General features: G+C 44.7%; 3 protein-coding genes and 1 long non-coding RNA gene across 14 annotated transcripts; 2 read left to right on the forward strand and 2 right to left on the reverse strand.

Moving 5' to 3' along the window:
- The first annotated feature begins 30,575 nt into the window (after nt 1-30,575).
- ZNF175 (zinc finger protein 175) lies at nt 30,576-47,034 on the forward strand. 2 transcript variants are annotated; one of them, XM_024237967.3, is made up of 4 exons: nt 30,576-30,815; nt 38,705-38,831; nt 39,101-39,196; nt 43,926-47,034. In XM_024237967.3, the coding sequence occupies exons 1-4, from the start codon at nt 30,744-30,746 to the stop codon at nt 45,764-45,766; spliced, it is 2,136 nt and encodes a 711-aa protein (XP_024093735.3). In that variant the 5' UTR covers nt 30,576-30,743; the 3' UTR covers nt 45,767-47,034. The 2 variants fall into 2 exon arrangements, with proteins under 2 accessions (XP_024093735.3, XP_024093736.3); XM_024237968.3 differs by lacking the exon at nt 30,576-30,815 and having other exon boundaries at nt 38,709-38,918.
- LOC100442932 (beta-1,4-galactosyltransferase 3) lies at nt 30,810-55,181 on the reverse strand. Of its 10 annotated transcripts, none has more exons than XR_010138655.1 (8): nt 55,079-55,181; nt 53,422-53,660; nt 51,884-51,978; nt 51,488-51,672; nt 50,675-50,830; nt 50,448-50,501; nt 50,113-50,368; nt 30,810-30,915 (listed from the first exon to the last, which is right to left on the reverse strand). XR_010138655.1 is itself a non-coding variant. In XM_063720231.1 (7 exons), the coding sequence occupies exons 3-7, from the start codon at nt 51,914-51,916 to the stop codon at nt 50,237-50,239; spliced, it is 564 nt and encodes a 187-aa protein (XP_063576301.1). In that variant the 5' UTR covers nt 51,917-51,978; nt 53,422-53,660; nt 55,079-55,181; the 3' UTR covers nt 50,112-50,236. The 10 variants fall into 10 exon arrangements, 4 of the variants coding, with proteins under 4 accessions (XP_063576301.1, XP_063576303.1, XP_054397073.1 ...); XR_008516716.2 differs by having other exon boundaries at nt 30,810-30,992; XR_008516714.2 differs by having other exon boundaries at nt 30,810-31,311; nt 50,671-50,830.
- On the reverse strand, nt 54,852-55,458 carry LOC112130164 (uncharacterized). Its single transcript, XM_024237969.3, has 2 exons — nt 55,088-55,458; nt 54,852-54,935 (listed from the first exon to the last, which is right to left on the reverse strand). The coding sequence occupies exons 1-2, from the start codon at nt 55,456-55,458 to the stop codon at nt 54,902-54,904; spliced, it is 405 nt and encodes a 134-aa protein (XP_024093737.2). The 3' UTR covers nt 54,852-54,901.
- A 6-nt stretch (nt 55,459-55,464) lies between these two features.
- LOC134760731 (uncharacterized) lies at nt 55,465-60,576 on the forward strand. Its single transcript, XR_010138657.1, has 2 exons — nt 55,465-55,780; nt 58,688-60,576. It is a non-coding gene; the product is annotated as an uncharacterized LOC134760731 (long non-coding RNA).
- Nucleotides 60,577-60,948: the final 372 nt, after the last annotated feature.

The raw sequence follows: 60,948 nt of genomic DNA on the forward strand, positions 1-60,948 counted from the left end.
GGAGGCATCTGCAAACCAAGTCTGGAGTCTGTGTTGGGAGAGATGGAGGCAGGAGGTGAGGAGGGCTCAGTGTTCACGGAGGAGGCGAGGCCCCAGGCATGACCAGGGACAAGGTGGAGAAAAGGGCCCCAGGATGAACCCTGCTTAGAAGGAGGGACAAGAGTTAGTGATTTGTGGGATCTGGAGGAGGGAGGGGGGTCCACGTGAAGACCCATATCCTGGTTCTGACTTTAGAGATGAGGCCCACTATGTCATTGGTAGGATGGGGATCCCAGGAGAAGTGGGTTGGGGGAAGAAGATGGGCAGCTCAACTTAAGCCATGCTGAGCAGAGCAATCCTGGAGGCCATTGAGGGGGAGATGTCCAGCGGGATGTTGAGGATGAGATGCTCACGACACCTGAGAGATTAGCCTGTGACAGGGCCTGCAGCCTCCACGCCTGCTGCTGCCCTTCCTTCCTGCAGAAACTGACACTGAGTGAAAAGACAAAGGCCTGCCAGTGTGGCCAGATCGGGGTGCAGAGGGCAGCAGACTCACCTCCCTGTGCCCTGCTAAGGGGCAGGAGGGGACTGGGGCGGAGAGAGCAGGCCTAGCCCCCAGAACCTCCCTAATGAGAGCAGGAACCTCCCCAGCCCGGACATTCAGTGAAAGCCGAGGACAGACAACAATTGGTCCATGTGGAATTCTCACCACAATTCAGCCTACTGCCTGGCCCTCTTGAGCCTTCAGGTTCCTCCAGCACTGGGACCTGGGATTCAGCATCGTGTCCCCTGTACTCCCCACATCTCTCCTTGGTCCCCGGGGCAGCGCTCAACTGAGGAAGAGGAGGCAGAGGCAGATAGGCAGGATCTTCACAGCTGCCTCCCCGACAGCCACCAAAACCACCTCCACCATGGACCTTGATTTCAAAAAGTCTTGCCCCGGCTGGGAGCAGTGGCTCACATCTATAATCCCAGCACTGGGAGGCTGAGGTGGGCAGATCACTTGAGGCCAGGAGTTCAAGACCAGCTTGGCCAACATAGCAAAACCCTGTCTCTACTAAAAATACAAAAGAAATTACCTGGGTGTGGTGGCACATGCCTGTAATCCCAGCTGCTAGGGAGGGAGGCTAAGGCACAAGAATTGCTTGAACCTGGGAGGCAGAGGTTGCAGTGAGCCAAGATCATACCACTGCACTCCAGCCTGGGCAACAGAGTGAGACTCTGTCTCAAAAAATAAAAAAAAAGTTTTGCCCCACACTGGATAGGCGAATACATACACTTTTACCCCTCCCTGTTCGGCATGTAACCTTGTTCACCTTCATGGAGAACCACTTGGCCATATTTTTTCAAAATTAGAAAGAACATATGACCCAACTATTTTGCGTTTAAGAACTGATTTCACAGGCATAGATGTACACTGTGGCAGTAGATACAAGATTATTTATTGCAGTGTTACTGTTGGTAAGATAAAATTAGTGCCGTGATATTCCATTAGGCACAAAATCAGAGTCCACATTTTTGATGCCACAAAATTGGAGTCCATCCACACAGTGGAATCACCCACAGTACTGGAGGAGAGCAATGTCACTCTGATGTCACTACTGATGTTAAACCATCACTGAGATCCTTCGGGCAAGCAAATCAAGGTGCAGCGCGGCCAGGACAGACACTGGTGGATTCTGGGGAAGGGGACAGGCATCTAAGGATAGATTCTACTGCGCATTCTGAATTCTCACCAATGTGACTATATCATCTGTTCAGAAGAACTTAGATCAGGACTACTGGGGAGAATAAGAAGATGAGGGAGGAGGAGTATTCAGGAGGCAGGGACTCAAAGCCTGGATCTGCTATGTGAATGGCATTCTGCCCTTGTTATGGGGCCAGTAGGAGTTGTGTGTGGAAGAGGCCAAGGGGAGTGAGGGGAGGATGGGGACAGGTGCTCAGGTGGCCTTGGAGACTAAGGATGGGGAAGACCCCTGTTTCACTTACGAGAGGGTCTCAGGTTACCAAGGTGAGTCCAGGAAGAAGCAGTAGCCCAGGCCTGCCCCAAGCTGCAGGCCCTGCTTCCCCAGCCCTAGGGAGGGGGCTCTGTCTTACCTGTGCCATCTCCTAGAGAGACACCGATCCTTGGGTTCCTTAGAGCATCTAGAACAGGAAGAGAGAATTTCCCTTTCGTTGGGGTGGAGATGAGGTAAAAGTAGGCACTCCTCCCCTACCCCAGAAGCCACAGAAATGTCAAAAGACACAGCTTGTGTCCTTCTAGTTCCCCTGCTCAGCCAGGCCTCCAGGACATAGCCACAAGGTGTCCCCTGCCCTGACCCTCCTCTGCCCCTACACCCTCAGGAAGCCAGGCATCCTGGCCCCAGCACTCACAGGACACACTGAGCTGGATGGTTCTCTCTGTAGTCACACCAGCTCCAGGGAACTTCACCTGCCAGGTGAGGTTGGTGCTGTGGTCCTGGGGCCATGGGGTGATCATGAGCACTGAGGAGCCGAAGGTCCTGGAGCCCAGATACAACAGGGAGATCCCCATTCAGAAGAATGTGGAGGGGGCTCCTCCCACTCACAGGCCCAGAACACATAGCAGGTAAGGTTCCTGGTGTGACTGGTACCCCAGGATCCCTGGGATGAAAATGTTGGGCTTGTGGGTCAGGGCTGGTAAGGAGAGAGAGGAGCTTGGGGAACCTCTGAGTGTTGTCAGCCCACCCCAGGGTCCTTTCACAGCTGTCTGCATGCCACCACCTCTAGAAGGAGCAGAACCTTCGTTGCTTTATTTCTGGTGTCTGGGCTTTTAATATACTTGTCATATTCCAAGAGAGCATCCTACAAGATATGAATGTTTCCTGAAGGGTTTCTCCTTTCTGAAGAGTCCCTGTGGGCTGGGCGCAGTGGCTTATCCCTGCAATCCCAGCACTTTGGGAGGCCGAGGCAGGCAGATCATGAGGTCAAGAGATTGAGACTATCCTGGTCAACATGGTGAAACCCCGTCGCTACTAAATATACAAAAATTAGCAGGGCATGGTGGCAGGTGCCTATAATCCCAGCTACTTGGGAGGCTGAGGCAGGAGAATCTCTTGAACCTGGGAGACAGAGGCGGCAGTGAGCCAAGATTGTGCAACTGCCCTCCAGCCTGGTGATAAAGTGAGACTCCATCTCAAAAAAAAAAAAAAAAAAAAAGAAAGAAAGAAAGAAAGGAAAAAGTGTCCCCGTGTGTGCCTCTGATGCTCAGGGAGAAGTTGCTTGTCTTGAGGTCCCTGGGCAGGAGGAATTGGTCCTGGGTCCTGCCATGAAGCATTTTTCCTGGTCACTGGAGGATTGTGGTCTACATCCATCCCTTTCTGGAACCAGCACAGGTGGAGGGTTCCATAGTAAGTCCAGGAGTAGGGAAATTTGTGTAGCCCGAGGACACACAGGCCCTCCTGCACCATCACAGGTTCCTGGAGCTGCAGCTGGAATCCCAGAACCTAAGCCAGGAGCCCTGGAGACAGGAAGACACTAAGCCTTGGGCTCTGGAGCCTCCTGAGTGGGGGCTGCTGTCCCCGCAGCCTATGCAGGGTCAGCAGCAGTGGCATCTCTGCCTCATACCCAGGGGCAGACCTCTCTGAAAGGGAAGGGAAAGCGACAGATGTGGGACAGCAGAGGAAGCTTGTGGTGAGAACAAGAGGTGACCAGCCCAGTAAAGAGAAATTCAGGCACACAATGAGTCCATTGTAATTAACTCTTTAAGAAAACTGAGTTCCATTTCTGCATGTTTCTCAGACAAGGCAAGAGGCTTGCCCTAAGTAAGGCAGCAACAAAGGACCAGAGCCCCCAAGTCCTGCCTCCTGGACTTGTGCACAAGTGACCGGAGAAACAGGTGCCACCTGGCCAGTTCCCCATGAATCACAGGCATGGGATCCCCACAGAGGTCAGTCTCCTAGGGATCAGCACCAGAGGCATGAAAGGGTCCAGGTGAGGTAAGAGCAGCAACACTTCATTCATTCCACGTGTGCATTCATTCTCAAACAAAAGTAAAAGAGACAGATTTGCATCATTCCTGACCCTCAACTAACTCAAGTAGTCCTGGAAGACAGAAACAATGATGGGCTTGAGCTTTCTCCAAGGACAATAGGGAGTCATGGAAGGTTCTCATGCAGGAAACGGTCAGCATAATATACACATGTCAGAGAGATCCCTCCAAGGCCAGACTGCAGGCTAAGGGCCTAGGGAGAAAGCTTTCGTGATTGTTCGGTAAGGAAGAACCATGCCTTCAAGGAGAGAGTAATGTAGTGAATTCTTAGAATTGCATGTGACCTCAGTGTCGTTTTGAAATACCAGAAGCAGGGCTCAGTCATCCTTAACAACTTCCAGTTCTAAACCACACTCAAATGGCTCAAGCTGGTGGCCAGAGATAAGAACTTAGACGGTTACAGTGACTCATGCCTTCAACCAACCCCAGCACTTTGGGAGGCTGAGCAGGTCGATCTCTTGAGTGGAGTTCAAGACAGCCTGGGTAATATAGAGGGACCTCATCTCTACAAAAAACAATAGGTAAATAAAAGAAACAGCAGCATCTCTCCTGTAAAAGCAGACTGGCCTTCCTGCTTTTTCTGCTGCTACTTTTAAGGGAACCATTCAGATACTTGCCCGTGAACTTAAAGTAACCACACCCAATTCCTTGAGAGGTACACCAGTTGCCATGTGCTTTTCTTTCTCTCTCTGCCTGACTCCTCATTCCTGACTCGGGTGACCAGGGATGGACTGGGTCCCCCCACTAATTACTGCCCCCCCTCCACTCATTACACCCTCATTGCCTGGAGTGTATAAGTAAAAATCTTTAAACATATTTCCTAGCTTGATGGTGCATTGAACTTGCACCCTCCACCTGAAGAACTGTGGCTACTCTAGGCTGGGTTTTCCCCCAGGACACCTGGGTGGGTACAAGGGTGGACTTCCAGTGCCAGGGCAATGGTCAGGCAGGCATAAAGTGAACACGGGTCAGAAAAGAACCACAGGGGCATCTGTAGCTTAAACAAGTTGCCCATGTGAGGCACCCATGGTCATGGTTCAGACAACCAGGCATTACATCATCTTCCATGTAAGAGAAAGATCCTGTGAAAGGTATGCTGTAGACACCACGTCCAGCTCTCCTTCATTTCCCATTAGGGCAGGGTCATCAGCCACTCTGGCACTGAAGCCCCAGTTTAGCTGGGACTGTCAAAACAAGTCACCTTGGTGATTGAAGAAAGAAGCAATTTGAGACATTTTCAGAAAGTGGACTTTGCAGGCTTGGTGGTGGTGCACGACAGAGCAGGAGCACCGTCATCTTAAACTAACACTGCCACTTTAAGTTCCAGCTCCCTTTCTAGCCTCATGCATTTCAAGGAAATCACTTCTCTTCTAACAACAAGCAGCCGGAAAGAGCAGACAGTGAAACACAGATAAGACAGCTCAGGCATAAACGGATGTCTGAGGGGGAAAAGTCTCCTGGGAAACCACCAAACTTCACACTCATTCAATGGGCCCCAGTAAAACAGTGGGCCCTAATAAGCACATTCCTTTCCCTTTAGGTACACTAAGATAGGGAAGCTAAAAGCAGACTCAGCGGGTATGCCTGCAGCTGCAGGAAGATGTATGAGATTAGACACAAAACTCTCCCTCCCAGGTAAGCAAGACAAAGAGACACAGAAACATTCTGAACTTGTGATAAGTTCTCCCGCCCTGAACCCTTAAAAACTCTTAGTCTGTAAAAGAGAGTGCCTCTGACCTAACTCAGCCAGAAGCCCCTCTCAGGTTTAGTCTCCAAAATAAACCTATCTTTAACTGTTAAGCTGTTTTTTGTGTTTCCTTCTTTCTTTAATTCTTATAGTGTGTGAGAGAAGGGAGCATCTGCAGCAGCTCCCAGAGCCCCGACTCAAGCAGCAGGGGTTTGGGGGTATCATGGCAGAGAGCTGGTGAGATGAACTGTCAGGGCCTGGGGGCAGGTCTGGGCTAGAGAGGGAGGGGTAGGGAGTTTCACAAAGCCTATTGGAGTTGTACTTAGGGGAGGTGGATGTGTTCACCAAGGGGAAACAGAAGGCCCCAGTGGGAGGGGTGGGGAACACACAGTCTTAAGCTTAATTGTGGGTTGGGGAATGGCTGAGATGGCCTGGCCAGGGAGGTCGGAGGAGAAGGAGCTGCACATTGGTGACACCAGTGGTGAGAATTTTATCAGGTACGGGTGGGAGGGGCAGACTGCAGGGGGCAGCGGGGTGAGGGGGAGTGGGACTCATTGGGATGTCTTCAGCCCTCTCCTGTCGGAGCTCTGTGCCTCCACTTCTGTCCCGAGCAAGCAGGAAGCCCACCTTCATCACGACCCCAGAGGAGGGTTTTTTTCCTACCTGTACCATTTCCTTGGGTGGGGCCAATAGCCAGGTTCTGTGGAGAATCTGGCATCTGGCATCTGGAATGGAGAAAGGCACCATGTTCTACCACCATGGAGGAGTATGGCTGCTCTGCCTCTTTGGCTAAATCCACGGAAAGCTGCTGAGGTGGGGACTGCTGTGATTTCTCCTCCCTTCTCCAGTCGAGCTCCTGACCAGGCGTTGAATCTCTCGGGCCCTGAACCCTCCCTGTCCATCCTGGCAGGCCTCAGCCACCCAGGTGTCCTGGCCCACATCCAAGGGGGATGCTGAGCCTGGTGGTACGAGGAGCTCAGCTGGGCTGTGAAAGAGAGCTGAGCTGCAAGGTGGCAGGATCACCAATTAAAGCAACAATAGACCAAACTGAAAGAATGAATCAAGCCTTTAATCACAGACAGCAGTGATAGAGGCAAGAGTCTAAACCAGAGAATGCACCAACTCTTCTTGTTTCATTTCCTGCCTCCCCTCTGGAACAGTGCACACTGCTGGAGGGTCAGGTGGCTCATGGATCAACACAGACATAGGGGTCCGGGTCCTCTCACTGAGGAGGGAGCCCTGAACAAAAGGCTCAGGCAGTTCCACAGACCCTGGGAAGGGTGGGGGCATGAGAAGGGCTGGGAGTGGAAAAGAACTGAGTACTGAGTCAGAGTGGGGAAACGTGTCTTCAAGGTTCCTCCTCCTGCCCCCCGCAAGGTGGTCTCAGCAGAGGCATCTGTGGAAGACCTCTGTCCAAGACCTCAGAAAAAGAGGCCTAGAAATAAATGTAACTGGGATAGAAATGCAAATTTGCATAGCGCATGACTGGCCGGAAAGGTGGAGCCCTTGACCACAACCGAGTGTGAAGAGGGTGGAGTCTCCCAGTGAGGCCTGCCAGGAAAAGTCTTTGCAACTGCCTGTGATCGAACCTGAAAAGCCACACCTAGGTTTTTAACCATGTGCTGGACTCCTCCGATAGTTCTACCCATGGATCTACCGCTTCCTAGGAAGGTCACCTGGTGTGGAGGCCTGATGCCACGATCTTGGACCCTAGGATACAGGGGGACACTGAGGACTTGAAGTGGGGGGCTTCAGAACACCAGGAAGAGAGGTGCATCTTCCTTCACAAGCCCCTGGCATGGTGCTGTTTAGACTCCAACATGGCTGGATTTAAGCTTAAAGGGATATAAATTATGGGTATCTGATACAAGCTAGAGAGGAGGAGAAACTCAGAGAGGAGACCCCAGAGTGTCAGCCTGGGGTTAGCCTCCCCTGCCCTCAGCCCCAGGATCCTGTACCTCTCCCTTACTCTCTAGATAAGAAACAGGTATGTTCCTGCCTTTGGGGCTCTCTCCTGGGGACCCTTCTCTACTGGTCACAGTCAGAGGCAGTGTCATTCGTTGGGAGCTGTATTTCATGTGATATCTCTGACCTAGAGATGTGTTCCTACTTTCCTGCATCTGGAACATCTGATGCTCTGAGAGTAACTGTGGGTCTTTGGGTCTCTGAGGAGGTTAGCTTTGCCCCAGGTCCTCTCTTCCAGGTTCTTCTTTTCTTTCTCTTTTTTTTCTTTTTCTTTTTCTTTTTTTTTTTTGAGATGGAGTCTCGCTCTGTCACCTAGGCTGGGGTACAGTGGCACAATCTCGGCTCACTGCAACCTCCACCTTCCAGGTTCAAGTAATTCTCCTGCCTTGGCCTCCCTAGTAGCTGGGATTACAGGCACCTGCCGCTACACCTGGCTAATTTTTGTATTTTTAGTAGAGACGGAGTTTCACCATGTTGGCCAGGCTGGTCTAGAACTGCTGACCTCAGGTGATCCACCCACCTTGGCCTCCCAAAGTACTAGGATTACAGGCATGAGCCACTGCACCCAGCCTTCTTCCAAGTTTTGACAGGGCTTGTTTGTGGCCACAGGGGGATTATGGTGTCTGTGGGCCCCCTCTGGGATCCAAAGGTGGGTGTGGACTGTGTTAAAGTCAGTCCAGAAAACCCACGGATTGGACTGGAGAATGAAGCTGGGCACAGAATGCAAAGGTTCCCCCTTCACCGTCACTGACTGAAAGGTGAGAGCGCAGCCGAGTGATTCTCATGGGACTGCTGCCGGGAAGCAAGCTGTGGCTGCAGCCAGACTGAGTAACCTCTTCCTCAGGCCTCTGCTGCCCTCACAGCTGGGGCAATGGCAGCAGCGGAAAAGGATATTCTATATTCCGCTGACACCATCTGATTTGTTGGGAGCCGAAAAGGCCAAAGGGATCGTGATCAACTTAGCATTCCACTGGAGGCTATATGATCAAACAATAAACTGTTTATCATTAATGAGGATGTGAACAAACTCACTACTGCACCTTCCGCCCGAAGGTTTGCTGAGGGCGGTCACTCCCCGGCGCCGGCTTCTTGAAGTTATCTTCTGGGACATCTAGGGCCTACTGTTCAAGGAATATAGTCTTGCAAGCCTACTCTAGACTGAGCAGCTGACCTCTTCTTCCGCCCCTCCTTCTCGCTATCTCTTTTGCCTAATAAATACAGAGGACTGTGTAAAGCTCAGGGCCCTTGTCCACTAGAGGCAAGATGACCCCTGACCCCTTCTTCCAAACACATTCTTTTGTTCTCTTGTCTTTATTCCCGCATTCATCCCCCTTTGTTCAGTCCCCCAAGGTCCGTGCAGGTTACAAGCGGTGCCCCGAACAGCGACAGGATTGGGCACTCTACAAGTGGCGCCCCAAACAGTGAGAGAACCGGGCTGTCTACACTGATTAGCCTCTCCCACTTGGAAGTGGGCACAACCGTGGAGTGATAGATTCTCTTCCTAGATTGAATGTATGGTTCCTCTCCCAAATTTCTGCCTTCAGCAGGAACGCTACCTTTGCCCTCAGACCACTCCAGGGGAAATGAAAGCTGAGCTCTCCTCTCCCCTGACCACAGCAGGGTGGGACCTTCCTTCCTCCTCTTCCTCACCACCTGAAGACCAACCCCCACTTCCCTCAAGAGAGATGTGGAGTTTGTGGGTCTATTTTCCCCAGTTGCTTTTCTTGGAGCCCCTTGCATAGGGTCATAGGAGAATGAGACTGAGACTCTCCTAAAATGGAACCCTCTCTGTCCTCAGCTCCAGCCCTGGCTCCAGCTGTGGCTCCAGACTTAGGTGAGCTCTTTGGGTTCAGGGTGAGGCAGACAGAACTTGCCCTGTGTCTCTCCTTCTCCTCTCACTTCCTGTGGGCCCTGCCTGCACATACACGTACACAGTCTCTCCACTTTGACTTTTCCACAGTTTTCCAGCCTCTACAACTCCTCCTCTCTGTGGAGTGACCACCAAATCTTCCTCTCCTGGCCTCTCTCTCTCTTGAAATTAATAGCCTGCTAGGTTTCCCATGGACAGCTCCCCATCTCTGAGCTCACGGGACTTTTTTTTCAATCTAAGTAAGATCCCTTGTGTGCCTAAACACTTTGAATGTCTTCCATCACTTCCAAAGACCATGCTTCCATCAGCTGCCTGATACTCTGTTCCTCCATTTAGCCTACAGATCCTGAAGCATATATACATAATATATATATTATATATATGATATATGATGTATATATATGTAATCTTTTAGGATTGGGCACAAAGCTAAAGACTGAAAAGGACCATGAGTATTGTTCTTTGTCCTCCAGAGCTCCATTTGGGTACCAGTACCAGTCGGAGGTGGTACAGAGGTGAGAGGAGTAGGAAAGAAGAGAGCGAGGGGAAGAGAAACAGATCGAGACAGAGAGAGAGGGAGGGAGAGAGAAAAAGAGAGAAGAGGAAGAGAGGGAGAGGGGAAAGAGAGAGAGAAAGAGAGAGAGAGAGAGACTGACAGACAGAGAGAGAGAGAGAGAGAGAGAGAAAGTTTTCTTTCAACAGGAACATTCCCTTTGCCCTCAGACAAGACAAAGGGGGAAAGAAAGGGAATAGAAACAGATTGAGACAGAAAGAGAGGGAGAGAGGCAGGAAAGAGGGAGACAGGGAGAAAGAGACAGAAGAGGGGAAAGGGGAAGAAGGTGAAAAGAGACATAGATTGAGATAGAGAGACGAAGGAGCAAGGGAGAGAGAAAGGGGCAGGAGAGAGGGAGAGAGACAGAGAGGGAGGAGAAGGAGGAGGAGGGGGAGGAGAAGGAGGAGGAGGGAGAGGGGGAGGCGATGGGAGTTTATCACAATTAGACAGGGATTCCTGAAGGCCCCGGGGGTGGAGTCTGCCCTGAGAGGCAAGAAACCAAGGATATGTGCAGATTCCCTCTCTGAGTGATCTAAGGGCCCATCTCCTGGGCATGACCAAGAGCCCGAGAAGGGCAGACCCAGACTGGGAGGTTTTCCTATCCTGCCCCGTTCTCTCCCATGTCTCCCATCAGGGCCTGCCCAAAGAGGCGGGCGGCTCTCGCTGCACATCCAGACACGTTTTGGTCCTGGCGAGCCACAGGCATCGGGGGAGTGGCGCTGTCCCTGGTGCTGAAGCAGGACTGTGTCCCTGGTTTAGGAATGACTGGGCTATGCAGAGGAGTCTGACTAGATAGGATACAGATCTGGGTCTCCAGCCGGCAAAACAGCTGAGTCACAGGATTGGGCCGCTCAAGAGGGAGGAGGTTAAGGAGGGGCCGACTGTGGGTCTGTATGGGCTGAACTTCCCTCTGTGCCCCTCCCTGCTCCTCCTTCTTTACCCCGGGAATGTTTTGTGGGCTCAAAGCTAGCAGCAGCTCATCTGTACGCCTCTTGTTGCATGGAAAAAAAAATTATTTGTTAAAGCCCCTGAAAATCAACAAACTCACAGCAAAGTGCATTTCTCATTGATACAAAACGGAGGGGTGAAGATTACCCCAATTCCATTTGAAGCCAACAGGATATTTTCCAAAAGTGCCATACTCCTTTAAATCACCTGACCACGCATAAGAGTGCCCAATATGACAGACATTTTTTCACTTTTGGTAATTCAAGATTAGATAAATAATATAATCTCCCTTCCTTACTTTTCAAAGATGTGATTATAAACAGCTTTGTTGATCCAATTTTTAAATTAATCCCTCTTTGTGAATTATTTATTTAAAGAGTTTATGCAGAGAGGCTTTGGGGTTTTCCTTATCAATGTGTCTAAACTTTTTGTAAAGATATTAGTCTTACTCCTATTATTTACCTTGGAGAATAATATAATTTTTTTAGCCAACAAAATATGCATCCCTAAATATCAAAATTTAGGTTTTACTGTTTTTGGCATTTATGTAAATTGCATCATATTGTATGCATTTTTCCTGGCTACTTCACACAATAATAGCTTAAGAATTTTTTACTGTCATGCAGAAGGGATGCAAATCATTAAGTGTACAGCTCAATGATTTATCACACAGAGAGCACATTCAGCTCACAAAATACGTATTGCTAGCTCTGAAAATGCCTCAACAAACTGCATTCCCACCATCAGAACACAAAGGTCCCGACTTACTCATATTTTTGCCACACTCACTGTTATTTGCCTTCTTGATTTTCTGAATGAGTGTAAAGAAGTATCTCATTTCTGTTTAATTTGATTTTTTTTCAACTACCAGTGAGGCTGCGCATCTCAACGTGGACTTGTTTTCCACTCGTGCTTCCATACTAGTAGATTAATATTCATGTGCTTTGCATATTTTTACGTTGGCTTGTTTTCCTTTTTCTCATCAGTTTGTGGGAGTTTCTTACACATTCTAGTTCAAAAGTCTTTGTGAGCTTTAGGTGAAACATGATTTCTCTCATTCTGTCATTTCTTAATGAAAGTAGTCTGAGTTGTCCTCGATTTGATGGAGAAGCATAGCTTGGATGCAACCAAATGTGTCCTACAAATTGGTCTTTTTTTTTTTTCTGGTTGGTTAAACTCAGAATTTTCGAGCTTTAATACCCCCATCCCAATTACCCCAAAACACCTCAGCTTCCCTCAGGCTCTACATAGGAACTGGTGGCAACATCAGTGAAGGCCTCTCTGGGCAACTTCCGGTTCACATTGGCGTCCAGGCGTGATTTCTTCAGCATGTTCATTGACACGCATGTTCAATATCACTTTTGGAGCTACACTCTGCAGATAGTTATCATGGCTTAACGCGGTGGAAGGCATGTCCATTATTTCCATTGTAAACTTTTCTTCAGCGGCTTTGTCAGGAGAACAACATGGTCGCACCCAGATAGAGTTGGTCATTGGAGGATGCCATCTTCAAAGGATGGTCATTCCATACAGCCAGGGAAGGCCTTGGGGTCTCACACAGCAAGGTCTTGGAGCTGTGCCATACTGGCAGGGACCCTGTTGTGTATATATCTACGCAGATATGTGTATGACTGACATTACATGTTCTGAAAAATAACTCTTTTATATTTTTACACTTATTTGAAGGGTTTTTTTCCCCCTTCTACTAAAGAATTCAATGTCTTCTTGAAAATCAACTAACTGCATATTCTTAGATTTACTTCTGGGCTCTCTAGTCTGTTCCATTGGTCTAACTGGTTCATATGTCTGTTGGAATATAGCTAGCACCATACGGTTTTGATTACTATAGTTTTGTAATGTAATTTGAAATCAGGAATGTGATTCCTCCAACTTTGTTTTTCTTTCTTAAAATTGTTTGGCTATTCAGAGTCTTTTGCGATTCTGTAAGAATTTGGCAATTATTTTTTTCTGTAAAAAAATGCCATTGGAATTTTGATTCAGTGAGAATGCCGTTGGAATTTTGATTCAGTGAGATTACACTGAATCCATATATCACTTTGGGTAGTATGGATATTTTAACAATATTAATTCTTCTAATGCACAAACGTGGATATCTTTTCATTTATTTGTGTCTTCTTCAATTTCTTCCTTTAATATTTTGTAGTTTTTCACTGTACAGATCTTTCACTTCTTTGGTTAAAATTTATTCCTAAGTATTTTATTCTTTTTGATGCAATTACAAGTGGGATTACTTTCTTGATTTCCTTTTTGGATGGATTATTCTTGGTGTAAAGAAATGCAACTGGTTTTTGTATGTTGATTTTGCATCCTATTACTTTATGGAATTCATTTATTCATTCTAATAGTTTTGTGGGGTTGTTAGGATTTTAAGACACAATGTAAAAAGGGTAATCTCTTCAATAAATGGTGTTGGAAAAAGTGGATATCCACAAGCAAAAAAATGAAACTGGACTCTCTCATCTTACATCCTACACAAATATCAACTGAAAATGGAGTAAAGATCTAAACATGAGACCAGAAATAGTAAGACTCCTACAAGAAAACATGGGGGCAAATCTACCTGATATTGACATTGATGATAATTTTTTGGATATTACACCAAAAGTTCAGGTAACAAGAGCAAAACTAAACAAGTGAGATTGCTTGAAACTAAACAGCTTCTGCACATCAAAGGAGACAATCAACAAAATGAACATGCAGCTGATAGATTGGAAGAAAATATTTGCAAACCAAATATCTGATAAAAAGTTGATATCCAAAATATATGAATAACGTATACAACCTAATAGCAAACAAACAAACAAAAACCCAACTTCAAATTGGGCAAGGGACTTGAATTGACACTTTTCTGTAGAGACATAAAAGTGACCAACAGGTATATGAAAAGCTGCTCAATATGAATGGACAAAACTACAGTGAGATACTGCCTCACACTTATTAGAATGGCTATTCACAAAAAGATAAAAGACAACAAGTGTGTTGTGTAGAGTGGGGAGAAAAGGGAATGCTTGTGCCCTGTTGGTGGAAATGTACATTGATACAGTTGTTATGGACAAGAGTATGGAGACTCCTCAAAGAGTTAAAGGGAACTCAATATGACTAAAAAGTCTCTCTGTTGGGTATATACCTTAAGGAAATGAAACCAGCATCTCATAGAGATACCTGCACTCTCATGTTCATTGCAGCATGATTCACAATAGCTAAGATATGGAAACAACCTAAACTCCTATCAACAGATGAATGGATAAACAAATCATTGTGTGTGTACGTGCGCGCACACACACACACACACACACAATGAAATGCTACTAGCCTTAAAAATAAGGAGATGCTGCCATTAGCCACAGCATGGATGAAACTGGAGGACATTTTGCGAAGCGAAATGAGCCAGACACAGAAAGAAAAATTCTGCACAATCTCACTTACACGTAGAATAACAAGGAAAGGTGAATACATAGAAACAGAGTAGAATGGGGCAGGGAGAGGGAGGAGATGGGGAGAGTGTTAGAGGGTACAAACTTACAGTTTTGAAGGATAAATAAGTCTAGAGATAAAATGCACAGTATGGAGAATAAAGTTAATAAAATTGTATACTCAAATTTTGCTAAGTCAGTAGATTTTAGGTGCTCTTACCACAGAAATAAGTAAGTATGGAAGGTGATGGATATGTTAATTTGCTTGACTATATTAATCATTTCACTGTGTACATTTCTATCTGAATATCATGTTGTATACATTAAATATATACAATGAAAATAAAGTTTAAAAAATTAAAATAAAGAAAAATAAATGAAAACCAAATACTGCATGTTCTCACTTACAAGTGGGATCTAAATGATGAGAACTCATGTGCACAAAAAGGGGAACAGACATGAGGATCTACCTGAGGATGGAGGGTGGGAGGAGGGAGAGGAGCAGAAAAAATAACTATTGGATACTAGGCTTAGTACCTGAGTGATGAAATAATCTGTACAACCGCCTCGTGACATAAGTTTTCCTATGTAACAAACCTGAACATGTACCTCCGAACCTAAAATAAACGTTAAAAAAGAGAGGAGGTGGAGGAGAAAAGAAAGTTAAAAAATAAAATTTAAACCAAAGTTCCAGCACCATTGTTTAAGTAATTTACCCTTTCCCACAGACCTGTTGTGCTGGCTAGGATCACCTTTTCCCCAGTGATCTTCTACTTGCCCTCACACATGTTAGAATTCTATACCACATCAGCCCCTCGGCTTCCCTTGGCTGTTCACATCCACTGGTATTTTATTATGTATATTGCTTTATAATAACCTTTGATATACAGTAGGACAAGGCTCACCTTTTTAATCTTCTCCTTCAAAGGGTCTTATTCTTCGTCCGCACTTTCACATGTTCCATTCCTCTCTACCCCAAATGGGATTTTGAATGAAAGTGCATTGAAATTATTGATTCATAGATGATTGGCATATTTATGTAACTGGGACATTCTATTCATTAATACAGCTTATGGATCAATTTATTTAGGTGTTTGATATCTTCCAACAGAGTTTTATAAAGTGCTACATTTAGATGTAACACATCTCTTATAGTTCCTTATTTTTGTTAATATTTCAAGTGGTATCTTTTTATTACATTTTCTATCAACAGTTACTGGTATATAATGATGCAATTATTAAATATATCTGTATTCATTCATTTGCTAAAGTTTCTGTTATAATTTGTTTTTACATTATTTTGGAATTTTCTATATAGAATTTTATATTATTTTTAAAAATAAAATAGAATTGGCAAAACTGAAAAGTGACTGTCAAGAAGAAAATCTCTCTTCCAAATTATATTTTTAAATAATTCGTCGTCTCCCATAGTGTTCTAAAAATTTTTGTCTTTCTGAGAAATTTTATCTTTGGTATCCTTGCACAGTTTCTCTGTATACCTGGATGAACCCATTGATGAAATTACCCATTGAGAGACAAACTATGAGATAATTTAGGGATCCTGCAATATTTTATTTAAAGGGAGGTGAATAAAGAAAATGCAGTCAAGTTAATGGAGAAAACACAATTACTCAGGACTACACCCAGCCAGCCTAAAGGGACAGAATTTTCAGGATGAGATTTTTCAGTCATCAAACAGGCAGAAGTGTATCTAAGATTGTGGGCAATGGTGGCCATAAAGTAAACAATTGGTCTGGTTATGGAGAAATAGAAAGGTGGGAACACAAAAGTGAGGATCTGAGATGAATTCCTTCTTCATGATAAAATAAAAGCATTTTATGCTCATAGGAAGGACAAGAGTTAGGCTGGAATTGGAAGGAGCAAGAATATCCCACAAATAACACTGAAATAAGTCTGACCTACAAATTCCTGATTGCACAAGTAAACATGTTTAAGACTAAGAGAGAATGATGATGCTTAGGAAATGGACCAGGAATGAAAAAGTCTGGGGTAAAATCCCAAGGCTGGTAAGAGGGTTACATTCATTGAGTAGAATCCCCACCCACCTATTTATTAACCCTTCCATCCATCCATCCATCCACCCATCCATCCATCCACCCATCCATCCATGTATCCATCTGTCTTTCCATTTATCCATCTGCTCATGTGTCCATATGTATCAGTTAAAGTCCAATTACTAAAAAAGAAATCACACAAATATTTAAAACAGAGGACATTTAATGGCAGAAATTGATTATACAGTTGATGTTAGAGATGAAAAATTAAACAGAGGACAATCAGGCAACCTAGAAATGAACAACAGCAGGAAACCACCACCACTTCTAGGCTAGAGGACAGAGGTAAAGGGCAGTGCACCAGAGCCCAATAATCAGGGGCACCCGAGGCTGAGTGCTGAGCACTCCCTCTGAGTCTGAGTGCTGGAGGCTCAGAGAGGATGCTGCCACTACCAAAGAGGTTGCACAATTCAGAGAGAAGGGAAAAAATAAATGCTGCTGATTCTCTATTTTCTTCCCGTATTTTAGTCTCCAACATTAGCCTCTCATTATCTGAACCTAGATGGAAGCTGGCTAATAAAGATGCCTGATAAATGTGGTCTGGCAGAGGAAGTATCTGGAGTACATAGCAATGTAGAGGAGGTGCAAGGAAAGGGTCTGAGAGCAGAGCAGTCATTGACGGTCCATCCAACCATCATCTATCCATCCATCCATCCATCCATCCATCCATCCTTCCATCTATCCATCCATCCATCCATCTCGCCCAGCAGTACAGTTCAGGAGATAGGATATGAAACTGGACAGAGATTATTTCTGGATGAACCAAGTCAACAAGTGATTCAAGATGCAGAGAGGTGGGCTTTAGTAAGATATACAGGGGCTCTGTTCCTCTGGACTTCAATGTCCATCTTCTCGCCATGTCCAGAGGAGAGAGGTCAGTTCAGTCCACTCTCCCAGCCATGCTCCTCTGGGACCCTCTGATCCTGTGAGAAAATGTAAGAGGAGGCAAGCGGTTAGGGCTGCTGAGAGCTTACCCTGGGGAAGACAGACCAGGCCACTTTTCCTTGGGATTTGGGGGCTCAGAGACTGGGTCATCTGAGCAAGGCACTGCTCACCTAGTGCAGCAGATCCAGGTGAATCCACAGATGAATGTAAAGCTGGTCCCCATGAGGATTCCCCTAATCAGTGTGAAACCCAGGGTGTGTAAAACACCTTCTTCTATAGAGATAATGGAGTCACCTAAAGGGGAGGAGAGGAATAAAGTGTTTCTCCTAGACCTCATCCCACTCACAGTCCCATCCTAGAATCCAGGTGCCCTGTCTGTTCTTCCCACCAATGACTCACTCTGCACAGAGAGGCTAATGGAGATGCGCTGGGAGCCCAAAGGGTTCCCCTCCATCACCAGACTCCACTGGGGGCAGCTCCAGGATGGCTGATTCTGAGGACTGGGAGAGATTCAGGGCTTGGCCTTCCCAGGTCCAGCTCAGCCTGGCAGGTGGGTTGCTGTCAGTTACACAAACAAGACGCAGGGATTGGTTCTTCAGGACTGACAGTAAGGTGGCATTCTCCAAGGCTACAGGTGCTGGGAATAGAGGGGAGAAGAGAAACTCAGCAAGAGAGATACCAAGAGAGGCACATGCAGGCCTTGGGTTCAGATGTACAGAGGGGTCCCCCTTCCCCTTCATGATGCAGTTTGGTCTCTCCCCCTTCTCAGTTATTCTGTTAGTTTAGATGCAGACCCTGTTAGGTACAGGAATAGAGGAAAGGACTTTGTCCTTGATGAGAATCCCAGTCAAGATCTCCTGGCCACCCCCTAGTTCCCACACCCTCTTTCCTGCTATATTTACCAACATCTCCAGTTACCTGAAAGTCTAATCATTTATTTATTCATTCTGCAGCCCTTTACTGATCCTTGTTTAAATGAGGTGCTACTGAGAGGGTATCAGCTCCCGAGGGTCTCACAGTCTGGTGGTTATAAGAGGCCCAGGACTAGATCTTCACTCTGCAATATGACAGGTGATGTGAGGGAGTGACTCAGGTGAAGGAGGGTGAGCAACACAATAAGACAGAAAGTCAGGGAGGGCTCCCTAGAGGACGAGGGGCTTAAGAAGAGTGAGATGCAGATGGACAAGTGGAAACAGACAGTGGACAATATTGGAGCAGAAAAGCATGCTGGAAGAAAAGAAGAGCAGTGCAAAGACAACTGAGAATAGAAATGGCCTTGGAGTTTCAGGGAATGGAAATTAATCCTGTAAGGGAAGAGGATAGAAATGTGCATAATCATGTGGAGAACAGGGTGAAAATAGGAACCTTTGGCAAGATTATATATAAATGTAAATGTAAATTAAATATAAACATAAATATAAATATGCGTTTGTGTATCTATACATGTACATTATGTATACTATGTACATTGTATATAATCTCAGAGGCGGAAGTGCCAGAATGATAAACAAAGATTTACAAGCAAAGACTTACAAACTCAACTACATAAAACAAAACTTCCATAGCACATCCAAGCTAAATGAAATCAGGAGAGAATGATGAAATTGACAAACTTTTCTGATCAATGACAAAAATACTGGAAAAGACATTTGCAATTATATTATGGATTAGTGGTTGCATTTCCTAATATAAAAATAACATCCAAATCCTGAAGAAAATAAGCACAAGCTAATGACAATGGGAACCTGTATGAACAGACAGTTCATAGCATGGCAGAACACAACAGAACGGACAATGTTAACGTCAATTAAACCTCACCTTCATGCCCAGCTAGAGAAATGCAATTAAAGCTATGGTGGGGTACATTTTTTATCAGTAGTCATGGAAAAATCAAAATCATTGCTAACGTATTTGGTTGTCGAGGTTGGAGTGAGGCAAAAGCTAACACATTGCATGGGCTGGGGAGGACGTGGGGATTGCAAAATGGTACAACCACGGGAAAAGCCATGTGGCCACACCTCTCAGAATTGGTAATGCATGTGCCCTTTGATCAAATAATTCAAATTTATACAGACATATTAGCTTCCTTGCAAAATATATGTAAATATTATTTATTGTAGCAGTGTTTATAAGTAGCAAATGACATATATGCAATGGAATATTTTGCAGTTGTGAAAAAGAATGAAGTTCTTTATTTACTGGCATAAAAAGATCTCCAAAAATTATTAAATTTTAAAAAAATAGGCCAGGCGTGGTGGCTCATACCTGTAATCGTAGCACTTTGGGAGGCCGAGTCAGGTGTATCACCTGAGGTCAGGAGTTCAAGACCAGCCTGGCCAATATGGTGAAACCCCATCTCTACTAAAAATACAGAAATTATCCAGGTGTAGTCACAGGTGCCTGTAATCCCAGCTGCTCAAGAGGCTGAGGCAGGAGAATCACTTGAACCTGGGAGGTGGAGGTTGCAGTGAGCTGAGATAGTGCCATTGCACTCCAGCCTGGGTGTCACAGTGAGACTCCATCTCAAAAAAATAAAAAAATAGGGTGCAGAACAGTGTATCAAGGATGTTTTGTGTGTAAAAAAGCATGCTCACATGAAATTTTTATATTTCCTTGTAGATGAAGATACACATGCATAAAGCATCTCAGGATGAATGTATCCAAAACAGTTTACAATGGAGGCCTCAGAGGAAGCAAACTAGGAATCTGGAGGGCAGAGGTGAGACAGGTGCATTCTGTACATGCCCACTTATATCTTTTCTTTAAGAGATCATGTGAATAAATTGCCTGGGAAAAAATCTTAAATTAAAATTGTTGAAAAGTAGAGAGGAGAGGCTGAATGAAGAGGCAGGAAGGCAACATCTGATTCTCGAATTTGGTTCTGTTAGTGTTGGGGAAAGAGCTGAGAAGTTCCAGAAAGCTGCCAGGCTGGCCACAGTGGCTCACACTTCTAATCCCATCACTTTGGGAGGCTGAGGCCGGCAGATCGCTTTGAGCTCAGGAGTTTGAGACCAGCCTGGGCAACATGGTTATTCCCTCTACAAAAAAATACAAAAATTAGCCAAGCATTGGTGGCTAGCACCAGTAGTCCCAGCTACTCAGGAGGCTGAGGTAGGAGAATTGCTTGAGCTTGAGAAGCAGAGGCTGCAGTGAGCCGAGATGGTGCCACTGCACTCCAGCCTGGGAGACAGAGTGAGACCTTGTCTCAAAAAAAAAAAAAGTCATCGGACAAAACAAAACAAAACAAATCCCCCAGAGAGGCCCAGGTAGGTGAAGTCCAGGAAGGTGTCTGTAAGATTTGACAATAAGAGGCCAGGCGTGGTGGCTCACACCTGTAATCCCAGCACTTTGGGAGGTCGAGGCAGGCAGATCACAGGGTCAAAAGATCGAAACCATCCTGGCCAACATGGTGAAACCCTGTCTCTACTAAAAACACAAAAATTAGTTGGGCATGGTGGTGCGATCTGTAGTCCCAGCTACTTGGGAGGCTTAGGCAGAAGAATTGCTTGAACCCTGGAGGCGAAGGTTGCAGTGAGCTGAGATTTCACCACTGCACTCCAGCCTGGTGACAGAGCGAGATTCCATCTCAAAAAAAGAAAAGAAAAAAAAAGATTTGACAATAAGAAAGTCTTTGTCATGGTGGTGAGATTAGGGAGTGTTCCCTGGGGCTGAAACAGGGGACAGAGGATTTAGATTTAGGAAGTCTTCTGGCACCTGTGCTGGAATTCCTGATCTCAGCCCTCCTATCATGCGAGCTCTGAGACTTAGACTCTATTCTGAGGTGTTCTTAGATTCTCTCTGAGGTGCCCTCCCACCCTAATCACAACTTTGGAAAGGAGGGCTTGTCTCCTATCTGTGTTATTTCCATGGAAGACACTGATGGTCAGGTTTTGTGGAGCATCTGAATTCAAAAGATGACACATCCCTCTTCAGTTTTGAGGGTTAGGGGAGCATCCTTTTGGCCCCTTCCCCTGCCCAGAATCCAGGACCCCACTCCAAGTATCTCATACCCTGACTCTCTTCCCACAGCCACTGCCCAAAATAACTCAGACTCACAAGAGACATTGAGTTGGATGGTCATCTCTGTGGTCACATGAAACCTTGTAAAAGTCACTTGGCAGGTGATATTGAAGCCGTGGCTCCAGGGAAGTGGGATGATGGTGATCTCTGAGAAGTGAGGGGTCCCAGTGCCCAAGGAGATGACAGTTCCCCATGTCCAGGAAAAGATGAGCGGCTTCCTGCTTTTACAGTCTGCTGACACGTAGCAGGTTCGCAGGTCGGCCAGATTCCAGAGTTGCTGGAACTTGGATGTCAGGTGTCTGGGTGAGGGCTGGGAAGGAGAGAGGCAGAGACCTGGGACACAGAGAGGGGACTTCCAGGGTGTGAACTCAGAAGCGGCCTCTGTCCCAGCCCCAGGGATGGCTCCCCAATCTGAGCCCTAGGCTCCTGGACACAGCACCCCTACCTGTCACGTTCAAAGACAGTGTCTTTTGCTTGAAGCTGAATTTCACGACAGGACTCCTCTCCAACCAAAATAAATACACTCGGCCATCTTTCCTCCTGGTGTCTCTGATGCTCAGGGAACAGTTGTCGGTCTGGGGGTCCCCGAGGAAATTGGAAATGGTCCTGGCTTCTTTTTTGCAGCTTCTAGCTGGGTTTGTTTGTGGCCATGGGAGGATCCCAGTGTTCATTGTCCCCTTTCCAGAACCAGAAGACGTAGAGTGGGTCTGAGTGACTCCATCCATCACTGAGGTAGGAGAAGGAGCAGGGCACCAGGACACACAGGCCCTCCTGCACCATCACCAGCTCCGGAATCTGCAGATCATACCCCGTGTGGTCCTCCAGGGACACTATGGAGAGCCCAGTATTTAGGCTTGTGACACTGAGCTCCCGCCAACCATTCCGCCTCTGCCCGGCCCCCTCACCTCCCCACAGGAGTGACAGCAGTAGCAGCAGGGATGGCATCTCTGAGACTGGAAGGGCTGTTTAGAGCCCCCTTCACACTATCTGAGGAGCCCTTCCCAGCAGACACCTGGTATCTATTTTGAGTTTTTGCCTCAAAACCTTCCCTCCAACAGAAACACCCAAACCACTTTTGGGGAAGTGAAGGCTGAGCCCAATTCACCACAGGGCCAAGGACACCCTAGCAGGGAACTTTGTTCCTTTTGCTTCCCCACTCAGACTTCAGATTATGCCCCCTGAAGCCAATTCTTCACCTTCCCTCAGGAGAGCTGTGGATTTGGGGTCATTCTCCCGCCATGCAGGGAAGGAGATGCTGGAAGCTGGGTCCCACCTGGGACTGAATCCTCCTATTCCATGCTCATCTTCAGATCTGGGCACGTCGGGAGCCTTGGGAAGCCCTGGCTGAGCTCTCGAAGTTCTCTGAGCAGGGAAACCCGTAGTGCTAGGGTTGAAGCCTGGGGGCCATGAATGGAGCCCCTGACTTAGGTGGGATATTTGTTGCTTTCTGATGCTTGTTTGGGTTCAGGGAGGAGCCTGGGCTTGCCTCACAGACCTTTCTTGGGTTTCTGTGTGAGCTCTGCCTTTGCTGTGGGGCTTTTTTTCTTCCAGAAAGAACCCAGGAAGCATTGCCATTTACTGCTCTCACTGCCCCGAACGCCTGCCTTGGATTTCTTCCTCTTCGCAGGCTCTTGCAGCAGGTCCTGATGCCCCTCCTTCATGCTTTACCCAGTCCTTCATCTGTCCCCACATCCACTAAGACCGCAACATCTCCCTTCCTCATCCTGCTTCCTCCCAGTAGACACCTGGCCTATGGGCTGCCTTCCTGAAAACTATCTGACTTGTGGTTCCATGAAGACAGAGTCCACTTGTGGTTATGAGCACAGGATCTTCCTGGGTCAGATAATGTGTGTTTAGCTTGATCCTAAATGAGTTTCAACCTAACACCCTCATCTGGCCTCTCCTATCTGAGTCTGGTTGTCGGCTACCCATCCGTTTGACAGGTATTGAGCACCTTTGACCTGTCCCAGAAGTGGCATCACATTGACCTGTCTCAGAAATGGCATCAAGGGCAAAGAAAAATGACTACATCAAGACCCCTCCTACGCAAGAAGACATGGGATGACGGAGAACCAATTCTGCTACTGATAGTGGAGCTATGGTTTCTAGGATGAGAGTAGATGAAGGGGTTTGCTGGCTGCTAGAACAGGATCCAGTAAAGGGGCTGGCCCTAAGGGGTGCCGTAAGGGGTTGACTCCCTCAACCCCTGAGGAGTCTGACTGGCACTTCTGATATTTGGGGCTCAGGAAGTTTAAAACCATAGAAAATATTAATTCCTCACTCATAATATAATTGGCATGTACTATTCCCATATATGCAAATTAACTCTTCGCTATGAACATATGCAGCTTGGCATTCCACACTCAACCGGCATAGGGGCAGACTAGGAGTCCCATGGAGTTGATGCTCCCAGGAGCACCCCTCAGCCTATGCTGGTGGATAATACCTGGTGTGGGGGTGAGTGAGAAAGATCCCAGTAGAATAGCCTTTCTCCTCCCCACTCCTTCCTCCACCCATGAAGACTATTCTTTATTCAAGAGAGACATGAATTTGGGGCAGAAGTGTGCTGAGAAATATTTAACAACTGGATTTCCAAAAAATACATATTCATAATAAATTTTACTGATATAAAGTATTTGTAGCACACTGTTGAGCACCTAATTTGATGCTGTTCGGGGTGCCACTATGTAACCCTCATGGACCTAGGGGAACTGAACAAAGTGGGGTGAACGTAGGAATAAAAGACAAGAGACAAAAGAGTATGTTTGGAAGAAGGGGTCGGGGGCACCTTGCCTCTAGTGGACAAGGGCCCTGAGCTTTACACGGCCCTCTGTATTTATTAGGGAAAAGAGATAGCGAGAAGTGGGGTGGAAGAAGAGGTCAGCTGCTTGGTCCAGAGTAGGCTTGCAAGACTGCATTCTCTAGATGTCCCAGTAGATAACTTCAGGGAGCTCGGCGCCAGGAAGCAATGGCCCTCAGCAAACCTTCTGGCAGTGGGAGTAATTGTGAGTTTGCCCACATCCTGCATTCATGATAAGCAGTTTGCTATTTGATCATATAGCCTCCAGTGGAATGCTGAGTTGGTCACGTCCCACGGGCCTTCGTCTCCCTGCAGCACGTAACTTTTAAATAATAATAAAATGTACTATACTTTTTATTGTAAATTCCACATAGTCAACTGATTCTCACAGAATGTTTTCACTGATTTTTCTGAACTTTTGCAACTTTAGCTAACTTACAATGGCAATTGATGAACAGTACACTGTGTAGTTATGAATGTTGGTTGATATTTTCATTTACATTAAGGAGTAAGATGAAGCAGAAATAATGAGATGTATGGTGGGATTTTATTCATCTGTCAATGACAGGAGTAAACTCTTTGCTGAATCAGATAGGTTTTGGAATATGTACACTAGAAGAATATTTTCTGAATTTTTGTGCTATTTACAGTGTAATGACTGCAGATATTAACATCTTTTAAGATGCATTATTAACATTTTATTCATCACTATATCAAGTGTAGACAATCAATAAAATGATAAATCAAGACTTGGTGGATAGTATTTGCCAATTTCTGCAGTGTAAACACTTCTGTCGTGACTGACTTCAAGCTACAAATGTGACTCGTGTAAAAATATAATTTCTGATTATTTCCTTAGAAGATATTTTTAGCAGAAACTGGATCACCTTTTCAAGGGAAAGTAATATATTTGCAAGACAATGATGAGTATTTACAAACTGCTTTCAAAAATGGCTGTAACAGGCCATGCACAGTGGCTCACACCTGTAATCCTAGCACTTTGGGAGGCCAAGATGGAAGGATTGCTTGAGGCCAGGAGTTTGAGAAAATGGCTGAAACAGTCCATTTCCCCAATCTTGAATGAAAGTAACCATTGCCTCTCTCGTTTCAGGAATTATTACTTTTTCCAGTTTTGTTAATTGGCAGTTTGGATAGTCATTCTAGACACAAGAACAAAGGAGATCACACTCCTGATTAAAACCTGTCAGCGACCTTCATTCCTCCAGCCAAAGCCCTCAGCCATTTTCCCACATAAACCCTAAGCAGACTAAGAATCTCATTTTCATAGACTTGCCCAAAGTTTGTCTTCAGGCCATATGCAATTTCCAAGGGCTCCTCTTCCTCTACTTCTGTGGAAGGTGCAATATCAGAATATGAATGAATCAGAATGATGTTCTTAGAATCTTAATATTGGATCCATTTGAACAGATCAGTGATTGAACTTTGGGAAAACTTCAGCACACTTCCTTAGCGTACGATTTCTTGTGATGCAAATCACAACTGTTAATTTGTATTTTGTTTTCTAATCCTATATCTCAGAGTGATGAAGCCTCTTTTTACCAGAGGTCTTAGAATAGGTTTGCTTAAAATGAAATATATGAAAGAAAAGGGTCATTTTAGTCAGTGGGCGAGCATTTATCCTTAGCTATAAATGAAGGTGATAAACAGTTTCATTTCTGTATATAGAACGGTCTGTTCAATGCTATATTTTTTGGGTAAAGTTTCTTTTAATGCTCTTGGTTGTTTACTTTCTTTGATTTCTAGGAAAAAAAAAACAGGCACAATTGCTATCAGATATTTTGAGGGCAGGCATCTTGTTGAGATCATTATTTAATTAGGTGTTGAGTCATGCAGGCAGTAGATTGGTTTGAAGTTGGCCAGGATGAGAGTTCTTGGCATAGTTTAAAGCAAAGCATTTGAAATTCTGAAGTCCTCATAAGTTGCAAACAGTTGTCTTTATTTTTTGAAGCACTTTAATTTTGAAGCACTTTTATTTAAGTTTCAAGAACCAGAATTGTTTTTCTTTTTCTTTTTTGACTTTCATCTGCACAAGACTTTTTGTCTTTATTTTTTGAAGTTTTGAAGCACTTTATTTAAGTTTCAAGAGCCAGAATTCTCTTTCTTTTTATTTTTCTTTTTTGACTTTCATCCACACAAGATATATGAAGATTCATAGTCAGAAAGTTTTGTCTGTCTTCTTGAGGAATAGCCAACTCCAATCTTAAAAAACTCTTCTAGAATGTCATAATCAAATTTTTAAACTTCTAAAGATTAGAATAGATGAAATAAAAAAGCAACCACAGGCTGGAAGAAAAATGTTTGTGATATGTATATCTCTAAAAGACTTATTTTTAGAATATATAAAAAATTCTCACAGTACAATAATTTTAAAACACAATGAAAAATGGGTGGAAGATTTGAAGAGGTGCTTCAGCAGAGAGGATAAATGAGTGGCCATTCAGCACTTAAAATGCTTGATCTGGGAAATGCAAATTAAAATTACTATGAGATACCACTATGAGATACTCACCAGAACATATTAAATTAAAAAGACTAACAATACTAAGTATTGATAAGGCAGTGGAGCAACTGGAATTACCATGCATATGATAAAAGATAACTATTAAAACACCAACTCTCACCCTAAATAAGGAAAATTCAGGAGCATTCTCATTTGAATCAGGAACAAGACAAGGATGCCCACTGTCTCCACTGTTACTTGACATTATTAAAGAGATTATAGCCAACAAGGTAAAACCAGAAAAATAAGCAAGAAATGTAAAAATTAGAAACTGAGAAATATTTCCAGTATTTGCAGATGATGTTCAAGTTCCCATAGATTTTAATATCATAATCTAATAATAGAGATAAGTCCCATAACTTTTGCCATATTCTGTTGGTAAGAAGCAAATCTTAGGTTCTGTTTGCACTCAAAGGGATGTATTTGTACAAGGTGTGATTCAGTAGGTGTCACCTTAGGGTATGCCTGCCCCACTAAGAGTATGAGGGTGCAGTTACCCCTCATCCTACAGATATACAGATGTCCCAGTGGAGGGATGCCTTCACTTGCCCTGAACATACACATGTGGGGCTGTTGTACTTAAAGTCTCCTACTTCTATCTCAATTTTCGCTCTCTGCGTTTTCCTTTTTTTAAATAAAATGTACCAAAGCCCTAGGGTAAAACCTATGACACAGTAAAGAATAGTCTCAGATTTATAAGTGGAGAAAATTCAAAAGTTCTAAGTCCGGGGAATTTCTTAGTAACTCAAATAAAATGTCACACTTTCTCACAGTAAAGAGAAGTGTTTTTATTGACTTTACACTATTTGCTTATAGTAAATATATAATTGATTTTTTAAAATAAAAGCAGGTTTCATGCTTCATGTAACAAAGTTAGGCTCAGATACTAATGTGAAAACTGAACTATTCCTGGGAAACCATGTTCAAAAAAATGCTTCATTGGCTAAGCAGTCTTATTTTATTATTCAAATTGACTAAAAATGAGGTATAAAGTAATTAAAAGTAATATGGTGGCTTTAAGTGCAGAGATGGGGTGGCAGAAGCTGTGAACACAGAATGTAAAATCGGTAACTACAAAATGACACAAACTACTAAAGCAATATATTTAAATTATTATTTTTTTAAAAAGAAGGATCATTTCAGACCTTCACCTTCAGATCCTCACTCAACCCTGCCTCCTATTTCCCATAATCAGCCATTTTTTTAATTTTATGATTGCTATTGCTCACCTTCTAGAATATATTTTTGTTTATTTGATTGAACAACCTCTTCCTGAATATTCTGCCCAGTTGGGCTGGCTGATATTGATCTCAGTAATTGTGTTTTTTTCCTTTAACTTGATTTTTTTTTTTCATTTCTCTCTTTAAATGAAGTGTCCCAAGAGCCCTAAATTCTCTCTTCAGGTGGTCGCTTGGTAGGTTACTTCATCAATAGGTTCATCCAGGTATAGAGAGCAATGGTGTAAGGATAACAAAGATACAATTTCTCAGAAAGATAACATTTTCAAAAGTGCTATTAAAGACAGTGAGTTGTTTATCAATTCAGGAAAAAAAAGTCTTTAAATCAGAGGGGAAAATATAGAGAAAAAGTATTTTTCAGAATACATGTCAGTTTCTCCTAGAACTATATATACACAAGTATTGAATAGGTCCCCTGCCAATGTAGGACCCAAGACTTTTACTCTGTGACATTCCATTTGTCCTTGGCTGTACGGAATAAAAGCCCTTTGACGATGGCGGCCTCCGATATCATAATCCGTATGGGTGCGGCCATGCCTTCCTCCCGACGAAGTTTCTGAAGTTGAATGAACCACGAATAAAGGTACGCCGTTATACGCCATGATAACTGTTGGCGGAGCGTAGCTTCAAAAGTGTTAGTGGGCATGCGCGCGGTTCAACAGCGCCTACAGAAATCCTAACGGGAATGTAACCCAAACCGGAAGTGGCCTAGAGCTGCCATTTAGCTTCTGTTGTTAAGTAGGTCTAAGCATATGTCGCTTACTGGACGCTGAAGTGATTGGGAATATTAGCAGTGGGGGTTCTGTAGGGTCAGGAAGGGGCGGCCGGCTTTGGGTGAGTGATGAGGGGCTTGTTGGGGGTGGGGGTGCGTGATAAAGGGATTTCTCGGCTGAAGACGAGGCTGTGGGTGAGTGACGGGCTTGTTTTGGCTGAGCGATGGGGGGTTTCTGGGGTGGGTGATGGGTGCTGTAGGGTAAGTGGCGTTTGCTAATTTTAGTTGGATAATTAGCCGGTTAATTTTTCCTCTTTTCTTGCTTATTTTCTGCTTGTAGTAAGTATTTTTGTGACTTAAATTCCAAGTGTACTTTAATATCGGATTTTATATTGGTCCACGAAACTTGCTAACTTGAGGACAGTGAACGTGCGTCTTAAGAGCGCCTTTGCGGATGGTGCTGGAGGACGTTCAGGGAGGGGATTCACTGTCCGTGGGACTAGGGGAGTCAGTGATTGATTGGCAGCCAAGAGCTTCAGAGGTTGGAGGACCTCGAGGATCACACTGTAACACTCTCAGGGGACCAGTGATGGGCAACCTATAGGAATCAGTAGAGTGGGGTTGCCAGGGGTAGCCTATGGCAGCCAGTTGACTGGAGGCGTAGGGGGTCAATGATGGGGATTTGTGAGGGTGACTGCATTGCTTTCTAGGCAGTGAGTGTTGGGGTCCTTCAGGGATTGGTGGGTGGGTCAGTGTTGGCCTCTTCTTGGGTCCCTTGGACGTGGTAAGGATCAGTAATTGACAGTTGAGCAGATCGATGATGGTTTCCTATTGGGGCATTTCATTTGGACCCCTATGTTGGGGATTATTTGTCGTTTTATGGAAACCAGAAAATTGTGCTCGCTGGGAAACATTTCTTGGCTATCAGGGCAGTAATGATTTCAGAAGCCTGGGCCATGTCAGTGACTGGGAGGCATTTTGGAACTTTCTGGCAGCCCTGTAGTCCACTCATTGGGGATTTCTGAAAGTCAGTCCTGTCAGTGATTGCATTCAGGTGCGGTGGGGGCAACTTATTGTGGACAGGCAAGAAATGGTAACTGGAGGCCCTGATGCATGTCTGCAAATTTTCTGTGTCAAGGTGGGGATTGGGACAGTGATTTTAAGTTTTAGCACTAGTCAGAAGAGGCTGGTCTGTGTGGTGTATTATGGATGGGGACTGAAAAGTCCAGAAGCTCAGAATAGGTACACTAGACAGAGCCACCTCCCGGCCTGAGTTCTATGAAGGCAACAGGAAGAGGAAATGGTGTTTCTGAAGCTGGCCACATATGGGTACATGAGATAGTGGAGACAGTGTACAATTTAGAACAAGGCAGATGTGGGGCTGATTCCCTGTTTTTCCATTTACAGACTGAGTAACCTTCAGGCAAATTATGTAACAGCACACAGCCTCATTATCCTCATCCTCAAAATGGGTATAATAATGCCCATGATATTTAGCTGACAATTAAATTGACAACTTTCTTTTTTTTATTCATATTTATCACTTGCCAGGCAGGCACTGAGGACTTGACAAGCTTCATCTTGCTTAAGTTTCCCAACACCTGTGATAAATACCTGCATTTTCATTTTGGAAACTACAACTAAAGTAATATTTTCATATTCTCACAGTGAAAAGGTGGCAAAGCTGCAATGAATTCACCATTTAGTCCAGACTCAGTCTTTATTGTTAACCCTGACTAATAACTAGAGTTGGGCTTTCTGAACTTTGTCTACTCCAGTGTCTGACACAGTGACTTCACCTCAGTGCCCTCAGGAAATACTTGTGGAGTGAATATTGAATGAGTGACCATGTACTCATTGCTTTTCCAAGGCTTCTGCAGAACCCCCGGGTCAGGCCACATCATTGAGGCTGCAGGATCTCTCTTCATAGCCCAGCACGACTCTCCGCAGTGTCCCTGGTTGGAGAATCCAAACACCTATCCAGCTTCTGGCTCCTGGGAAAAGTGGAGTCAGCAAGAGAGATCAAGAGTAGAAGCTCAGAGCAGAGATGCCTGCTGATGTGAATTTATCCCAGAAGCCTCAAGTCCTGGGTCCAGAGGAGCAGGATGGATCTTGCGAGGTAAGCAGGAGCAGCCCTGGGGACAGTTCTCCAGAACGTGAGGGCAGACACAGGATGCAGCAGGTCTGGGCTCCCTGCTCCTGAGTCAGTCTTGAGCCTCCTGTCAAGCGAGGACCACAGAGACTGATGTTTCCACATTCATAGGCTATCTGTCTTCTAGAGGAAACCATGAACTGGCTGATAAAAGAGGATAGTAGAGGGTTGGCCTTGGGTCAAGAAAGAAGAAACTGTAGTCCCTGGTCTGATCAGAAGCCCCAGTCATAGGATGGAAAAGCTGACTCTTTCCTGCTAAGCACTGGTTCTGCTCCTTCATCCACCACTGGGTCTTTGAAGAATTTCAAGTGGTCCCCCCCACCAAATTCCTTGCTTGGTCCATGGGGATTGGCCTGTTTTTCCTCTGTTCTCATAAGGTGCAGCAAAATCTCCTTCCTTTGTAGTTTAAATAGTCACAGGGAGGTAGAGTGAGAACAGGCTTTTAAGGACCATGTGGTTTTTCCTGTTTAAAAAGGTGAATAAAAAATGCTGGAAAATAGTGTTTCCAGATTGCCCACAGATAGAAATAGTCTGGATTTGGTAACAAGAAATCAGAATTCTTGGTATAGTCAAGATTTCCTGAAATCCTAAATTATTCTGTGTATCTCTTGATGCTTTATTTACAAGTCTTTAAATAGTATGTGACTATAATAGTAAACAGTGCACCATTGTTCTGTGATGGGTTTATACTCAAATTTACAGAGATGTTGTTTTTTTAAAAAGTATAATAAATATGTGTGTTATTATCCTGAACCAATATATTGTGAGAAGATTATATATTTCAGTAACCTGTTAAAATCATCTCAACCTGCTAGAAACATTTGATAATATAAAGTATTAAAAGAAGGGAACATTAACACAAAATAAATTGCATATATAAATCATTTTCAAAATTGTAAATACCCCAAATATTTAAAAGTCGTTCTTAAAAGAAAAATTGAAACATACAAGTTTAGGTGGGGTACGGTGGCTCATGCCTATAATCCCAGCACTTTGGGAGGCCGAGGCGGGCAGATCACTTGAGCCCAGGAGTTGGAGACCAGCCTGGGCAACATGGCGAGACTCTACAAAAATACAAAAATTAGCCAGGTGTGGTGGCATGCACCTGTAGTCCCAGCTACTCAGAACGTTGACGTGGGAGGATCACCTGAGCTTGGGGAGGTCAAGGTTGCAGTGAGCTGCAATCATGACACTACACTCCAGCCTGGGCAATAGAGTGAGATCCTGTCTCAAAACAAGTTTAAAACATGAAATTGTCTAAGTCTTTGTGACAGCAGTGCAGATGCACAAACGTTTCTCTCATTTGCATTGATGTTGGTCAACTTGCGTGTTCAGAACATCTTCAAGTTTAGTGTTTTAGGACACATGTTCAATATAAGCTTTTTTCCTTTTTTAACAATGAAATTTTTTTTCTGCTTGACCTGATTTCCAGTTTGTCATTTGAATCAATATTGCTGTCGCTAATTCAGATTTTCCATCAGTGTCTGAATTCATGTCAGAATATATCCCACTACCATTCACATTATCTTCTCTTTGTGGTGTGTATTTCCCTCTGCTCTGGACAGTACTATTTTTATTTTGTTATTTTTATCTTTTCTAATGTGATGGAAATAAAGATAGTATAGTGTTTTAATTTGCATTACTTTGTTTACAAACAGGATTTTTTTTCATAATTTTATTGGTCAATTACTTGTCTTTAGTGAGTTACTTTTTCTTACCTTTTGATTTATATTTTGGTTTGGTTTAGCCTCCGATTTTTAGCGAGTTCTTTTTTTTTTTTTGAGACGGAGTCTCACTCTGAAGCGCAGGCTGGAGTGCAGTGGCGCAGTCCCTGCTCACTGCAAGCTGCACGTCCCGGGTTAACGCCATTCTCCTGCCTTAGCCTCCTGAATAGCTGGGACTACATGCGCCCAACAGCACCGCTGGCTAATTTTTTTGTATTTTTAGTAGAGATGAGGTTTCACCGTGTTAGCCAAGATGGTCTTGATCTCCTGACCTCGTGATCTGCCCGCCTCAGCGTCCCAAGAGAGTTCTTACATAGTAATAACCTAAGGTCCTTTTTGCATATGTTTGTAAATACTTTTTGTTACTCCTTTGAAAGTAGGTTTTAGTTTTATTTGAACATAGGAAAGAGGATTAGATGGTTTTGTGAAGCCTGTAGTCTTTTAAAAGGGCTGTCACTTGCTATATTTTTACCAAAGTTCCAGTTCCTCCCAGGCAATCACATTTTACATTTTTAGCTAATTATTTTGGCATTTACTTCCTAATCTTTTAGTGACATGCTTATATTGCTGCCTCTTGGATTGTTAATTAGCACATTAATTAATTAAGAAACATGTCATTAAAAGGTTTGCTTTTACCCGCTTCCTCATACTTTCACCCCCAACACCTGCTTTCCTTGCCCATGCTTCTCTAAGAACTGGTTCAGATTCTGATCAGGTCAATATTCCTTGTTTATGATTATGACTGTGTAAACTATATTCAGAGCTGCCTGTATAGACACCGTGATAACTCTTTGCCTGCATAACTTATGGTTTTTTCCTGGAGCGCACAATTTTATGGATTATTTACTTGCCTATATACATATTAATGTATTATACAATTTTCTACAAGTGTGTACACACTGTCTTCATAAATTGAATTTGTTACTAGGTAATTGCAGGCCCTCGCTATTTCAGGGACAGTTTTTTTTTGTTTTTTTTTTTGAGACAGAATTTCGCTCTTGTCTCCCAGGCTGGAGTGCAATGGCGTGATCTTGGCTCACTGCAACCTCCGCCTCCCGGGTTCAAGCGATTCTCCTGCCTCACTCTCCCGAGTAGCTGGGATTACAGGCACTTGCCACCAAGCCTGGCTAAGTTTTATATTTTTAGTAGAAACAGGGTTTCACCATGTTGGGCAGGCTGGTCTCAAACTCCTGACTTCAGGTGATCCACCAGCCTCGGCCTCCCAAAGTGCTGGGATTACAGGCATGAGCCACCACACCTGGCCTTCAGGAACAGTTTTAATCCTCATAACTTTGCGAGGTACTGCTGCCATTATCCCCACTTTACAGACAAGAAGACTGAGGCACAGAATGAAATAAGTGGCTCAAGTTTACATAGTCAGCAAGCAGCCAGCCTGGGATTGAAGGCAGGCAGTTTGCTTGAAGGTTGGGGCTGTCAATGCCATCTCCTTGAGGAAACCTTTCCTATTGCTTTTTTGTCTTGATGTGATTGGACCTGGCTGTTCCCCTGGCACCTCGTGCTGTCTTCTGATGGTGGCTGTGTTCACCATCGCCTGGGAATTCTATTTTTCTCTGTCAAGTGTCCAGTTCCTTGTGTCTTGAATCCTTCGGCTTTCTCTTCCACGGTTTACCATTACTCTTATTTCGTGAAAGTGCATCCTCTAGGAGTTCTTGGAGACAGTACACGGCAGTAAATCCCGTGAGAACTTATCTGAACATGTGTGTTCAGATAATGGAGACTAACAGCTTAAAAATAGGAGAATCACTTGACCCACGAGGTCGAGACTGCAGTGAGCTATGATGGCACCACTGCACTCCATTCTGGGTGACGGAGTGACATCTTGTCTCAAAAAACAAAAACATAAAAAAAGACCTGAGAGGTTTACATATATGAGCATGACATGAAAGTGAAATGATAAGAAAATGAATGATATGAAAATGTCATGCCAAAAAGCAAAGATCATATATTTGCATATTTAATAGAAAGATGTCACGGAAAATGACTTGATTTACCCTCACACTAAGTTGATCTTTGCCTGGGTTCATAGGTTGGAAATCATTTTTTTCTTCCTAAAACACCCCATATACTACTTCCTCATCACACACATATAGTCTCTCTGCTCTCAAATCCTGAAACTCTTATTTTTAAGCTGTTAGTCTCCATTTAAAAGGGTTTTTCTGCTCTGTCATTTTCTATTTCTTTGGTTTTGGACCTTCTTTCTGGAAGAATTTCTCAATTTTATTTTCTAACCCTCCGATAATCATTACTGCCTTAAAAAATTTTTAAGAGCTTTTAGATATGAATACTCCTTTTAATGACATGATGTTTTTATTTAATGATTAAACTATCTTACCTAAGGATATTTGAGATATTTTAAAATGTAATTTTATGAATAGATAATACACAGCGTTTACAAATTAAAACATCATGAAAAGTAATTTTTTTACAAAATACTCCTTTCTCTCTCTCTTACTCTGTCGCCCAGGCTGGAGTGCAGTGGCGCGATCTCGGCTCACTGCAAGCCCCGCCTCCGGGGTTCATGCCATTCTCCTGCCTCAGCCTCCTGAGTAGCTGGGACTACAGGCGCCTGCCACCACACCAAGCTAAATTTTTGTAGTTTTAGTAGAGACAGAGTTTCACCGTGTTAGCCAGGATGGTCTCAATCTCCTGACCTCGTGATCCTCCCACCTTGGCCTCCCAAAGTGCTGGGATTACAGGCGTGAACCACCGCACCTGGCATACCCCTCTCTCTTTTGTCCCTGATTTGTCCAGGTTTCTTCCACATAGGTAATTATAGTTAGTCATCTGCCGTTACCTCCCAAACACTACCACTTCCTTCCAAAGTTAACTACTTTCGTCACTTTTAAGTTAATTACTTCATTTTAAAAAACGAGGCCGGATGCAGTGGCTTACGCCTGTAATCCCAGCACTTTGGGAGGCCGAGGCGGGCTGATCACGAGGTCAGGAGTTTGAGACCAGCCTGGCCAACATGGTGAAACCCCATCTCTACTAAAAAAATACAAAAAATTAGCCAGGCATGGTGGCGGGTGCCTGTAATTCCAGCTACTTGGGAGGCTGAGGCAGGAGAATTGCTTGAACCCGGGAGGCGGAGGTTGCAGTGATCCAAGATCATGCCATTGCACTCCAGCCTGGGCAACAAGAGTGAAACTCTGTCTCAAAAAAAAAAGAGAAGCAAGCCCCAAAATGGGAAAAGATTCTTGTTACACATACAGCTGACAAAAGTTTCCTGTAAAATGTTGAGGACGGCTGGGCATGGTGGCTCATGCCTGTAACCCCAGCACATTGGGAGGCCAAGATGGGAGGATTGCTTGAGCCCAGGAGTTTGAGACCATCCTGAGCATCATAGGGAGACCCCATCTTTACAAAAAATAGAAAAATTAGCTACATGTGGTGGTGTGTGCCTGTGATCCCAGCTGCTCAGGAGGCTGACATGAGAGAATCACTTGAGCCCGGAGGTCGAGGCTGCAGTGAGCTGTGATTGCACCACTGCATTCTGTCTTGGATGACAGAGTGGCATTCTGTCTCGGATGACAGAGTGGCATTCTGTCTCAAAAAACAAAAACAAAAACAAAAGACCTGAGAGGTTTACAGGACAATGAGATACTCCTTCAGAAACACAGAAATGGCCATGTGCAGTGGCTCACACCTGTAATCCCAAAACTTTGGGAGGCCAAGGTGGGTGGATCGTGTGAGCTCATGAGTTTGAGACCAGCATGGGCAACATAGTGAAACCCCATCTCTACAAAAAATACAAAAATTAAGGCTGGGTGTGGTGACTTACACCTGTAATCTCAGAACTTTGGGAGGCAGAGATGGGCTGATCATTTGAGGCCAGGAGTTTGAGACCAGCCTGGCCAACATAATGAAACCCCGTGTCTACTAAAAATACAAAAATTAGCCAGGCGTGTTGGCAAGCACCTGTAATCCCAGCTACTCGGGAGGCTGAGGCAGGAGAATCGCTTGAACCCAGGAGTCAGAGGCTGCAGTGAGCCGAGAGTGTGCCAGTGCACTCCAGCCTTAATGAGAGTAGACTCCATCTCAAAAAAAAAAAAAAAAAAATAGCTGGACATGGTAGTGCACGCCTGTGGTCCCAGCTACTTGGGAAGCTGAGGCAGGAGGATCGCTTGAGTCTGAGAGGCAGAGGTTGCAGTGAGCCGTGCTCGTGCCACTGCAATCCAGCTTGGGCAACAGAGTGAGATTCTATCTCCCAAAAAAAAAAATTCTTTTTTTGAGGAAAAGTGTTTTTAACCCAGTAGAAAACCGAAGAAGAGACTTGCTTGAGTAGGCTGGGAAACATGGGAAGATGCTTAGCTTCATTAGTCATCTGGGAGATGCCAGTGTAACCCCCATGCCTCCACCAAAATGCATACAGTTACCAACACTGATAATACCAAATGTAGGTGAGGATATGGAGCAACCAGAAGGATTTTGTGTGCTGCTGGTGAGCATATAAATTGGTACAGCCAATTTGGAAAAAGATTTCCAATGTTCTACTAAAGGCAAGCATGTTTTTCCCATGATCCAGAATTCCACCCCTGGGTATATGCCCAACATCTGTTCTGAACTGGTATTTAAATCTAGACCTGTGCTGTCCAGTATGCTGGCCACTCACCACATGTAGCTATTGAGCACCTGAATGTGGCTGGTTCACACTGAGATGTGCTTGAAGTATAAAATATATGCTGACTTCCGAAAACTTAGTATGAAAACAGAGTGTAAAGTATCTCATCTCGATGATTTTTAAAATATTGGTTACATATAGAAATGATAATGTTTTGAATATAATGGATTAAGTAAAAATATCATTAAATTGATTTTATCTGTCTTTTAAACATGGCTACTAGACAATTTTAAGTTATATGTGTGGCTCACATTCACGGTTCATGTTTTATTTCCATTGGATGGCTCTCCTCTAGAGGCTTGATCAGAGTCCACTTGGATTTCTTTGTTTTTGGAAATGATACTTAATAGTTTGCACACCACGTATTTTCCTACCTCTCTACTTTTATTTTTTTATTTTGCATCATATTAGGTGCACTTTAATATCTGGTTATCTCTCTCCTTGTGATAAAATTGATGATTGGTTTTAGATGTTGTCAGCCTACTCCTCCATTATAAAGACCCCATCAGTCTTTCATATGGTTTTAGCAGTCATTGGTAATCAGTAAAAGTGGTATTTTTGTTTTGTCCTTCAGGCTGCATTTATCATCTGCAGTACTTCTGGAATGAAGATCTTTCCATCATCAGTCCTTTCATTAACCTAATGTTGGTTCTTATAGGAAAGATCATCTTGTTGAAATATTATATGATCATATCTCTTCCCTGCACTTACAATCCTGAAATGGCAATCCATTCATTAAAATAAATAATCCATACCCATTATATATTCAGGCACCAGCCCACTTCTTTGGAGCTTGGATGGTAACCACCTTCCAAACATGACATAGTCGCCTCTTATCTTACACAGAGCTGTCTGCTTCTCCCTGAATTCAGTGTTTTCCCACCTTTCTAGTTTTATTCATGCTGTTTTCTGGAAAATGATTTCCTTCACACATCCTGCATCAAAGTTCTTACTTCCAGTGTAAGCTTCGCCAACTCTGAGTAGCATTACCTTCTACTCCTAGGTAGAATTTGCCTTTCCCTAATTTGCCCCTCCCCAACAGTGTCCTCTGCATATATTTCTACCATGTTCCCTTTTTAACCCTGTAGTTGAGCTTTTGTATTTACATGTCTTCCAAGTCTCTGAGTTGCTACAAGAGTAGAAGCTTATGTAATTCTGTGTTGAGCACCAGAACCCAGCTCAACTACAGCCTCACATGTAGTTGCTTCATCAACATCATGCTGGTTATTCCTAAATTAGCTAGAGGGAACCCATTTCTGGCCTCATTTTTGAAAAAAAAAAAAATGAATGAATGAATGTAGGTATACAGTGGATGGAGGATATTTCTCTTAATTTTTTTAAATCCCTAAAAATGTGAAATAGGTGTTTGGTTGGGAAGCCTCTGTGATGGATCATGGTGAAAATCATTAAAAGCATGTTGCTCCTATATGTGCCATCCCCACTCGCCAATGATGACCTAATTCACAGTGAGCTGGGGTACACTGTTACAGGCATCAGTGTCGTTTGAGGACGTGACCGTGGACTTCAGCAGAGAGGAGTGGCAGCAACTGGACCCTGCCCAGAGACGCCTGTACCAGGATGTGATGCTGGAGCTCTATAGCCACCTCTTCTCCGTGGGTGAGCACAACTGACCTGGGAATCTTGGCTGGATCCTGTTGAGGAGATTTCCTTCCTCCTCATTGCAGAACGCAGTGGGATATCAAAGTATGTCATGACTCTTTCCTTGGTTTGTCCTGGATTGTTTGTTTCTTTTGGGCACCTTTTAGTATTATTTTGTGCCCAGTGGAAAATGTTGACTTTTCTAATGAGCCAGTGTAAAGCTTCATTGAATGGCCTCTAAAACTGAAGAAGCTACACCCAAATCCAGTATCCTTTCTAATTAACAGGGTATCACATTCCCAACCCAGACGTCATCTTCAGAATGCTAAAAGAAAAGGAGCCACGGGTGGAGGAGGCTGAACTCTCACATCAGAGGTGTCAAGGTGAGTAAGTTGTACCCAGGCAAATGTAGATACCTTTGCAGGGAACCATTACCCGTCTACCATACTTTTCTATTCCCTGCATTCCCCCAGTGATGGCCCGTAGATCGCCTCCTACTCCCAGTTTCTACATCAAACACTGTAAATGTTCTATAAATTCTGAATGTCCTATAGGGGCTGCCTTAAGAATTTTCCATTGGTGAATACTCAGGAATGGGATTGCCTGGTCCTGGAGATAAGTATATGTGACTAAATCAACCATATTGCTCTTCTGATGGGCTGATGGGCTGCACCAGTTCACACTTCCATGTGCAGTGCACAAGGATTTGCATTTGCACATATTGCTTGCTAACACTTGGCATTAACAAAATTGGTGAATTTATAGCCCTACTGATGGGTGAAAGGGCTGTTTCATTTTTTTTTGTTTTTGGTTTTGGTTTTTTTGAGACAGAGTCTCACTCTGTCACCTAGGCTGGGGTGCAGTGGCACGATCTTGGCTCACTGCAACCTCTGCCTCCTGGGTTCAAGTGATTATCCTGCTTCAGCCTCCCAAGTAGCTGGGACTACAGGCACCTACCACCATACTAGGCTAATTTTTTGTATTTTTAATAGAGACAGGGTTTCACCATGTTAGCCAGGATGGTCTCGATCTCCTGACCTTGTGATCTGCCCACCTCGGCCTCCCAAAGTGCTGGAATTATAGGCGTGAGCCACCACGCCTGGACTGTTTCATTGTTTAAGTGTTAATTTTTCTAATAACTGAATGGTGAGAGCCTCTCATCTGTTATCTGATTGGCTTTTTCATTTGTTTGTTGCATTTTCTTACCACTTATCTCTTTGTGTCCATGGAGTTTTCTGCCTTTTTTTTTCCTATTTTTTTGCCCCTAATTTTATTTTCTTTTCTTTGCTGGATCTGCTGTCTTCTTTTCCCCCCAGTTGTGGCACCTCTAGCTTGGGGCCCTGTTCTTCCATATGGGCATCTTTTCTTTTTTTTTTGAGACAGAGTTTCGCTCTTGTTGCCCAGGCTGGAGTGCAATGGTATGATCTTGGCTCACCGCAACCTCCGCCTCCCGGGTTTGAGCGATTCTCCTGCCTCAGCCTCCCAAGTAGCTGGGATTACAGGCATGCACCACCATGCCCGGCTAATTTTGTATTTCTAGTAGAGACGGGGTTTCTCCTTGTTGGTCAGGCTGATCTCGAACTCCCGACCTCAGGTGTTCCGCCTGCCTTGGCCTCCCAAAGTGCTGAGATTACAGGCGTGAGCCACCGTGCCCGGCTATGGGCATCTTTTCATACAGGAATTGACTTAAAGGACCCATCCATTCTGAACTCTTAGTCCTCACATTTTTATTCTAATGATTTATATATCAATACCTCTAGTCCCTGTGCTTAAACTGTGTTCTGCTACCTTACTTAGCTCCATGGAGGACAGTTCCCATGAGATAACTCACTTCCTTAATTTTGGGAGATCAGAAATTGGAATTATCATCACCCAGATAAGGAATTCTCACCTGATAAATTTTGTCAGATTTTTCTGTTTCTGGGCTCAGAAACACAGTCCTCTAATTTAATTTATTACTTTGGAATTCTTACCAGTTTTTCTTTTTTTAATTAAGAAAAAGGTGACCCTTTTTCTTAATCTCAGTGGTATTACAACAAACTAGATCCCCATTTTCTCATATTTAGACAATTTTGTTCCTAGTGAGATATGTTGATTTCAGTTTTTTGAGTTTAGTCAAGATACTGACAGATTTTATGACCCCAAACATGGCTATTTTGTTTCTTTTTTCCTCAGCAGATATGATAAAAACAGGCAGTTATTTCCTACTGTGTAGGATTAACAAATTCTTTTCAGTGACATTGTCCTCATGGCCACATATTTCCAATCTAAAAATATACCTGAATAGTTTTCATCACTCATGCTCTGCTCCATTGTTTTTGTATGTTGTTTAATGTCTTACTCCATAGAATGATTCACTTTGCATACAGTCTGCTGATTACTTTGTACTTTCTTAATCTTCATTATATCAATGTTTAGCATGAGGAAACCATTGTATTTAAGATATAGGATTAGGATTTTTGTATTTAGGATACAGAAATTACTGATTTTCTGAAAATGGGCAGAAAAGAATATTTCACACTATTTTAAAAGGATGCTTTAAATATTTGCTGAGATAAATTCAAAAGAACAGAGATTGTATTTAGATGGAGAGGACAATGGCATTAAATGTTAAAAGTATTAGCCTTTGTGCATCAGTCATGTCTGTTTCATGGAAGGCTACTCAAAAAGTAAGTGTATCAACATGGGAAGCATGGATAGCAAATGCTTGTGAAGTTCAGAAAAAATGATGTCAGCCTAGAGGTGGAGTGACATTGGGAATTAATTTTAAGGGCACAGTACCTATAACTGGTTCAAGAAGCCATTTTGAAGTGAAACAAAGAAGCAGATGAAGCAAGCTTAATGGCAGTAGAGGACATGAGAGTGTGCTTGGATTTGAGAATAAATTGGACTTCTTTTTTGCAATCGGCATTGTTAGGCTGTGTTGCAGAGTTGTGGAAAAGCTTTTCAGTACAGTTCTGATAGTTTACATTGAACATTTTGGGCAGTAATTTAAGTGTTACCAGGTTCAGCAAGATTTTTATGACCTGAATAAAGTGAGAAGTTAAAAATGTTTCAAATCTCTGCCTGGGGACACAGTGGAAGATTGCCAGAATAAATGACCACTCATATATGGGGAAAATTGCTATTTAAGAGTGAAAAATGAAATAGAAAACAACCTGTTTTAATAAGTGGGAAAAGGATGTGAATAGACATGTCTTCAAAGATGATATACAAGTGGCCAATAATAGGAAAAAATGCTCAACTTCACTAATTATGTGGGAAATGCAAATCAAAACCACTGGGTGATATCCCTTTACATCCATTAGAATGGCTATGATTAAAAAAACAGAATAACAAGTGTTGGCAAGGATATAGAGAAACTGGAATCCTTGCATATTACTAGTGGGAATGTAAAATGGTGTAGTCCTATGGAAAACAGGATGGTGATTTCTCAAAAATTAAACATAAAATTACCATATGATCCAGCAACTCCACTTCTGGGTAGATACCCACAAGAATTGAAAGCAAGGACCCAAACAGCTGTTTGTACACTCTTGTTCATAGCAGCACTATTCACAATATCCAAAAAGTGGAATTGTCCATTGACCAATGAATTGGTAAACAAAATGTGGTCTATACATACAATGAAATATTATTCAGCCTTAAAAAGGAAGAGGAATTATGAAACATGTTGCAGTGCGGATGAATCTTATCATGATGCTAAGTGAATAAGCCAGACACAAAAAATCCAAATGTATCATTCTACCTATATGAGGTGCTTTAAGTGGTCAATTCATAGAGACGGAATAAGATTGCGGCTGCCAGAGGATGAGGGACAGGGGGAAAAGGGAACTTGTTTCATGGATACAGCATTTCAGTTTTGCAAGATGTAGAAGTTTTGGAGATCCATTGCACAACAGGGTGAATACAGGTAGCACTACTGAACCGTACAATACAAAATGGGTAAGATGGTAAATTTAATATGCACTTTTGCTATGATAAGAAAAAGTTAACAATAAAGATTAAAAGTGTCCTTTTTTAAAAAAAAGAATGAAAGATGATTGAGTTTTTTTGATAGGACAAGAGTCTGGGATACAGTTTAAGTGACTGAAAGCGAAAAGAAACTACATGTGATGGTCATACTCAGTATTAAAATCTGGTAGAAAAAGTAATAGTAAAATTTAGTAACTATTATTTTTATTGAGAACCTGCTGTGTTTTGTGCACTATACTAGTAAAGTGCACAAGATGATGAGGGACTCTTATTCTTGGCAAAAAAAACAAAACAAAAAACTAAACTAAAAAAGGTATATTTGATAGCATAAAGCCAAAAGTTCTAACAAAGGACAATTAATTTCAATGGAACAAGGGTGAAACAAATTCTGGGGAACAGCTTGCTTGTCCAGTCTTTTAGAATATATTTCTGGGGATATGGGTATATTCCTAAGTTCAAGAAAAAAAAATTGTAGCTTCATGGAGAGTTGAGGCATAGTCATTCTTTCACTGGTTGGCCATGTCAAGATAGGTGAAGCTTTAATAGTTTTCAGAAGGATATACAGGGCTGATGGACTTGGCATTGTTTCTAACAAGTAAGATAAAGCAGGCAGATTGGTGAGGATTCATCTCTGAAAGTTAATGAAGACCTACACACTGAGCCCCCTCCTTCAAGCCTTGGCTGCCCACAGATGTTGCCCTGCAACACTCTTGTCTGTTTTATCCCCTACTCATCCTACTAGATCTGGGTGTCTAGACCACTTGCATAAGTGTCCTCAGGTTGTTGAAATCTAATCTCCACAGATTAGCAAAGTGATCTTGGCCAATTACATAACCATTATGTTCTTCCTTTTCTTTGTAAAACAGGAACACCCATCATCGCTACCTCCTGAGGTTATTAGGCAGATTAAATGAGTATGTGTGCACCATGTAGGCCACTGCCTGGCACATGCTAAGTGCTATGTAGATAAGTGCTCATCATATAATAAGGGCTCTGTGTTTCTGCTCATTGTCAGCATCATTAGCACCATTATTACATGACTCAGCAATTTCCTTGTGTTCAATGTCAATCAGCTTCATTCAGTTTCTCCTCTTTCCTGTTCATTGTGTCTATTTCATCTTCTCTTTCTCCTTTTAGAAGGGGAGTTTGGGCTTGAAATCCCACAAAAGGAGATTTCTAAGAAAGCTTCATTTCAAAAGGATATGGTAGGTGAGTTCACAAGAGATGGTTCATGGTGTTCCATTTTAGAAGAACTGAGGCTGGATGCTGACCACACAAAGAAAGATGAGCAAAATCAAATTCAACCCATGAGTCACAGTGCTTTCTTCAACAAGAAAACATTGAACACAGAAAGCAATTGTAAATATAAGGACCCTGGGAAAATGATTCACACGAGGCCCCACCTTGCTTCTTCACAGAAACAACCTCAGAAATGTTGCTTATTTACAAAAAGTTTGAAGCTGAACCTAGAAGTGAATGGTCAGAATGAAAGCAATGACACAGAACAGCTTGATGACATTGTTGGGTCTGGTCAGCTATTCAGCCATAGCTCTTCCGATGCCTGCAGCAAGAATATTCATACAGGAGAGACATTTTGCAAAGGTAATCAGTGTAGAAAAGTCTGTGGCCATAAACAGTCACTCATGCAACATCAAATTCATACTCAGAAGAAACCAGATGGATGTTCTGAATGTGGGGGGAACTTCACCCAGAAGTCACACCTCTTTGCCCAACAGAGAATTCATAGTGTAGGAAACCTCCATGAATACGGCAAATGTGGAAAAGCCTTCACGCCACAACTAAAACTTAGTGTATATCTGACAGATCATACAGGTGATATACCCTGTATATGCAAGGAATGTGGGAAGGTCTTTATTCAGAGATCAGAATTGGTTACGCACCAGAAAACACACACTAGAAAGAAGCCCTATAAATGCCATGACTGTGGAAAAGCCTTTTTCCAGATGTTATCTCTCTTCAGACATCAGAGAACTCACAGTAGAGAAAAACTCTATGAATGCAGCGAATGTGGCAAAGGCTTCTCCCAAAACTCAACCCTCATTATACATCAGAAAATTCATACTGGTGAGAGACAGTATGCATGCAGTGAATGTGGGAAAGCCTTTACCCAGAAGTCAACACTCAGCTTGCACCAGAGAATCCACTCAGGGCAGAAGTCCTATGTGTGTATCGAATGCGGGCAGGCCTTCATCCAGAAGGCACACCTGATTGTCCATCAAAGAAGCCACACAGGAGAAAAACCTTATCAGTGCCACAACTGTGGGAAGTCCTTCATTTCCAAGTCACAGCTTGATATACATCATCGAATTCATACAGGGGAGAAACCTTATGAATGCAGTGACTGTGGAAAAACCTTCACCCAAAAGTCACACCTGAATATACACCAGAAAATTCATACTGGAGAAAGACACCATGTATGCAGTGAATGTGGGAAAGCCTTCAACCAGAAGTCAATACTCAGCATGCATCAGAGAATTCACACCGGAGAGAAGCCTTACAAGTGCGGTGAATGTGGGAAAGCCTTCACTTCTAAGTCTCAATTCAAAGAGCATCAGCGAATTCACACGGGTGAAAAACCCTATGTGTGCACTGAATGTGGGAAGGCCTTCAACGGCAGGTCAAATTTCCATAAACATCAAATAACTCACACTAGAGAGAGGCCTTTCGTCTGTTACAAATGTGGGAAGGCTTTTGTCCAGAAATCAGAGTTGATTACCCATCAAAGAACTCACATGGGAGAGAAACCCTATGAATGCCTTGACTGTGGGAAATCATTCAGTAAGAAACCACAACTCAAGGTGCATCAGCGAATTCACACAGGAGAAAGACCTTATGTGTGTTCTGAATGTGGAAAGGCCTTCAACAACAGGTCAAACTTCAATAAACACCAAACAACTCATACCAGAGACAAATCTTACAAATGCAGTTATTCTGTGAAAGGGTTTACCAAGCAATGAATTCCTAGTGCATCAGCATATTCCTAAATGAAATATACTCCGAGTTTCTTGAAGAAGAGAAAATCTTCTCAGAATCAGGTCTAATTATATGTTACTGAATTCATGCTTCAGAAAAACTCTAGGGATGCACTGCATGTGTGAACACATGACAAAAAAGTCATGCTTTATTTTAGTGAGGGCAATTACAGAGAAAAGAGTAAGCAGAAATGTCCTTCTTAGTACTGGCCTCATTAAGGATTATAAATTTTCTCCCCGGGAAGAAACGCTGACTAATGCATTGAGAAAAGCCTTTCTGTAAAGAATGGTACTAGACAGGTTGTTACCTGATTATTTATAGTAAAATGTGTGGGAAATTATATCAATGATAACCCTGTTTATTGTGGGATATCAATATTTCTAAAGTGCCAACACAGTCATGATAGGACAATATTTTATGTGTGTGTGCCTTATGTATATAAGCATATATATAATATATAAGCATATTATGATATATAGGTTGAGTATCCCCTCTCCAAAATGCCTGGGATCAGAAGCGTTTTGGATTTCAGATACTTACAGATTTTGGAATATTTGCATTATATTTATTGGTTGAGCATCCCTAATCTGAAAATCCAAGATTAAATGCTCCAATTAGCATTTCCTTTGAGCGTCATGTTAGAGTTCAAAAAGTTTCAGATTTGGGGTTTTCAGATTAGGAATACCCAACCTGTATGTACGTATATTTCTGTATCTACGTATGTATATATATGCATATGCAGACATATGTATATGGTCTGGTCAGCATATGTGTATGTATGCGTATGTATGTATGTATGCCCTCAGTGCAGTGGGGTTTGCTGCAGAATTCACTGCATAGCAGGAGATGTAAGTAGATTAGTTATTTTTTAAGAGAATCTAATCTAATTGTTTTTATAAAAATTATTCCCTATTGAATATTTATATAATGAGGTTGTATCAACAATGATTAACTCCTTTATTATACATACACATGAATGTACATTTTTGGTAAATGCATAAATGAGATTCTATAATGTTTACTGATCTTTATATTACAGCTTTTCTCTTCTTTTAGGATTAGCTCAGCTTGCCCCTCCCTTTCCATCTCCACCATCTATAGTGAGCCTCTCCATAATCAGTGCCAACCATTAGTCTCGTTCATATTTTTACACAGGCCCCTAAACATACACACCAGGAGTCAACAAACTGTGGCCATTGGCCAAATATGGCCTCCCAACTGTTTTTTTAAAATAAAGTTTTACTGGAACACAGCCATGTTCATTTGGACATGTATTGTCTGGGCTTCTTTCATGCTGCACTGGCAGAATTGAGTAGTTTTGGTGGAGATCAAATAGCCCCCAAGCTGGAAACTGAAAATATTTATTCTCTGGATCTTTACAGAAAATGTTTGCCAGCACATGATACACACACAAACACACACACATACACACATATTACTATGTTCATAATCATATACCTGTGTAAGGACTCTTTCATTGATTTATAAAACTCAGATCTCTTACGTGTGTGGATGGTATTTTTTTCATTCTACAATCCATGATGGATTGTACACACGTGTATTCTATGAGGTTGACCTGCCATAATTTATTTAGCCATTCCCACAGTTTTGATTACTTATTTCCTCCCCACACACATTTTTTGCTAAAAAACGGGGAGGGGACTGTTATCAATACTTCTGAGAAGCAGACCAGCATAATCGTTTAAGTGCACAGGCCCAGGAGCCAGGTTCCTGCATTTGATTCCTGGCTCCACTCTCTACCCTCTGCATCTGCTGAGCAAGTCATTTGGTCTCATCTATTCTGGTTTTCTCATCTACAAAAGGGAGATGATGATAGTACCCTACCCCCATGCATTTGGTGTGAGAAGTGTGTGTGTGTTAAACCCTTGGAACTGCATGGACAGACCAAGTGCTGATGAGTTTTAGCGGGCCTCATATCCCTGAGCCTGCCTGGTTCCCTTGTGCTGGGTGTGGGACTGTGGTGGGAGATTTCAGTCAGCTGGAAGTCTTTTCCAGAAGGGTGTTAGAGATGGGCACCCATGGCTTTAGTCTCCATACCCCTTCAAGGTTGATAGGGGCCCACACAGCTGGTCAGGAACCAGCACAGGCCTGAGGCTCTGTCTAAAACAAGGTGACTTCACATGCAGGAGCCTGTGCTGGGCCCTGGAGAGCAAATCTGTTCTGTCTCACTGGCCTCTCCCTGTCCAGGGGTGTAGAATCAGTAACCATGTCTCACCTCCTGAGAAAGGTGGAAGAGTCTCACCTGGGGAGTCCAGGCACAAGGGCTGGCCGGCCGTAGACATAACTGTGTGGGGTGGAAAGGGCGCAGAGGGCTCTCCATGGTGGTGAAGGGTAAATAGTGTGCACCTGGGTCCTGGGAGTGGCACCCTATTCAGTTTCAGGGAGGAAGGTGGCAGGGCCCTAGGAAAGGTGTGTTAAAAACTTGAGCCCACAGTGTAGATACACTGGTTCCAAAGACCCCTCAGGGTGTGCCTCCCTTCTCAGATCTGGGCTTTCCCTGTTCCTAAGCATCACCTGGGGGGATCACTCTGGGGGCCTCATCTCCAGCTACATGTTCACTCCTCACGTGGCCCTCCCTAACTGTCCCCGTCAGGGCAAGCCCTTCCTCCCCATTTCCAAAAAGCTGTTCGTTTCCTGGCCATCCCACACCTCTGACCTCATGCCTCTTCCAGGGCCTGTTGTCTTTAACACCTTTGTTTCCTCCCTACCCCCCAACCCCCTCTGTCTAGAGGGCTCACCTCCCTCCCAGCCTCTGTCTCATATTACTTTTTCTTTCCTCTCAGTACCAAGCGTTGGGACAAGCCAGTCTGTACTCAATGCCTGTGGGATAATAGACAGAGGAATCTGGAGTTTGGTTGGGTGATTAGCTTTGGAATTGATGGGTCCCAGGGAGCTGTCTAAAGTTTTCAGTCACATGAGGGCATGCTCACAGATTTGTGAAAAGATCTGTTGGCTCAGAGAACTAAGAGATGAATAAATGTTAGTCTAATGGCCTCATCGTGAGATGAGGGGTCAAGAGTTTTGAGTTTCCAGAGGGAGAAGCTACTATTCTAGGCAGCTTGTATGAACTAACTCGTTTATTCCTCACAGCCATTGTAGGAAATAATCTACCCTCATAAACCCCATTTTAGAGATGAGGAAACTGAGGCTTAGAGAATTTGATGTAAACTCAAGACCGAAAATCTAGTAATGAGAAAAGCCTGGATTTGAACCAAGCTATCTGATGCCAGTGTTTTAACTCTTAACCATTGTACTACTTTACCTCCCTATGACCTTTTTTTTTTTTTTTTTTTTTGTGAGATGGAGTCTTGCTCTGTTGCCCAGGCTCTGGAGTGCAGTGGCGCAATCTCGGCTCACTGCAAGCTCCGCCTCCCGGGTTCACGCCATTCTCCTGCCTCAGCCTCCCGAGTAGTTGGGACTACAGGCACCCACCACCACGCCCGGCTAATTTTTTGTATTTTTAATAGAGACAGGGTTTCACCATGTTAGCCAGGATGATCTTGATCTCCTGACCTTGTGATCCGCCCCCCTCAGCCTCCCAAAGTGCCCATGACCTTTTTATTGTTGGGCAGTGAAAGCCATGGTGAAATGAAGAATGTCCTACTGTCATGTGATGTGATCAGAAAACATACTGCCCGGAGTCCCCTGCCCCCACCCCCAAAACCAGTACTTGATCCATCCTTTGACTGTTGTGGGGATTAGCACAAAGGTTGGGCACAGTAGCAGTTAGGCTCATGGGCTCTGGAGCCAGCCTACCTGGATGCTACACATCCCAGCTCTGCCCCTCGCTAGTTTGGTGGCAAGCAACTTAACCTCTCTGCCTTAATTTCTCCAGCGGCACAATGGGAATAATAATAGATCTCACCTTGTGGCTCCTTTGCATATTACATGCGTTAATTATGTAAAGTCAAGCATTAGAATGGTGGCTGTCCACCGTGAGTACAACACAAATGCTCGTTCTTAACGATTCAACAAACATGGAATTTCATTAAATCTGAAATAAAGGTATTTTGAGAAACTGAATTCTGTTATCAAGTGTGAAGTCCTGATCCAGACTCACCTCGTGCACACTATTTACCACAAAGGTGGACTCCCTACTTTAAATGCATTCACTTAAAGAGACCTTTGCCTGTACTAATTAGTGTTTGTTAAGAAGGACCTTCTGGACATAGTTGAAAGAAGAGAGAAAAGAAGCAGGGGTGGTGGGGAGGAGGAGAAGGAGAAGGGAGGAAGGGAGGGAGGGGAAAGAAGATGGATGGATGGAAGGAAGGAATTAGGGATGGCAAAAAGGAGATAAAATAAACTCTACCTTAATAAGAAACAAGGTGGGGTGAGTGGGAGGGCTTCCCTGTGACCTTGCCCTCAGGGGCTCTGTTCTGGCTTCCAGATAAGATACCCCTCAGCTTGGCACTGGGTCTCCTGAGGCTTGGAAGTTATGTCCACAGTGAGGTTGGTGTAGAGGGGCAACCGCTCTTTGGAGAGCAGCCTGTAGCCCAGAGAGTTGATGCCATCATTGGAGGATCGAGGGATCGGAGGGTTGGCGGATCTGGGACAGAAGGCGAGGCCTAGAGGATGGGGAGGGGCAGTCATGTGAGCCTCAGGGAGGACCCAGAACCAACCACCCCACTTCCAACACTGATTCACCTCCAAGGCCTCTGCTTGTGGCCAGGGTCTTCCCCCTCCAGCATATGGTAGCGTCTAAAAAGCAGGTGGGGCCGGGAGAGGAGCATCCCGCTTAGTTTCACCCTTCCAGAGACACAGGAAGGCATGGAGGCCAAACACCTGTCTCTGACAGGGTCCCCATGCCACAGCCCAGCCCTCCAGTCCAGGGTAGCCCATGTCCCCCTCAGCCCAGGGTGGCCCATACCTGCCTCATCATGTCAGGACCTGCAGCTCCTGCCCCCCACCTGGCAGTGATGTCATCCTCATCATCCCAACCCCAGTACACGTTGGAGAAGCCATTTATCTTCAGGTAGTGCGTGGGGTGCACGGCAAACACCCCTCCAAGGTGGCCTGGGTGGGGCAGCCTAGAGGCAGAAAGTCGGAGAGGCAGAAAGTCGGAAGCACAACTTTCCTTGTAGGGGAGGGCCCCGGCCCTTTCCTGGCCAGGATCTACAAGGTCTGTTTCTAGATTGGCCCTTTTCCACTTACCCTGTGATGTCCTCTCCCCTGACCCCTGTGATAGTCCCATCTTGAGCCTGGGATGTCCCCTTTTCTGACCCCAGGGTAACCCTTCCACTGACCCTTGGGATGGCCCTCACCCGACTCTTAGGTATCCCCTCTTCTAAGTCATCTGGCTGGCCCATCTTGTGACTGTGTTGATGGCCCCTTCTCCCCAGAACCCTAGGATAGCTCCTTTCTCACCCCTAGTCAGACCTCTCCTATGTTCCCGTCCTCTGACCTCCATAACAACCTCTCAGCTCACCACTTTATTAAGCACATCTTCTGACTTTTCTATCAATAACCACCCCCACCCCCACTTGACACCTATGTCTCAGAGGAAGGTTCACCATCTGTAAGGGTTTCCCCACATCCCATCACCCATTCCCTCCCTACCTCAGCCACAGGGACCAAGGGATGGACCCTTGACTTCAACCTTACTGCACAGATAGGCAGGGTGAGATGCAGGGAAAGGCAAGGCCTGGCCAGCAGTCCCCCACAGGAGGTTCCCTCCCTCCACCTACTTGTAGTTGAACTTGTTAATGGCCACAGACACATGGGCAGGGATGAAGTCACAGGTGTAGAGGTTGCAGTCATCTGGGAGCAGGTTTACATCGTGGAAGAAGACACAGTCCCAGTCCTCCTCCTGTATAGCCTCCCAGAACCCCACGTTGCATAGCCTGCCCTGGTTGAAGGCAGTGTTGTTTACCTGGGGTGGACACAGATGCTCAGAGCTGTCCCCACCATCAGGCAGCAGTGTTCCCCCACCTACCAGGCCAGTCCTTTTTCGCCTTCTCAAGTGCCATTCCCCCACCTTGAATGTCTTCTCTTTCCCACTGTGTAGTTAGAAAACCCAGACTTGTCAAGGATGATGCAATGCAAAGGTTACTCCCCTGAGAAACTTCTCTTGTATTTCCCACCTCCATCCAAGTCAAAGTCAGTAATTTCAGCATCTCAGCTTCCCTCCTCCGGCCATCTCCAATGTTCTCGAGGATTATCACCTTTGAGGGGCCATCTAAGAGAGGCAGAGGTTAGGGGTGATAAGGGACCAGCTTTGTCTCTGTTTCTGCTCCTACTAGATAAAGACTGGGTCAGAAGCCCAGGAATCAACATTGGGCTTAATCTCCTCCTCCTCCCCTTCCTCGATCATCATCTTCATCATCATCATCACCATCATCACTATCATCATTATAATCAGCATTACCATCATCACCATTACTGCCTTCATCATCTTCAACACTATCAACATAACCACCTCACCTCTGCCATCATCATCATCAGCACCATCACCATTATTTTACTCATCATCACCACCTTCCTTACCATCACTATCATCACCACCACCATCACCATTATTTTACTCATCATCACCACCTTCGTTACCATCACTATCATCATCACCAACATCATCACCACCACTACCACCTTCAGTATCACCATCAACATCACCACCATCATCACCACATCAGCAGGAGCAGCAGCAGCAGCACCATCATTTATCAGAATCATCATCATCACCATTCATAATCACCATAATTGCAATCACTTATTGAGCACCTACTATGTACTAGGCATTGGCCTAACTGCCTTACATTGGTTAATATAAGGCATTACATTAGGTATGAATCTTCCCCATAATGTAACAGTGGAGGTGCTATTATCATCTCTATCGTGAATGAAAACTGTGGCACAGAGCATAAGCTCCCCAAATTCATACAGTTATACTGAATAATAGCATGCTGAATGAGTGAATGAATGATTCCACACTCAGACAACACAGCTAGTAGTAGGCAAGGCCAGGATTTAAACAATCCCGTAACTGACCCCAAACCCAGTGCTTTAATTTGCCCCTTAGGTTTACCGTGCAATCTGGTCAGCACTGGTCTCAAGGAACCTCACACTCAGCAGGACTGAGCCTTTGCCTCAGACAGCCTTTTAAGCTGATCCCAGACTTGGCAAGTCTAGATCAAACCTATAGCCCTTGGCTCCAACATCCTCCGATTCAAGTTCTTCTTGACTCACAAACTCAGCCTCCCAGATACTCTCTAACTCAGACCACTATCACCTTAGAGAGTGCCAACTTCAGGCCAAGTGTGGTGGTGCACGCCTGTAATCCCAACACTTTGGGAGGCTGAGGCAGGCAGATCATGAGGTCAGGAGTTCAAGACCAGCCTGGCCACTATGGTGAAATCCTATCTACTAAAAATAGAAAAATTAGCCAGGCGTGGTGGTGTGCGCCTGTAGCCCCAGCTACTCGGGAGGCTGAGGCAAAAAAATCGCTTGAACCCGGGAAGTGGAGGTTGCAGTGAGCTGAGATTGCAGTGAGCTGAGACACTGCACTGCAGCCTGGGCGACAGAGCTAGACTCCATCTCAAAAAAAAAAAAAGTGCCAACTTCAGCCCTGCCATGCCGGGACCCTTCTGCCCTCTTACCTCTGCCCCTCCCATTTCTGCCTCACCTGGTTCACCACCTAGATGATGACGTAGTGCAGTTGTTGGCACTGCAGGAAGGGGTGCAGGTGGAAGAGCAGGTACTTCAGGTGCTAGTTTTGCCCATAGTAGGGCACCACTACCGCTGTGTGGTGCTGTGCCCAGCAGTCAGGTGGCTGGTATTGACCTCCCAGCTTCACCAGTGGGTTCTTCTCTACCACCTTCTCCATTGTCAGGTTCTCTGGGATGATCACCTTCAAGAGGCCATCTGAAGGGGCAGAGACCTAGAGTGGTCAGGGACCTCCTACCCCACAACTCAGTTGTACTGGGTTGAATATTGTCCCCCCAAAATTCATGTCTACATTAGAATGTGGCCTTATGTTCAGAAATAGGATCTTTGCAGATGTAATTTGTTAAGATGCAGTCATACTGGATTAGAGTGGGCCCTAAATTCAGTGACTGGTGTCCTTACAAGAAGGCCATGAGAAGACCCCCAGAGAGAAGATGACCATGGAGGTAGAGATTAGAGTAATATGCCTACAAACCAAAAGATGACAAGGATTGCCAGCAACAACTAGAAGCCAGGACAGAGGTATAGGTTCCTCCCTCAGAGCCTCCAGAAGGAACCAACCCTTGCCAACACCTTGATTTGGGGATTCTGGCCTTCAGAAATGTGACAGAATCTCTGTTGTTTGAAGCCACCCAGGTTGTGATAAGTTGTTTATGGCTGCCCTAGGAAACTACTAATAACATGCCAGTGCAGAGGGCTCTGGGCTGCCCACGTAGACTCAGGAATGCCCAGCCCTCCTGGCTTTCCCTCCACCTCTCAATGCCTCGTTCTCTCACTCTTACCTCATCTCCCCCCTGATTAAATATGATCCTCTGGGCCTCGTTCTGGTTCCCATGTTTCTCACTCTTCTCTCAGCAAGTTCCTCACCTCCTGTTGCTTTCCTTCCTAGGGACTCCAGTGGTCCTGAATCTGCCTTTTGAGCGCCAACCCCAAACTGCCTCCCAGCTGTCTCCTCCTGGATGGTTCGCAGGCTGTCCACTCTCACTGCATCTCAGACCACCTTCCTTCTTGGAAGGCAGTATCTCTCAATTCCCTCTTCCACTGAGGACCCCCATCCATGCTTATTCCCTTCATGCCCGATTGGATTTATTCTAAACACGGCCATAACGATATCTCTTATCCAGCATGCCCTTCTGAGACTGTGTGGAAACTGCACGGGGCACAGCGTCTGGCACAAGCTAACGGCTTAATTGCTGTTGTTTCCCCATGTCCTGGCTTGCAGCACTTGTAACCTCTGGGCTTCCGCAGCCCTTAACATCTGATACCTTCACATTAAGATTTATCATCCTTATCTCTGGACCAGGCTGAATACACCTGTGTCCCGGTGCATCTGGCCAGCCGGTGAAAGGGCCTAGCACACAGATTAACAAATGAATGAGTTCCAATTACCAAAGTTCAATCCTTGAGGTGGGCAGAAGACGCCCGAGGCGTGTCTCCCATCACCCTTCACTCTCAATCCTCCTTATCAAGGGCCTCACGGGAAAAGAGATAAGATCTCAGAATATACAAGAGGGAGCAGTTTCGGGAAGGGGGACATTGGAAGGAAGTGGAGGGCTTGGATCTGGGGAGCAAGCGGGGAGAGTGCTCCGTTCCTTGGTTTTGGGATCTTGCCTTACGGTTCTCACATGCGCTCCATCCTGGCTTCCACCTGGCAAGGTGTTTGTGTCAGAAAGACGATTGTGCGTAACTGTTCACCGCGTCCACGTCCCGAGAGTTGCGCACGCATGGAGATCTGCAAAACGCTCCCTTTCAGCTCCGCGCATGCACAGAGACCCCACCCCGCAAGTCCTTGCCCCTCGGCCTGGGCAGGCGTCCACTCCCATGGCTGCAGGGCGCGCGGAAGAGCCCACTCTGCATCCCCGAGAGGCGGCCCAATCCTAGGAATGTGCTTAGCGCAGGTGCTATCTTCCCTTTTCACATTCCCAATCCCTTTCTCCGCCCCCTCAAACTCTTGCCATACTCCCACAACAGCAGAAAATGTGAAAAAAATGTCCATCCCGTCTGTGCACTGACAGCGGTGCACAGCAGCTAGCAGAGAACTCTAGCACGGCGATTGTGCTCGCGCAGGCGCAGACGAGAAGCGGGCCGGACCGGCCTAGTGCACTCTGGGAGGCGTGCGCACTGCAGCGCTGCCGCGAGGATCTCTGGGGGACTGTAGGCCCAGTTTGTCCGAGAGCCGCAAGTGTCTCAGGGCGAAGCAACGCAGGGGCACCTGGGAGTCGTAGGCGGATGGGCCCAAAGCCTTCCGGGAGTCGTAGTCCTTCCGTCCGCTCCCCGTTTCCTTGGAGGTTGGCCCTTCCAGCTCCAGTTCTGCCCAGGTGAGCGCCCATCCCGCGGCCGGCCGGTCCTGGCCCTTTGTCGCGATGACGTGGAGGAGTTGAGGGTCTCTGTATTTCTCTCCCCCGCGTTCTGGTAGGCGTCCCTGGAAAGATGGCACCCTTTTCCGTGATCTCTCAATCCCTCTCTCCGTGTAGGAGTGCCTTAAGCAGCTGTTGTACCTGCTGACCCGCTTTGGATTCTGCGGCCCAGCCTGACACCTTCTCGCTCTCGCCCTTCAACCTGGGTGCAGTGCGAGCGAACCCTCCTCTGTCCTGGTTACAACACAGAGTGGTCAGGGCTGGCCCAGGGGGTGCTCAGGAGGCTGTGGGAACCCAGAGGAGGTGCTGGACCCAGCCCAGGGTTCAGGAAAGACCTTACAGAGCAAAGGACCTCAAATCTACCACATCCAAACGAAATCCCAGATTCTCTGTCCTAAACCTGCTCCTCTCACAATCTTTCCGCCTCCTCCCCACTAACTGTCCATCCAAGTGCTCAAGCCAAAACCTTGGAATGGTCGCCAGTGTTCTGTTTCTCTCATCCGCTTCCCTCCACCAACTAAGTCTTGTGTGAATCTCATCGTCTCTATCGCCAGAAGAGGCTCAGAATCTAACCACTTCTCTCCACTTCCACCGCCTCCATTCTGCTCCGAGCTACCGTTACTCCTCACCCGCATCACTGCAGGAGCCTCCTCACTGTTCTGTTGCTTCCCTTGCCACACTCCACCCTCTATTCAGGCACAGTGCCAGGAAGCCTGTGGAAATATAAATCAGATCCTGTCACCAGTCACTACCCTGCCCCCCAGCTTAAAATCATCCAATGGTTCCCATCTCAGAATAAAATCCAAGCTCCTTATCTTGCCAACCTCTAAAGCCTCTGGTCCTTTCTGGTTGTCTTCAGCCACAACACACTTTCCAATGGGCTGAACACAGCCAGGCCCTGCCCTTCATGTCCTTTGTATTTGTTATTAACTCAATTTGGAGCATTCTTCCCACCCTGACGCAGGATCTGTCTCCTCATTTTGTTGGCCTCAGCTCAGAGGCCTCCAGCCACCCTAAAGAACCCCCTCCCCATTCCCCCCCAGTCATACCACCAAAGATAATTCCCTCATATTACTCCTCACATTTGGAAAGCATCTTGGTCATTTACTTGCTTATCCATGGCCTGGTTCCTCCATTAGAACATCAATGCCCTGACAGCTGCAACCTTTCCTATCTTGCTCACTGCTGTGTCCCAGTACCTAGAGCATACTGGGTACATAGGCGGCACTCAGTGAGCCGATTTATCTTTAAATTAATTAAAATAAAATTAAGGATTAAATCCTCAGTCACTCTAAATACCTTTCAAGTGCTCCGTACCACCATATTGAACAATGCAGACACAATGCTTCCATCGTCATGAAAGTTCCATCGCACAGTGCTGTTCTAGACTGTACTAGAATCCAGAGGAGGAAAATTTCAGTCAGAGCTCAAAAAAATCTCCGCAGTTTTTCAAACAAAATACTAGAAATTCAACTAAAAATTAAAAAGTTTACAAGCATGCCAGGAGATATGACAAAATGGTTGAATACCAAGAGACTGGGCATCAAGCACAGATGTATTTACAGGTGTTCTAGATATGAGTTTTAGGTATGGACTTTAATTGTCATCACGTAAAAACAGATGCTAAAATGGAGAGTTTCACCATTGTGTTGGATTACATTTTTAAAAGAACCATTAAAACTGTGAATGTGATGAATAATAATAACCAGGCAGAATGGAGTAACTAGTACCAGACTTACCCTCCTGCTGTAAACAACTATAAAATAGCATAATGTAGTAGGCAGTTTTCCCTGCTTTGCTCCACATGCAGGCCGTCTTCCCAACTGCCAGCCCTGGGGATGACCAACACCAGCCTCAAGTCTACCACCACCTGCTTGGCTATGTGCTTACAGAGGCAGTAGCTACATAGGCAACAGTTTTCCCTAGAACTTTCTGAGATCCCCCTTTGGGGGTCCCATGGTAACAATGGGCATACTTGGCTTTTCATATATCCCTGCAAGCTCTATCTTGCCTATCCACACCTGTTCTTCAATGGAACTGCTTAATGATGCTCTCATGATCATCCTGCCTTCTCCAAAGCATCACTTTCCAGCTCTACCACATTTGCATTAAGTTCTAGGTCCTCTAGTGAGCGCTTTATTCTCATAAAACTCTTAGTTGCTGTTTCCCTGGCCACACTCTTGTCTGGTGGAGTGATGAAAACCTATAGAGATAATTTTAAACTCTGAGTCACATTATCCTTCTTCAGGGCATATTTACTCTTGCTTGTGGCAAGCTGACCACTTCAATTTGATCAGATATTGAGGAAATTTGGTCTGGCTTTAATCCTTATGAGGTATCATCTAGTTCCAACTCATCCTTACTCTACAAGGTCCCAACCACAGCACTACAGTGTTTACCATGGCCCTTTTTCCTTGGCAAGCCCTCAGCCATAACTTTTATCATTCTATCCCCATGAGATTCAAATATTCTACTTAGCTTTTCAGTCTATGCTTGGAATCAGCAACCTATTTCATCCAAAGGATTGGGTTGTGGAAGGCATGAAGGACCCTGAGCTGAGAGCAGAGGACCCAGCTCAGGGGCTGATGCACAGGCCACTCCTGGTACCATACCCTCCTGTGTGCCCCAGGTCCTCCCTCTCCCTGCAAGTGCTGACCCAGACACCTGACATTCACATCTAGGTATCACGGAGTCTGGGTGCAAGGGGGCTCTGACTTCCCCATGTCAAAGCCTGCTAAGGATATAGGACACCCAAGAACTGTTACTGGCAATGGGTCACCCTGAGACACACCTCCCTCCACCCCCACACACACTTATTGTAGTTGTGATGATCAGAAGAGCTTGCACCTTGCACTTTTCTCACTCCAGGATCCCCAGATGTACCCAGATCCAGTTCGTGGCTATTGGTTCTGGAAAGGGGCCATCCTCACCTGGATGCTCCAGTACCAAACATAACAGAGTCTAAAATGTGAAAGAAGAAGGCAATGGCAAATCTACCTTCTCTGAGGCCTCCAAACTCGCAACTGGCCCTCAAGCATGAGAGGTGCTCAGATGTGGGACACAGGAACACCTAAGCTCTCTGTAAGTAGAGTCGTACTCTACCTTTCACATTTAGAGGTTATGTTTTCTATTTGTGACAATATCTCACAAAAAGTCTTCTCCTCATGAGGGAAAAATGTCATGCTTCCGTCCTTCTTGGCATCTCTGTTGCTCAGTGAAGGTCCCCAAGGAAGTGGAATCAGCCTACGGTTCTTGGTGTCTCTTCTGCAGCTTTTGACCTGGTCTATTTGTGGAAATAGGAGGATCATGAAAATGGAAATGTTGACCTCTTCCACAAATCAAAAGACATAGGCTCTTCTAGAGTAAACACAAAAATTTCAAGATGAGAGAAGATCAAAGCATGAGGATACAGAGGCAGTTTGTCCTGTACCACATCTTCAAATCTCAGACCTGCAGCTTCTATCCTGCATATTTCTCCAAGCTGTACCCCAAAATGACGATGAAGGACCTTCTGTGAAGTCACATTTCCTGCAATCCTCTTGCCCCTGCACATGCACAGCAGGGGCAACAGCAGCATCTTGGGTTTGGAGGGGGGTGAGTCTGGAACTCCTGACATCGCCTGATGAGTCTCTTCTATCTGGAGATCAAGGCAGCTACAGAAAGAGGACAGCTAGAGACTTTTCCTGGGTTGGGCTGCTCCAAGTTCCTTTCTCTGTTAGGAGTCCTCTTCCCTCAGACAACCACCAGGGAAGGGAAAGCTGACCTCGTTTCACCCCAGGCCTACTGATAACCTGTTCAGTGCCCCCTGCCATCTCATTCCTCACTCAGATGTTGCCTCTGAGTGATCCTCCAGGCATCCATTCCTACCTCTCCTCAGAAAATGAATGGGGCATGCCCCACCTCTTCTCTGTTCACTTGGAACTCGGAGATCTCTCTCAGAGCAGAAGAGTCTAGGAGCCCTGAAACTGAATCTTCTGCCCCTCCACCCGGTCCTGATCACACAAGAAGTCACGAGAAGGTGGAACTGAAACTCACCTGCAAGGGGGGCCCTTCGTGGTCAGAGACTGTGACTCAGAACTGAGGCCCTGGCTCCAGCTTCACACTCGACTGTGATGTTTGTGGTTTTTCTGGTGTCAATTTGAGTTCAGAAAGTCACTGAATTTTTGTATGTCTCCTCGCTTATTCTCAGGTTTCTGATAAGCCCTTCACTCACACCTTCAGTGTGAGTTTTGACTTCTTTTTTTGTTTGTTTGTTTTTGTTTTTGTTTTCTTTTTTTTCTTTTTTTTAATTATTATTATACTTTAAGTTTTAGGGTACATGTGCACAATGTGCAGGTTAGTTACATATGTATACATGTGCCATACTGGTGTGCTGCACCCATTAACTCGCCATTTAGCATTAGGTATATCTCCTAATGCTATCCCTCCCCCCTCCCCCCCACCCCACAACAGTCCTCAGAGTTTAATGTTCCCCTTCCTGTGTCCATGTGTTCTCATTGTTCAATTCCTATCTATGAGTGAGAACATGTGGTGTTTGGTTTTTGTCCTTGCGATAGTTTACTGAGAATGATGATTTCCAGTTTCATCCATGTCCCTACAAAGGACATGAACTCATCATTTTTTATGGCTGCATAGTATTCCATGGTGTATATGTGCCACATTTTCTTAATCCAGTCTATCATTGTTGGACATTTGGGTTGGTTCCAAGTCTTTGCTATTGTGAATAATGCCGCAATAAACATATGTGTGCATGTGTCTTTATAGCAGCATGATTTATAGTCCTTTGGGTATATACCCAGTAATGGGATGGCTGGGTCAAATGGTATTTCTAGTTCTAGATCCCTGAGGAATCACCACACTGACTTCCACAAGGGTTGAACTAGTTTACAGTCCCACCAACAGTGTAAAAGTGTTCCTATTTCTCCACATCCTCTCCAGCACCTGTTGTTTCCTGACTTTTTAATGATTGCCATTCTAACTGGTGTGAGATGGTATCTCATTGTGGTTTTGATTTGCATTTCTCTGATGGCCAGTGATGATGAGCATTTTCTCATGTGTCTTTTGGCTGCATAAATGTCTTCTTTTGAGAAGTGTCTATTCATATCCTTCGCCCACTTTTTGATGGGGTT

The sequence above is a fragment of the Pongo abelii genome, chromosome 20, assembly GCF_028885655.2.
Source record: "Pongo abelii isolate AG06213 chromosome 20, NHGRI_mPonAbe1-v2.0_pri, whole genome shotgun sequence".
NCBI lineage: Eukaryota > Metazoa > Chordata > Mammalia > Primates > Hominidae > Pongo > Pongo abelii.

Coding starts and splice junctions, on each gene's coding strand:
- ZNF175 (XM_024237967.3), top strand. CDS start 30,744: ATGCCTGCTGATGTGAATTTATCCCAGAAGCCTCAAGTCCTGGGTCCA. Junction 30,816..38,704: donor AGCAGGATGGATCTTGCGAG/GTAAGCAGGAGC, acceptor ACACTGTTACAG/GCATCAGTGTCGTTTGAGGA. Junction 39,197..43,925: donor CTCACATCAGAGGTGTCAAG/GTGAGTAAGTTG, acceptor TTCTCCTTTTAG/AAGGGGAGTTTGGGCTTGAA.
- LOC100442932 (XM_054541098.2), bottom strand. CDS start 51,916: ATGCTGAAATTACTGACTTTGACTTGGATGGAG. Junction 51,673..51,883: donor TGACTTTGACTTGGATGGAG/GTGGGAAATACA, acceptor TGTCCACCCCAG/GTAAACAACACTGCCTTCAA. Junction 50,831..51,487: donor ATTAACAAGTTCAACTACAA/GTAGGTGGAGGG, acceptor TTCTGCCTCTAG/GCTGCCCCACCCAGGCCACC.
- LOC112130164 (XM_024237969.3), bottom strand. CDS start 55,458: ATGGACATTTTTTTCACATTTTCTGCTGTTGTGGGAGTATGGCAAGAG. Junction 54,936..55,087: donor GAAGCCAGGATGGAGCGCAT/GTGAGAACCGTA, acceptor TTTTCCCGTGAG/GCCCTTGATAAGGAGGATTG.